This window comes from Dama dama, chromosome 18 (assembly GCF_033118175.1).
Source record: "Dama dama isolate Ldn47 chromosome 18, ASM3311817v1, whole genome shotgun sequence".
Classification (NCBI taxonomy): domain Eukaryota; kingdom Metazoa; phylum Chordata; class Mammalia; order Artiodactyla; family Cervidae; genus Dama; species Dama dama.
The window spans coordinates 87,400,289-87,461,236 of record NC_083698.1 but is presented as its reverse complement, the minus strand read 5'-3'; the positions used below and the strand labels follow the sequence as shown (position 1 = coordinate 87,461,236).

Sequence of the window (60,948 nt, the reverse complement as noted above, 5' to 3'; positions counted from 1 at the left end):
TCCCTGGTGACTCAGTTGGTAAAGAATCTGCCTGCAATGTGGGAGACCTGGGTTCTATCCCTGGGTTGGGAAGATCCCCTGGAGGAGGGAACAACTACCCACTCCAGTATTCTGGCCTGGAGGATTCCATGGACTGTTTAGTCCATGGGATTCCAAAGAGTGTACACAACTGAGCGACTTTCACTTTCACCCTCCAGAACAGAGAAAGCCCAGCATTTGGAGGGGAGAGACAAGCTGTTTTTTTCCTGTTTTTTTTTTTAATCAGTTTTTTTGTTGTTGTTCTTGTTTTCTGTTTTTGTGGCCGTACCTGGAAGCCTGTGGGATCTTAGTGCCCTGACCAAAGATCAAACTTCTGCCCCCTGTATTGGAAGCACTGAGTCTCAACCTCTGGACCACCAGGTATGTCCCTGTTGTTTTCCTATTTGAATTGCGTGGTATCTCTGTGGGCTGGCTGTTTTCTTTCTCAACTGGGGCTCTCCCAGTACTCAAGACATGTGCACTTGAAACTCAGAAGGAATCTACTCTTACAGACTTCCTTTGCTTCTACACTTCATCCTCGTAGGCAGATGTACTGACATCTCCCCTGTTGCCCAGGACTCCACCTCTGTTCTTACCCAAGGCTCTACCAGTAGCTCCAAAAGTAGCTTTAATTTTTTTGAGACCAGGATAATAAAGAGAAGGGAAACATGCCTAAGAACTTGCTTTTCAAAGACACCATGCCAAGTGAGATAAGCCATACACAAAAGAACAGATATTACATGATCCCACTCACACGTGGTACCTAGAATAGACAAATCAATAGAAACAGAAAGTAACATTAAGGTCCAAGTTTAGAGGGAGTGAGGAAAGGAGAGTTACTATTTAATGGGTACAGAATTTGGGATGATGAAAAATTCTGGAAATGGATAGTGATGACGGATATACCACACTGTGAATGTACTTGATACCATGGAATTGTGCACTTAAACGTGGTTATGTGGTGCATATTTTCTCACAGTGTTAAAGAAAATGCCAGAGGTCAAATCAGCATTCTTTATTACTGATCCAGCAGACTTATTTTTTTCTGAGTTACTAAGATTAGTACATTTGGGCAATTATGTTAGTTTGACTGATATTTTTACCTGTTGGTTTAAAATAAATTCCTTGTTCTCTCCCAAGAAAAGAGAATTCTCTTCTCAAACCCAGCTGTCTTAACAGTGACAATAACCCCCATAAGATTTTACCCGGTTGAGTTCCTGAGCCTGTCTTTTCAATGCCATCTCTGGAGAAAGTCAGGATCATGGTGTGGGGAGTAGATATTGAAGGGTACGGGGTTAGAAGGGGACCTGGTGCCTCAGGGCACTGGCAGCTGCCAAATATTTCCCAAGTCTGCATCTCCTTTGCCTCTTCTGACTTGATGCTGTCTCCCCTGCCAATCACACAGCTCAGACTTTCTTTCAGAGGGGATGTGATGAAGGAAGCCTGGGTAACCAACCCAGGCTGTCCCTACCAAACGCAGAGCACTGGGCATCCTGCAGGGGGCGCCCATGTGCAGACCCTGAGGGCACCTGCATGGCCCAGGCGGGCTCCAGAGGGGCTGCCCCGGTGACTGAGGTCAGGCAGCTCTAGCCAGCATTCTCTCCAGACACTGTTTGATGGAAATGACTATTATTATATATTGTATTATAGATATAGAAAACTAACAGAAAGAACTTAAAGTACCAGGAGAAAGAGAAACCGGCATAGTGGGTGGAGAAAGTGAGGGGTTTGGTGAATAGTCTAAACGTTGAACAGTGAGAGAAGGGAGAATCAGAGAGGAAACAGGAGTTTCCATGGAACATCACTGTTGCACTTTCTTCCACCACAAAAAGAAAGAGAGAGATGAATGTGGAGCAGTCCAGGGAAGGCTAAAATAATTGATTTCAGGTAGTTGAGATCAGGTGGCTCTGTCGGTAAAGAATTCACCTGCAGTGCAGGAGACCTGGGGTTGACCCCTGAGTCAGGAACATCCTTGGAGAAGGGAATGCATTCTTGCCTGCAGAATCCCATGGACAGAGGAGCCTGGTGGGCTACAATTCATGGGGTCACACAGAGTCAGACATGATTGAGTGACCGAGCACACACGCAGTGGAGATTTGAGAGAGTCGGGGTAAGAAGTGGACACGAGGACCACCAGTAAAGAGGAATTGGGTAAGCTGAGGGGTGCAGGTGAGAGAGATGCCGGCTGGGCTGATGGTGAAACCTGGGACACGGACCATTCAAAGTCTCGTTATTGGGTTTGATGGTGCCAAGCCAGAGACAGTAATGAGACAATTTACCCTCTGGTAGCATAGTGACTTCTGTTGGGCTCAGCAGGTGTTGCTTTGGGGGCCTTGGTGGACACAGTAAAGATGAAAGAGTTCTGGATTCCTGGGATGGAAGTAAGATCCTTAACCTCGGGGAGGGAGCTTTATTCCCCATTGCCTTTGGGTCTTGCTAAGCAGTGGATAGTTATCCAAGCTGGAGCACTGAGCTTTCCTATGTAGGACCTGTTTCCAGACATAGTTTCAGAGCTGACTAGATTACATTAAAACAGTTCAGTCCCCTCTCACTCCATAGAGAGGCCACAGCCAGGATTCCATAACCTTCAGAAAGCATACAGGCAAAGACCTGAGATCCTCAATGACTTCTGTTCCTCATCCTCTTCCCTTTCAAAAGTACAGAAGTTTGGCTATTTCAAAGGCAGCAGAAAGATAGCCACCCAACTATCTCCAGATAAGGAAACCCTAGGTCAGAGAAGGAATGTCATATAATAGGCTCAGTGAGCCTAAAGAGCATGAGGGTCAACTGAAGAAGCAGAGAGACAGAAATGATAGGAGTGGAGACTTAAGGCAGCAAGGGCGGGGCTAGGAATGTCCTAAACTGGAACTGGTGAACTCAGTCAATAGAGAATAGCATTACCTGTTGGCACATAATAGTAGTAATAATAGTAGTAACAACAATTATAGCATAATGCCTATATGGAGTATTCTTTATATATATTCACTTACATAAGACATCAGTCTTATGAAGTAGGTGCTATTATGCGTGCGTGCTTACTCGCCCAGCTGTGTCTGAGTCTTTGTGACCCTTTGGACTGTGGTCCTCCAGGCTCCTCTGGCCATGGGATTTTTCAGGAAAGAGTACTGGAGTAGGTTGCCATTTCCTCCTCCAGAGGATCTTCCCAACCCAGGGATCGAACCCATACCTCCTATGTGTCCTGCATTGCAGGCAGATTCTTTACTTCTGAGCCATTGGGGAAGCCCAGGTACTATTAAAGTCACATGTTAAGATGTGGAAACCTGAAGCACAGAAAGTTTAAAAATATAGGCTCCAAGAGCCTATATTTAAAAAAAAAAAAAAAAGGCTCCAAGAGCACTGGGATTTGCCTTTTTTTATCCCCTGCTGTTATCCCGGTACCTGGCACATAATAGGTGTTCAATTATTATTTGTTAAATTAACAGTTAATTGGCCCAGAATCATGCAGATGGTGTGGGAGGGCTGGGACAGGAACTGAGGTTTGTTGGCTCTAAAGATTCCACTGTTAATTACTGAGATATACTGTCCTGAATGTCAAAGAGGAGATGCTCTTTGTATGTCTCTCAGCCTGAGTTACAGGTGCTTAGTAAACCCTGTCCTCACTCTCAAAGCTGGCTCTCTGAGGGAACACTTCCTAACTCATTTTATGAGACCAATATTAATTACCCTGACATGCTCATTCGTGTCCAGCTCTTTGCAACCCCATGGACTGAAGCCCACTAGCTTCCTCTGTACGTGGAATTCCCCAGGCAAGAATACAGAGTGGGTAGCCATTCCCTTCTCCAGGGCATCTTCCTGACCCAGAGATGGAACCTGGGTCTCTCACACTGTAAGCAGATTCTTTACCATCTGAGCCACCAGGGAAGCCCCCAGTGCAGTTAAAGACATCATAAGAAATGAAAGCTGAACACCAGTATTTTCATGAGCATAGGTGAAAAAAAATCAGTAAAATATTAGTAAGTTGTATCCAACAATGTATAAGAAGAATTATAAACCATGACCAAGTGAGTTTATTCCAGGCATGGAAAGCTGGCTCAATATTTAAAAATCAATGAATATAATCCATCACATCAGCAGGATAAAGAAGAAAAATGATCATATCAATTGATGTAGAAAAGGCACTTAACAAAATCCAATACTCACTCATGATAAAAGCTCTCAGCATATGGGGAATAGAAGAGAACACCCTAAGCTTGATAAAGAACATCTACAAAATTTACAGCTTAGGTTTATTAACTGTAACAAACTGGAGATACTGAAAATGGAGGAGGCTATGCCTATGTGGGGGCAGTGGGTATATGGGATTTCTCTGTACTTTCTTCTCAATTTTGCTGTGAATCCAAAACAGCTCTAAAAATTATAGTTAATAGGTTTGATGATGCCTTTCTAAATAAAACACCTAAGACATGGTCCATGATAGAAATAATTGATACGTCGAACTTCAGTTTGATTACAAACTTCTGCTCTTGGAAAGACAAGGTCAACAGTATTAGACTGGGAGGAAACATTTGCAAAACACATATCTGAGAAAGGAATGTTATCCAAAATATACAAAGAACTCTTAAAGCTTAACAATAAGAAAATAAACACCTGATTAACTTCTCCAAAGAAGATAAACAGATGGCAAAGAAGCATATGACAAGATTACCCACATCCTATCATTTAAGGAGAAGTAAGTTAAAATGACAATGATATACCACCAGACACCTATCAGAGTGGCCAAAAACCAAAATCCTGACAACACCAAATGCTAATGGGGATGTGAAGCAATAGGAACTCTTGTTCACAGCTGGAGGGCATGCAAAATGGTACAGCCAGTTTGGGAGACAGTTTGGTGGTTTTTCACAAAACTAGATGTACTCATACCATGTACTTCAGCAATTGTACTGCTTGTTATTTAGCCGAAAGAGTTGAAAACTTTTGTCCAGAGTAGGTGAATAGCTACATAAACTGTGGTTCATCCATACAGTGCACTATTATTCAGTCCTAAAAAGAAATCAGCTCTCAGAAAAAGCATGCAGGAATCTTAAGTGCATATTACTAAGTAAAAGAAGCCAGTCTGAAAAGGCAGCATAATTTATGATTCCATTATATGACATTCCAGAAATGGCAAAATGATGGTATTTATACAAAAGATCACTGGTTGCCAGGGGGCTTTTGGGGAGGGAGGTGGGTTGAATAGGTGAAATGCTACAGATTTCCTGGGGTGGGGGAAAGTACTCTGTATAGTTTACTGTACTTAGGGATATACAGATTTAGCATTTATCAAAACCTATAGAATTTTACAGCACAAAGAGTGAGTCTTAATGTATACAGATTTTAAAAGTTAGTTAGAGGTCAGGGAATCCTAAAGTGAAATGCAGAATATGACTAAATAATCCAGCTGTACTACAGTTAGATTATGAAGAGAAGGGAGTGGGGAAAAGGGTGCCTACTTAAGTAACTTTGGAAATGAGTGGAGTCTGTAAAACTAAAGGTAAAATAAATTGTACTTAAGTATTATATAGATGTTACAGAAAAGCAAGGGAGGAAACTAGAATGATCTGTGTGATAATGGATTGGAGTTGGAGACATGAGTATGAACTCATGTTTAGTTTATATAGATGGAAATGGTTACATATGGAACTCTTTACAGATATTAATATGTCTACATACACAGATTAGTACACACTAATGTTTATTTCTTTGCTCTCTCAGCTGAGAGAATCCAGAAGCACTGATATCCCAGTAGCAATAAGCAAACCTACCACTCTCCAACCAAGTGAACCAGAGCTCCATGGAGAAATAACTAATTCTAGGCTTGGGGCAGGTGATGTATAAGATAAATAAGGAGATACACACACACATAATAAAAGCTGAACCCCATGAAAATGAGGATATGCCAAAGGGACATAGGAACCAATTGAAAGAGTGCCCAATGGCTGAAGCTGGAACAATTTGAGCAACAAAAACAACAAGTAGTATATTGGATAATAATCCAAAGAATAAAATTAGTATCCATCGTCCATATTGATAGACATAGATTAGTGAACAAATAAGTGATTGTGTGTGTCATGCGTTCAGTCACTCAGTCATGGCCAGCTCTGTGATCCCAGGGCCTGCAGCCCACCAGTCTCCTCTGTCCATGGGGTTTCCCAGAGAAGAACACTGGAGTGGGTTGTCGTTTCCCACTTCAGGGGATCTTCCCAACCCAGGGATTGAACCTTGGTCTCCTGTGTCTCCTGTATTGACAGGCAGGTTCTTTAACACCACGTCACCTGGCGTGCTGCAGTTCATGGGGTCACAGAGAGTCTGACATGACTAGGCCTTGGTGACTGAAAAACAATGAACCTGGGAAGCCCCAGATAGGTGGGAGAGAAGTAAAAAAATCTCCGGGGCATAAGAAATCCAAAATCAATGTAATCACCCTCAAGCAGGTAAAGTATAACTCCTCACTCTTAAGGGTGCATTGTTCACAGGACTTCCTTCAGAAAAGTGCTGTATAGAAAGGAGGGAAAAAGAGTAATTTCAGTGGGGAAACCTAATATACACTACCTTAGCAAGATGATCAAGGTCAACATCAACAGAGGTGAGTCATTTTGACATGTGCTGTGATGGGATGCAATGAGAATGGCACTTCACCTTTTTGGATCTTCTTCCTCAAAACCTCTGTGTGTGTGTGTGTGTGTGTGCACGCGCGCGTGCGCTACCCACTCAGACATGTCCGACTTTTTGCATTCCCATGGACGTAGCCCGCCAGGTTCTTCTGTCCATGGGGATTCTCCAGGCAAAAATACTGGGGTGGATTGCCATTCTCTTCTCCAGGGGATTTTCCTGACCCAGGGATCAAACCCAGGTCTCCTGCACTGCAGGCAGATTCTTTACTGTCTGAACTAAAAGCCCGTCAGCTCAGTCTAATCATGAGGAAAACATCAGGCAAATCACAGCTGACAGATGTTCTGCAAAATACCTGACTCCTCAAAATTTTCAAAGTTATCAAAAACAAGAAAATCTGAGAAACCCTTACAGCCAAGAAGAGCCTCAGAATACCTGGTGACTAAATGTGGTGTCCTAGACGGGGTTCTGAAATGGAAAAGAGGACGTTAGGGGAAAGACTGAGGAACTCTAAAATAAAGCGTGGATTTTAGTTATCAATGAGTGTTAGTTGCTCAGTCATGTCTGACTCTTTGTGACACCATGGACTTTAGCCCACTAGGCTCCTCTGTCCATGGAGATTCTCCAGGCAAGAAAATTGTAAGCGGTAGCCATTCCCTTCTCCAGTGGGTCTTCCCTGTCTCAGGGATCAAACCCGGGTTTCCCACATTGCAGGGGGATTCTTTACCTTCTGAGCCACCAGGGAAGCCCTTTCCACATTGGCTCACTAATTATAACAAATAGTACTGTAAGATGTTCATAACAGGGGAAACAGTGTGTGGGGTATATGAAAACTCTCTTTGAAATTTCTCTGTAAACCTAAGATTGTCCTAAAAAATAAAGCTTATTACAATAAAATGTATTTTAAAAATGGACCATTATCTGCTTCCTTAGATTCTCCACTGGAGTGGGGAAGCTTTGTGGAGCTCAGAGCTGGCCATCCCAGAGAAACAGATGGAACTTTGGGTCAGCAGACAGGTCTGAAAACTCCAGTCAGGACGCTGCCCCTTTCCCTTGGGCAGGGCTAGTGTGCCGGCAGACCCAGAGACATATTCCCCACAAGTGACTTGGCCTCTGTGGTCTGAGGTGCATGGGGCCGGACCTGACAGCTTTGGGCTGGGCTCTTCCTTGCTGCCCTCGGCCCAACACCACGAGTTTCCTTGCCTGGCCTCCTAGAGTCTTTGGCTCTAACTCCCCAGCTCTGCTAAGGGTTGTCTAGGAAAGTGTAGACTCCCCACCCTGCCCGGCAAACCTAGTTCTGAGAGAAACGTGGGGAAGGCCAAGCGCAGAGGTTAGGCACTCCTGGGGAAAAAGAAGGAAAAGGGGGGTATTTTCTGTGTCCCCAGTTGAGAGGAAGTGCTCTTCACTCTCCCTGGCACATTCAGAGGGAGGGAGCTGAGTAGCCAGCGTTCCAGACACCGGCCAGAAAAGCGCTGGGATTTTGCAGAAAAGCAGGGTCTCCCAGCTCTGGTCTGGGAAAGCACGGCTGGCAGTGCTGGAGTTGCAGCTTCAGGACTAAGCTTAGGAATATCCAAGGAACTTGAAGATTCCCCATGTTTTTGTGGCCAGGAAACTACGATGACTTTCAACGCGGAGGCGTGTGCTGCCAGAGAGCGGTTTTGGCGAGATGGCCAGTGCGCTCTGGAAAGCTGAGGACTGGCAGGAAACGGGGCTCTCTGGAGAGAGGGAAGTTAGGAGCCAGAACCCTACAGCTCACTAGGAGGGGCCACGGGGAGGGGTAGCAATAGCCTGGAACTGGCATCGCCACCCTCATTGAGTGCCCAAAGCCCAGGGTGAGGATTCAGGGCAAAGCTTCTGGTCTCAGCTCCGGCTGCGCCCTGCCATCTCCAGCTTTACGCACGGGCTTGTCTCGTCTGCTGGCCCCGTGAGGAGGGCCGGGGAACTCCAGCCTCCTCACCTGAGGACTGGTCTTTTCCTGCAGCTTCAGGGCTTTATACCAGGGGGCCCCGAGGGCAGTAGAAGCCAGTGGTTCGGGCTCTGTAACAGGGCAAGGGACAATCAGGAATGGCCACGGCTGGCCTGGAGAGGGGCGCACAGTCGGGCTGGCGGGTGGCAAGACCTCTGAGTTAATGTATAATTGTGAGCAGATGGCGGGGGCTGGCAGCAGCCTGGGGCTTGGGCCCAGCTAATGAGGGACAATTAGCCCCAAGCCCGGTGGGGGCGGCTGAGAGAGTCAGACAGTGAAGGCAGATATTTGCTCCTCAAACAGTCTGGCGCTTTGGGCAGAGGGCTGAGTGGCTGAGCCTTTGGGCTGGCTAGGCTCCCCTTCCTCTCTTTTCCCTCCCCCCATCACCTCTGGGTCGAAAGCCTCTGTTTGTTCAGACCCAAGAGTGTGTTGTAAAGGCGGGGGGAGAGGGTAGTTTATGGGGGAAATCACTGCCTCCGCCATCTGCCAGGTCTTGTCCCTGCTCCCCCTGACACCCCTATCTCCACCCTTACACAGCTGTCCATGGGAATAGTGGGTCTGGACATGGAGCCTTTGGTCCCCAGATGCAGGGGCAAATAAAGGGGAAGGGATGAGGCAGGAAAAGAGGACTAAGATCAGGGGTACCACATGCCTTCCTCAGGACCTCCTCTCACCCAGGCATGGCTGAGTATTGGGACCAGCAGTTCCAGCTGCCCTGGGAGTGAACTGGCTCTCCAGTCACTAGGGCATGTGCTGTCCTCCCCCTGGTGCTGAAACCATCTGCTGCAGTCTGCCCAGGGCTCTGGACTAGCCCGAGGAGGTTGGAAAAAGAGGGGAGTAAGTGTCAGGGTAAGGGAGAAAACCCACTTCTGTGATACATTTGGCTCTGTTTTGAGAATGAGTTCCCAACCCTAGGCTCAACCATGATATCCATGCCTCTGTCCCTGCCAAACCAAAGCATTTACCAATGAAACCTAGTCTTAGATCTCCACACCCTGCTTGCTTTCAGCCTGACATCTGAGAGGGTCTCTCAGAATCCAAAGTGTGGGATGGACCCAAAGAGTTTTCCATGCTGCCTCCTTCACAAGAGATCTGCCCATGCTGGAGGTGGCAACAGAGCTTCCGTGCGCTGGGGGCTTTGTCTCCTTTCCAGCTGCTGGGCCTTCCACCCCAACAACGATCCGGGTACCCTGTGGTGTCCATGGTGGGAACAGGAGCGTCATTCATAACTTAGAGTCTAAAAGCACCATATCCTTAGTGGAATGGAGCCTGATAAATCTAGAAATGGATAGATACCCCACCTGCAACCTAACTCCCCTCAGAGGCTCATTCCCTCCATCAACCCTGTTGACAGTATTCTGAATCCCAGGGTCCCCCAATTTCTAAGCAAGACTCATCCTGGGCGTCACCTCAGTCAAGGAGCCAATTGGAGGTTTGGTTAGGACACTTGGGAAGAACTGGTGCCGTGTGACACTCTTTTCTACACATATCTCATTCTCTGAGAGATTCATGGGCCAACCTGGCCAGTATTTAGGTGTTGGTCTATGTACCCATTTATTTTTTCAACCAACACAGAACTCGGGAGTTGACCCAGAACCCAAAAGTGCATTCTGGGTGGGAGGCTGTGTCTGTGGTTCTGGAAGTCACGTTTGGGCTAATGAGCATCTGAAGACGTGGAGACACAGTCTGAAATTCCCCCATCTTCCTTATTCCTCATCCACTTCAGGAGTACTGGCCCCTGAGTGGGTGTGCTAAAGGGCTAGGTGCCTTGGGTGAGACTGGCTCTGGCCCTGCTTCAGGCTGGCACGGGGGGGCAACATGGGCTCCGAGGACTTCTGGTGGAAGGACACAGTGAGGTTGGCTGTGGTTTGCCCTGACTCAGGGCCAGCGTCAGTCAGCCCCATGCACACCTCCCTCCTCCTCTCTCCTCTGCTCATGGCCTGTGACATCACTGGCTACTCCCAGAAGGCTGCCCTCTGCTCCTGATCACCGGGCTCTCTGTAGCTCTGGACCCCCTGGCAGGACTGAAGCAGAAAGAGAGAGGAGGCTGTTACCAGGACCAGACCAGCACCCTCCCTGGAGACTGCAGGGGTCTCAGGAGCCCAGATCAGGAGACTGAGACTCTTGAAGCATCGAAGCTGTCACCTCAGTGTCTCCACACAGGTAGCTCACCTCCGGCTCATTGTCTGCTCCGCCTCCCAGGCTGGCTCCATGTCTTTGTGTGGCCAAGCCAACCTCTCTCCTCCTTTGTCTCTGCAGCCACCTCCTTCCTGCCCCTTCAGCCCACTCTGCTGCTCTCCTATCTTGTGAGGACCGGTTCTCTCCTCAGACAAGTCAATGTGAATGTTGGAAATGTGTGGTGCGGTGACTGGGAATGGGTTACTATTTTGAGTTGGGGGGATTTTAGGTTTGGGTATCGAACCTGAGCCCCTACAGCTCCTCTTGAGCTCTAGTCACCGAGGGGAGGACAGATTCCTCTCAAGGATTCAGGGCTTGGCTGATTTTCTGAGCTTTTGACATAGCCCTTTAAGTCCCCGGATTCTTTCCTCTCTCCATTGCTTTCGTGGTAGCAGGGGTGGAGGCAGAGAAAGAGAGCCTTAGGATTAGAAGCTGGAAATTTCAGCTTCTGAGGAGGGACTGGCTTCTAAACTTCCTTAACTTTACTCCCTGGGTAGCCTCTTAATTGCGAGAACCCCAATTTGTCCCTTGGTTTTCTTTCTGGAGAAACCTCTGCCTGCCTTCCTGACTCTCTGGAAAGATGAGAGCTTGTAGGGGAATGCGTCTCTCTCTGTCTAGAGAGGAGTGAGTAAAAGCTGTTTCAGTTCCTGAGTTTCTCCAGTCCCTCCTGAGTTCATTGTTTTCTCCCCAGCACTAGTCTCCTCTTCCTGGCTGCTCTGCGATCTCCTGGAGAGCAAAAGCCTTGTCCTTTTCCTTTTTACTCCCTTCATTCTAAACAACTAGCTATGTACTCATGATTAATACCATGTTCAGTAGATAATTGCAGATTAGTTGATTAAGTCGAGATGGTGTGGTTATTACAGGAAAGTTCCAAGCATAAGTTATTCTCTGGGGTGACCCCCAGCCGTGCCAGCGGTCCAGGCATGAAAGGAGGTGGCATCAACTGCCATGTCTAGCTGTTAAAAGCAAGACAGACATGGTGGTTCATGACCTGGGTCCCTAGCTGCCCAGAGACTCTCATGCTCACCTTGGCATCTATGCAGGTCAGAGACAGCCCTCTCCTGCTTCTCCCTCCCTCCCTTCAACATCCCTTTGGTAAATGGTAATTGAAGGAATGAGTGTCTGGCCCCGGAGAGCTGACCTTTGAGAGTATGAGATCTAGAACTCTCCAGAGTTAACAGGAAATAACAACCCCAGTGGGTTAGAAGGTGTCAAGAGAGGTGTCTTCTGGCAGACGCTAGAACTTCAGGCTTGTTCATCTCTACTTCCAGTGGGTGGGGACTGAGCTTCAATGCCTGGGGGTAGAGCCGAGCCCTGGTGTCTCCCCAGACCTTCCTGGGGAGCATAAAACACAGAGCAAGACCCTCCCATGAGATGCTCTGCAGGAAGCTTTCTGGCTGGTGGTTTGGAGAACATAACCTGCATGAGACTGCAGGCAGAGCCTTTAATGTGGTTCCCAGCCCTGGACCAGGGTGATGGGGATCTGTGGTCCCTAGTGCTCTCCCTGGCTGGGCAGAACCTCCTAAGCTTAGGAGGCGGGACCCCTGCCCCAAGTGTATCACCTCCTAGGGGATGATAAGGCTTTTGAGGGATCTTAGCTCCTCAACCAGGGATCCAACATGCATGCTGTGCACCGGAAGTGCTGAGTCTTAGCCACTGGACTGCCAGGGAAGTCCCCTAGCCCTGTGATGTTTTAACTCAAAGGTTTAGTAAAACGAATCTGAGTCTTTGTAACCAATCTACTGGCAAATTTTAGAAATCTTATCCTCTATCACAAAGCCCTATCCCAAGATTATTCCAAGCAAGAGATTCCACCCAAAGAACCCTGGATTATTGTAGGCTCAGCCTCAAGAACAAAGAAGGACCTCCCAGGAGAAACTGCTCTCCCCAGTATTCCCAGTGCCTGTCCTTTGAGAGGAGGCTCAGCCTGGAGCATGCCGCAGGATGGTAAGATGCCCAAGAGAAGCTGGAAGGACAGGGTAGCAAAAAGAGGGCAGAAATGGCTCAGGGTTCTGCTTCCATCCACGTGGTTTCATGTGCCCTTAGCCAGCGTTCTAAGGGAGCTCAGTCCAGACAGTCTCTGTTCCACCCTGTGTCCCTAAGCTCAGGAGGGCCAGTGCCTATGGCCAAGGAGCAGAGATTCACCCATGAGGCAGCTCCCAGAGAAAGTGGCATGTTTGGGGGACCCTGTGAGCAGAACAGGGGCCATCCCCGGGGGAGAGGATTTTCTCTACAGTGGGAAGGCAGGCTGGAGGGGTAACCCCTCTCCCAGGGGGGTCGTCCTGGCCACAGATAGACTGGGGAGAGGGGAGCTGCTGGGTTGGATGCTTCTCTCTCCCTCCCAGGGATCAGCAGTGTGAACCAGCTGGGGGGGCTCTTTGTGAATGGTCGGCCCCTGCCCCTGGATACCCGGCAACAGATTGTGCGGCTGGCTGTCAGCGGGATGCGGCCCTGTGACATCTCCCGGAGCCTCAAGGTAGGATCCTGGGCCCTTCACCCAGTGATGGGGACAAGAAGCAGGGACAGGAGGCCCTTTAAGGCAAGTCTGGGGCTGGTGCAGACTGGGAGGGCCTTTGGGCTTGGGCTGCTCCCTGAGGGCTGGGATAGGGAGCTTCAGACTTCCGAAGGTGGGGCTGGACTCCACTCTGTGGCCTTGTAGCTTCTGTCCCAGGGACACTCCTCCTCTGGCCATTAGGCCTTACCTGTCTCTGCATTTCACCTGACGCAGGTATCTAATGGCTGTGTGAGCAAGATCCTAGGGCGTTACTACCGCACAGGTGTCTTGGAGCCCAAGGGGATTGGGGGAAGCAAGCCACGCTTGGCCACACCGCCAGTGGTGGCACGAATCGCCCAGCTCAAGGGGGAGTGCCCGGCCCTCTTCGCCTGGGAGATCCAACGCCAGCTCTGTGCAGAAGGGCTTTGCACCCAGGACAAGACTCCCAGTGTAAGTGCCCTTCCCTCCCCAGAACCAGAACCGGAATCGCAGACAGGCTGTCTGGCGAGGCAGAAGTAGATCCGTTCTTATTTGGTAATGGGGCCTCCCAGGCTGGGGGCAGGGCTCCCGGGCTCTCTTCTGACCCAGAAGTTTCTCTTCTGAAAAGTAGTGAGACAGGTGAGATGAAGAAAGTATGGGGAGTGAGAGGAGGCTGCCCTTGGAACTAAGGTGTTGGCTGGGACAGAGAGAGAGAGAGAGAGGATGTTGGGGGAACATCCTTAGGAAGCAACCATCCTTAGGAAGCAAACTTAGGAAGCTCTTTGCACCATCTTCCTACTCAACACCCCACATCCTCAGGTCTCCTCCATCAACCGAGTCCTGCGGGCATTGCAGGAGGACCAGAGACCGCCCTGGATACATCTCAGGTTGCCAGGTGGGTCTTGGAGCTGCCTCCAGGGATGATCAGAGCCACATGTAAGCATCTTACAGTTTTCACATTCCTTTCTTATTCTTTCTTGCATCACCCTCACCACAAGACAACTGAGAGAGGCTGATAGGGGATCTTATTCTCTCCTGGCAGGAGAGGATGGAGGCTCAGAGGAAGGGAAACGACTAACCCAAGGTCACTAGATAGGTGTTGGCAGGTCCTAGAATGGAGACCAGCTCCCTAGACCTCTAGGTTCACAGGATCTGCTGAGGAGGAGGCAGGACTCGGGTTTCCACATCTTCCCCCTGCCTCGATCACAGCCTCTCAGACCACTTTTGCTGTGCTGCGGTGGTCACGCAAGCCTGGACCAAACCTTGCAGCTGTCTCCCTCCAGATACTAAGCATGCGCCCACCACAGTATGGAGTGTGCCCCTCACCCAGCACCCCTGCAGCAACCCCCGAGTCCAGGTGGATGTCCCAGCGGTGCAGCTCCTCTCTATAGCCACACTGCCCCGGCCCCATAGCCCCAGAGGAATCACTGTCGCAAACCCACTCCAGCTACCGTCTCCCTTTGCAGCCGGTTTGGGTCCAATTCCTCGAACTCCGCCTAGTGACTCTGAGGCTCCCCGGGGTCCCCACCCAGGAACTGGCCACCGGAATCGGACGATCTTTTCCCCAGGACAAGCCGAGGCGCTGGAGAAAGGTGCCGGGGCTGGGTGGATGTGGGCCATGGAGGTGAGGACCCGGAGGCCTGTGGGCCACGGCTGAGCGCTGGAGGCTGCAGGTGGCCCTGCCTCCAGGAGGAGGGCAGTTCAGCGTTGTCCCAGGCGGGGTGGGAGTTGGGGGGGTGTTGCTGAGGGGGCGGCAGGCCTTGCTCCTCTCCCCGTGCCCTTGCCGTGTGAGCCTCCATCTCTGCAGAATTCCAGCGTGGGCAGTACCCTGATTCAGTGGCCCGTGGGAAACTGGCTGCAGCCACCTCTCTGCCTGAGGACACGGTGAGGGTGAGTGAGCCCGGCCGCACTGCGCGCACAGACCCCAAGGACAGAGTCTGGGCCAGGCAGTCTTTGGGCTCTGGTGCAGTAGAGAAGGGGGCGGGAAGGGGGAGACCGGCTTGTTTGGAGCAGAAATGAGCCCCTCCGTGTTCCCCTGCTGCTGATTGCTCTCCCCTCCTCCCCCTCCAAGCCTTGGTGCTGAGGAAGGGGTCAGAGAGCAAAGGCCAGAGCAGGAAGCAGGGAGGTCGGGTCTGGGGAAGGGTCTGCTCTCTGAGTCCAGGTCAGGAACACGTGGGTGAGAACAGTAAGTGCTGGGCCCTGGAGCGCACAGTCAGCTGCATGGTTTCTGCCCTCCCTCAGATCTGGTTTTCCAACCGAAGAGCCAAATGGCGCCGACAAGAGAAGCTCAAGTGGGAGATGCAGTTTCCAGGTGATTTCTCTGCCCATCCATCCACTCATCCATCCACTCACCTTTCTCTTCCTTCCTTCCTTTCTTCCCTTTCCTTCCTTCCATCCGTTCACATTTCTCTTCCTTCCTTTCCTTCCATTTGTCCATCTATCCATCCATCCACTTACCTTTCCCTTCCTTCCTTCTATCCATTCATCCACCTATCTTTCCATCCATTCATCCACCTATCTTTCCTTCCATCTATCCATCCACCGAACATTTACTTGGCACATCCCACGCATCAGACCTTGTGTTGTATGCTGGACACACATAATCCTTGCTCTTCAGGGCTGCACAGCCCCCGATCATTCCTGGGAACTAATCCTTCTTCCCCAGTCTTTTAAGACCCCGCCTTGGGGAGGAGGCAGTTTAGGGCTGTAACATCTACCCCCTCCCACCCCTGCCGGAAGTCATTGCCTTTCGTAAAACTTCCCCTGCCTCTCACCACCACCCCCTGCTCCGCAGACCCTTGTTCCTCCTGCTGAGTAGATTCTCCCTTACCTTGTAGGTGGTTCCCCGGGTCTGACTGTACCAAGTGCCTCCCCAGGAATCTTCTCTGCACAGGTATCCAGGAGGAGGGGGAGTTTGTGAACTGGGAAGGCCAAAGGGGTCACTGCTCCTCCCATTCCCAGTGGAGGCCTGAGCTAGAATTCACGATGCCCCTGGCCCCCACAGGGCACGCTTCCAGGGAGTGCCATCCTCATAGTCTACTGTGTGAATGGCTCCCCCTGAAGTTGTTCAAGATACAGCCTGGGGGCAGGGGTCCTGGTCGTGCTAAACAGGAGGCATCGCTGGCAGCTGTGGGCTTCCTCTTGCTTTCCCAGCAGTCCCCCGGCAGTGTGTCCACAGCAGTCCTACCTACCCTGGAATCCTTGGGTCCCTCCAGCTATCCGCTGTGCTGGGGGACAGCATCTGAGGGGTGTCTGAGTGACACCTCACCACAAGCCTGTCTCCAGTCCCGCTGGGGTAAGAATCCGTGCCAGGCCGCACTCCTACAGGGTGTGGGGAAGGCAAACCAACTCCTTGACCCACCGGAAGGCCCGATCTCCAGTCGGGGTTATCAGTGGAACCTCAATACAGCTTTCCTCATTCCTTGCATGGCCCACAGAGTTGGGGAGACTAGCACCCCTGAGTGTATACTGCCATTGACAGCTGTAGCAGGAAGACAGGGCGGGATTGGGACCTGAGTGTATATATCCAGGGTAAAGAGCCAACATCTGCCTCTCTCCCCATCAGTGACTTGGGGGGCTGGGGGGCCAACAAAAAGCCCAAGCTCAAACTCTCTTCATCCTTGCAGGCTACCTGCCCCCCACAGCTGAGCTCCCTGGACTCCATCCTGCTTTGCCATCCTTGCCCTTCCTTCCGCTGCCCCCATCGCCAGTCTTGGTGCCCATCAGGCCTTGCACTGGCCTGGCTCCCCAGTGCGAGGTCTGGGATGAGGGAGGAGGCTCAGTGTGGAAGGGAGATGTGGTGGGGAGGATCTGACCCCACTTGTCCGAGCAGGGCACTGCCCCTCTGCCTTCCTGTGTCCCCTCCTTGTCTGTGGGCCTTGCCCCTCTTGTGTGGCACTTGAGTGGAGAGGCTGTGCCCACCCACGTCACATTGGCCTTACGAGGCTTCCAGTTGGCAGTAATAAAAACATTTTTAAAATTGGCAGTAGTTCTGTTGTCCATCGTGTTTTTAAAGTGACTACTCATAATCCCATCCCTACATTTAACAATTATAAACAGTTTGCCCTCTGTCTATCTAAATACCTATCTATGAAAATGTATATCTAGCTAGCTATCATCTAATATACTTATGTGTTTATATACTATGCATCTAGCTACTGTCTATCCATCCAATCTAACTAATCTCTGTATATATGTATGTATCTGCACATGTATGTATATGTATCTGCCTTGGTGTTTTGGTGCTCATATACCCACACGTATGCACACACGTGTGCACACATACAGATACTGATAGCACCTCATGGCCTGTCACCACTGAGTCCTCCAGCATGCATCTCCAAAAAATAAGGGAAGTTTTCTTACATTACCACAACACCATGACCACATCTAAGAAAATGTCTAATAATTCCTTAATCTAAGAAGAGACATATGAACTCTTTAATTGCATATGTATTTTCTGCATAGTGAAATGCCCCTTTTTATATTCTGCTCATCCCTTTATACGTGCTCCTGGGGCATGTTTGCTTGCTTCTTCTTTTCTGTAAGTTCCAAATCGTCTCAATTTTGTCTCCCTAGAGAGAAATCTCCAGGCTCCTCCTGGGAAACCTAGGGATGTAAGAAAAGAGAGGGACACAGAGGAAAGTGATAGAGGGGATATTTGTAGTGCGGGGTAAGCTCATCTCTCCAAATTCTTTCCTTTTTGAAGAGATGGGGATGGAATGATGGTGGTGCAAAGTGAGGGTCAGGACGGAGTTTATTTACTCCCATCTGCAACAGGTACTGGTCCAGAAGTTATCCTTCAATAAGTCTCTTTATCATCAAATAATCTAGAGCTGTGCTGCCAGTAAAAGTAGCCACCAACCACATGTGGCTATTTAAGTGATTAAAATGAAACAAAATGAAGAATTCAGCTCCTCACTCACACTGTGTGTGTGCTCAGTCGCTTCTGTTGTATCTGACTCTTTGCAACCCCATGGACTGTAGCCCACCAGGCTCTGCTGTCCATGGGATTCTCCAGGCAAGAATACTGGAGCAGGTTGCCATGCCCTCCTCCAGGGGATCTTCTGGACTCAGGGATTGAACCTGAGTCTTCTGCATCTCCTGCATTAGTAGGCGGATTCTTTACCCACTAAGTCACCTGGGAAGTAGTCACATGTGCCTGTGGCTACTGTGTTGGGCAGTAAACATTATAGAACATTTCCATCAGCACAGAGAGTTCCACGTGATAGCACAGCTCTAGCATGAAATTCCAAGGATAACAGAGCATGACCTGTATTTTTTTTTTTTGTCTTCAGTGTATTCATTTTTATGGTCATTTTCTATTCATGGCTTCCCTGATAGCTCAGTTGGTAAATAATCCACCTGCAATGCAGGAGACCCTGGTTCGATTCCTTGGTTGGGAAGATCCACTGAAGAAGGGATAGATAGTTTACCCACCCCAGTATTCTTGGACTTCCCTTGTGGCTCAGCTGGTAAAGAATCTGCCTGCAATGTGGGAGACCTGGGTTCGATCCCTGGGTTGGGAAGATCCCCTGGAGAAGGGAAAGTCTACCCAGTTTAGTATTCTGGCCTGGAGAATTTCATGGACCGTACAATCATGGGGTTGCAGAGAGTCAGACACGACTGAGCAACTTTCACTTCACTTCTGCTCATGGCAAGTGATTCTGGTCTTCCATTTTATGATAGTGATTAAAATATCCCTTTCTAAATAAATGTACTTAAGAGCCTATGTTAAGAAAGGCATTAATGGGGCAGATGGTATGCCACTAAGGGCCAAGGTTATGAAGACAGCGCAAGAAAGACAACCATTTTGGAAGCTCTGTTTTGATGGAAAGAGTCATGGGCATCAGGGTCTACTCTAATTGAAGAATTGTATCAGAGGTCCCAGTCACAGGCAAATCACTTCAGCTTCCTATAAATGGTGGGCAGTGATGGAGAAAAAAACCTGTTGCGTCCTACTGACAGGATCAAAAGGAAATGATAAGGTGGGATGGTCGGTAAGCTGTGGAGGGAGAGTGGGCTATATATGCATAAGCTGTCATTACAACTACCTTGTGCCTATAGGATTAGTAAATCTTCCTTTATCCTAAACCAAAAGGACATCTAGTCATATCTGGATTGTGAATCCTTCAGGGCGAGGCTTATTCCTCATGGGATCGCTGGGAAAAATCTAGTGGTTCTGGAGGGGATGGGGAGAATCAGTGGAAGAACAGGTTACCATTTGGTCTCCCCTCTTCTGGACACCACTTGGAGTGACCTGGAGTCTCAGTTGCCACCCACATTCACACCTCTACTTTCAAGTCAGATGCACACCAGGGTCTTGGGGGTGGCCGTTTGTGATGTATTGTTGCTCGAAACAGGTGCTTTGCTAAACTGGGTAGGAAAAGTTGTGTTACAGATATTCTTCTCATGGATCTTGACTCTGGGGTTCCTGTTTGCTTTAGTGTAGTAGTTTCTCCTGGAAGATTTGGATTTTGGTAGGTGGCATCCTGTTGACCTGGGGAGGAAAGAGGAAATAGAAACCTTCAGGTGGTCATTTGCTGATTTCTAGCATTTAGGAAAAAAACCTGGTGAGACCCAGTGGGAAGAGAGAAGATAAAGTCATTTGTTCCTTTCTTGATGAAGGGCCACAGGGACAGAGGAGAGGTTAGTTTATAGGAAAGAGCAGTAGAAGGGATTTTGAAAAATCCAATAAATGGTGCAAAATACCACCAGAATTCACATGGAGACTACAACCAACAGGTTAGACTTCCTAAGAATTCAAACAGACTTGAAGAAGACATCTGATGGAGTGAGGATGTGCAAGGTGCCAAGTTGTTTACTAAGCATTTCACTGTCATCAGCTCATGTAACACAATAATCCCATGAGAGGCACACTATATTCCCATTTCACCTACAAGAAACAGACTTTGAGAGGTTCATTGGCCCAAGGTCAAGTAACCAGTTTTGCTAGTAAGCATCAATTAGAACCCAGTTCTGAGTCCAGAAATGTACTCTTAACCACTTTGATGGAGTGTCTACTAGAATGTCAGGCCTGGAAAGAGTCTGAGAAATCTAGTGCAATCCAAATCCTTCATGGAATAGATAAGGAAACAACTTAGTGGGATTTCCTTTTGTTTTCCACTTTGCCATAATTAAAGGGTTTACGTAGTCAATAGAAGATGAAGGAAAAGAGTGAATGAATATGGGGATCTCTATCTAGAGGTATACAGTCACTGAACCCTCCTACCACCCTATGAAGCAGACATTATCCCCATTTTACAGATAAGGAAACCAAGGCCTAGAAATGTTAGAGCAATTTCCCTGGGGTTACAGAGCTAGTAAGGACTATGCCTTGCTAGTTTTGGTTCCAGGTCTATATAATATCAAAACTGAATCTCTTTCTACAACATCCTCCTGGCTTGGATGGAGAGAGGATGATTGAGAAGGGATAAGGCTAAGAGTTATGAGCAGGAAAAGATGGAATAGAGGCAGCATCTTAGAAAAGTGGACTTACGGTGAAGAAGAGATCAGGTGGGGATGGGCCTGGTGGCTGGGGAGCCCTTGTTGTACTGCAGGCTCTTGGTGGAAAGCCTGCCACACAATTGTGACAGAAATTATGGTAATTACTAAGGAGCAAGCTAGGACCAACCTAGACAGCACATTAAAAAGCAGAGACATTACTTTGCCAACAAAGGTCTGACTGGTCAAGGCTATGGTTTTTCCAGTGGTCATGTATGGATGTGAGAGTTGGACTATAAAGAAAGCTGAGCACCAAAGAATGGATGCTTTTGAACTGTGGTGTTAGAGAAGACTCTTGAGAGGCCCTTGGACTACAAGGAGATCCAACCAGTCCATCCTAAAGGAGATCAGTCCTGGGTGTCAACTGGAAGGACTGATGTTGAAGCTGAAACCCCAATACTTTGACCACCTGATGCGAAGAGCTGACTCATTTGAAAAGACCCTGATGCTGGGAGGGATTGGGGGCAGTAGGAGAAGGGGATGACAGAGGATGAAATTGTTGGATGGCAGCACCGACTCAATGGACATGAGTTTGGGTAAACTCCGGGAGTTGGTGATGCACAGGGAGGCCTGGCATGCTGCGGTCCATGGGGTTGCAAAGAGTGGGACATGACTGAGTGACTGAAATGAACTGAACTGAACTGAACTGAAGCACTCAAGAGGCTCTGCCAAGGAAATACTGGAGTTTTCAGGGTTTGGTGAAGGGAATACAAGGAAGGAAGCAGAGTTGGCGCTGGATCTTGAGCCTGAGTGTTTGAGAGGATGGTGGTGCCCTCCATGGCCATGGGGAGGGCAGGAAGGGTCACCTTTGTAGGGGAGGGTGAGGAGGCTCATTTGGAGTAGACGGCAGGATGAAGTCAAGTCAACCAGCAATCAGAAAGTTGGAAAGAGATGAGGTTAGACTTCAGGAGAAGGATCAGGCTGCAGATAAATCTGGGTGCCATTAGTACCCCCCAAGGATCTGAGGTATAGGGGTAGAAAGTACCTAGGATGGAAAGGATACCTCTTAAAGTTACCAGTCTTCCCTACAGAGGGGGAAAATCTCTGTCTCTTAAGGAAGAGAGACAGATACACAAATACCCCCTCATCTTGTCCCCTGCAGTCTGACTTGCAAGCACAGAGTCAGTGTGATGTAATAGTGAGAAACCTAGATCTGACTCCTCCTCTCTCCAGCAAGTCTAGGTCTAGAAGCCCCATGAGAAAAGGCCTGGATTTGGATAAAGGTCTGGAGTGGATCCAGCCATGGGACAGATGCCAGCCTGGGGTGCATATTGGTCTTGCTCTCACATGCCTCTGCACCCTCCTCCCTTCTGCTGCTCCTCATCAGCTCCTGCTCCCAGACCCCTGGGTCCTTACCTAAAATTCCCAAATACACTCTTTGGTAATGTCTTCGCTGTCTGCCAACAGGGTACCACTTCGGTCGGATCGCATGTAGAAGCCATTGGGTGCCAGCACCGTGAGCAAGTTGCTGCCCTGAAGCTCGATACAGAAGTTGAGGGCGAACTTTCCCCACGGCCGAAAGGTGCCGAAGGATGTTATTGACCAGAAGGATCCACCCTGTGCTGGGGAGGGAAGAGCTCAGATTGGTGGGCCATTCTGGAGTTGGGGGGGTCTCTCTCAGTACAACCTCCGAAGGGGCTCCCAGGAGGCCCATCAACCCCTCCCAGACTGCCCTACCCTGCCTGTCTTGGTGGGTCCCTCTCTGGGAATATAGGAGGCCACTGTTCTGTTCTGTTCTGTCAGCCCACTCCAGGAGCCTTGAAGTGTAAGAGCGAACAGAAACTCTGTTTTTTTCTCCTATGAAAAGTGGGCCCTGAATGGCAGTTCCTGAAGTCTTAGTTGAGGTTAAGGCTGGGCTAGATCGTGAAGCCAGGGGTGAGGAAGTGGATCTACTCACCTTGGAAGTGGTAGATGCCCTGGCGGCAGGGCAGCAGGTGAATGCAGTCTGGCTGATCCATATTGCACTGCAGGAGGTCGTGTTCTGATGAGGTACCCACATACCCATACCGACCCCGCAAGGCGAGGAAGGGGCGGTTGGCTAATCGAATCCCAAATTCCTCATTTGGGCCTGATAGAAACAAGAAGAAGTTATTTGGATGGGCTGTCTCTAGATGCTTTCCCAGGTGGAAGCAGGGAGACGGGACCTGATGGCAAAAGGATATCATCAATATCCTGATATTTAGTGAACAGTTATTATGTGCCAGGTCTCATGCTAGGTTCTCGTGAAATGTTTATGAAAGCACTCATTCTAGCATGGAGGCTAAGAAATTTTAATATTCTTCCTTCCTTTGAGATGAGTGAATCTATTTAATCTTCATGATAAACCTCTGAGGCAGACAGGTTGGCTATCACCTCCACTGATGATAGAGACAATGAAACTGAACCTCAGATAAGGGGGTTCCCCAAGTGATGATGAAAAGTCAGTGACTCAGCAGGTTGTTGTTTTTGTCCAGTTGCTAAGTGGTATCCGACTCTGCGACCCCGTGGACTGCAGCACACCAGGTTCCCCGGTCCTTCACTGTCTCTCGGAGTTTGCTCAAATTCATGTCCACTGAGTTGGTGATGCAGCAGGTAATACAGACCCGAATCTTCTGCCCCCAGCCGTGGTGGTCTTTCTACCATAACTGTAACTTTCTACCATAGCTTCTACCAAGCTCCCTCTGAAAGCGACTCTGCCTTGGAATAACCTGGCAGGGGCTACTTCGCTTACCTGGAATGGTAGCACTGGACATCAACAGGCCATTGGCTGCGATGCACAGGAAGCGTCCATTGGGAGACTGCAGGAGGATCCTGCCACAGTTCCAGTGTATGCGAAAGAAGGTTTCACATTCCATTGGGTGCCCATCAGCCATCACTGCCCTATGGCGCCTCTGAGGAGAATGTTGGGAACAGAGAAGGGAAGCAAGGACTCAAAGTGTCAGCTTTTTTCTTGTTATTTTTATTCTTAGAGTCTCCTTCCCATATTCCACCCTCTAGCTCTTTTTTTTTTTTTTTTTTTTTTTTAATTCTCTCAGGGTATGCTTATGCCTTCAGATGCTTTTTTGGAAAACATGTTGTGAGCTCATCTCTCCCACTTCTCCAGTCTGTGCTGTGTCCCATATGGAGAGAAATGAACTTTGGCCTAGGCTCCAAAATCATTTCAAAGTGGAGCATAGACATAAAAGTGAAAGTCAACCTATAAAACATCTAGAAGAAAACACAGAACTTCTTTGCAACTTTGAGGTAGGCAATGATTTCTTACCTCAAAAAAGAAAAAAAAAAGTACTAACCACTTATAAAATGGAGAAACTGGACTTCATCAAAATTAAAAATTTGGTGCTCGAAACACACTATTAATCATATGAAAAGATCGGTCATAGACTGTGAGAAAATGTTTACAATGTATAAATCTGACAAAGGACTTTAGTTTGGAACACACCAAAACTCTGACAACTCAATAAAAAGACAAACAACATAATAACAAACAGGCAAAAGAGTTGATCAGACACCTCACAGAGAAGATCTACAAATGACCAATAGGCTCATGAAAAGATGCTCAAATTTATTAATATAAGGGAAATCCAAATTAAAGCCACAATAAAATAGGCATTACACAATTAATTTTAGAGTGGCTAAAATTAAGAAGACAGATAAGACCTAGTGTTGGTGAGATGGAGCAATTAGAACTCTCATACATTACTAGTGAGAACATAAAGCAGTACAGTGACTTTGGAAAATTGCTTGAAATTTTCTTAAGACATTAAATACACATTTATCATATGACCCAATAATTCTACTCCTACCTATTTGCCTAAAGCACAGGCCCACAAAAAGGCTTGTACATGAATGTCCATAGTAACTTTGTTTACAATGGCCCAAACTGGAAACAATTCAAGTATTCATCAATAAGTGAGGGTATAAGCAAATTATGTTTGTGTTTGTGAGTAGTGTTATGGAATACAATCCATCAATAAAAAGGAACAAACTACTGATACATGTGACATCATGGACGAATTTCAAAAACATTATCCTGAATGAAAGAAGCATATATACTGTAATACTGTATGATTCCATTTATATGAAATTCAAGAGAAAGCATATCTAATCTGTAGTTACAGAATGCATATTGGTGGTACAGAAGAGGGCCAGAGGGGAATTTCTGTGATGACAGAAATATTTTCTAACTTGTGACACGGTTGCAGCATGATTGTATACATTTGTCAAAATTTATTGAATCCTACACTTAAAATGTGAGCTTTTTATTATGTGTAAGTCATGCCTCAATAAAGTGTTTTTAAATTTTCTTTTTTTAAAAGAGACCTGATTGGATGAAAGTGTGCCCACTGGATGAAAATGAGAGTTTATTGATAAGGGCCTCCACACTTCATCTCATCATCAGATCATCTTCCCTGAAGAAGGAGAAAGCGAGTTTAGGGAGGGAGATTTCAGGGCTTAAGGGTTCTCTTGTCCAGAAAGTCAAAGTCTCACCTGGGCTAGGTAGCAGCCATTGGCTGAACGAAGCTGCAAGGTGGGGGTCTCGTTGTCACATTCAAACTGGAACAATGACATTGGGCTTACGTGCTCAGAGGCAGCACACACCTCCACATCTATAGAGGAAGATGTCAGAAGAAGCCTGAGTCTGGCCTCAGTCTCAGTCTCAGCTCCTCCTCCACACTGAATGACTGGCATTCCCTCTGCTTTCCCTCCTCAGCCTTTCTCATCTTGGCCCGTAGTAGCCTGGAGAAGACCCAGGCCACTTCTCTCGTAAGTCTGTGACCCTACTTTAAAGCCCATCTCCATGGCATCAGAGATCCTCTGGGGACCTCAGGATCTTCCTTAATCACCAGGTTAAAAAATCCTCTCTGATCCCAAACACATTTTCCTCTTTTAAGAAACCAGCCCTCCCGCCCCCTGTGGCTGCGTTAGACCCAGCACTTGCCATAGACGACGGAGAGGAACCTCCGAGCCTTGGACATGAGGCTGACCCACGTCGGGCAGCGCTGTAGGATGAACCACTCCTCGCCTCCATGTGGACTGGAGCCCAGACTCAGGAGCAGGCGTGTGCCCTGTGGATACAGCATGCCTCCCTCCCCATCGCTCAGCGCCACGAGCCCTCCAGGACGCACTTGCATGTGAAAAGCTGTCTGTGTGGAGGGTTGGGAGACCAGCCGGTCTAAGTGGGACAAGAAGGTGTGTGCAGAGGTCTCCAGGTGGTAGCATCCATCTTGGAAGTGCAACAGGAAGCCGCATTCCTCCAGACAGGGAATTGGTGCATCGACCCAGACTCGGCCCATGGTAGGGTCAGCCCGGGCATAGCAGTGGTTGAGGGGGCTGAAGAGGATCACGTGGACGTGCAGGGCTGGCCGGGGGGTCCACATGTGGTAAGCTGAGAGGACCCTGGAGGTACAGAAAACATCCTCGCCATCGGATTCCAGGTAGCGGCCGCTGATGATGCACTGGAGGGTCCACTGACCGTTGCGGTGGAAACGGATGAGGAAGCACCCATGATGGCTTGTCCTTGGCCGCCCGTAGCACAGAGAACCGTCTGCCTCACACAGAAGGTAGAGACCCTGCAAGCTTCTTAGTCGTACCACAGCCTGTGTGTCATGCTGATTGCTCACTAGGATCTCCCAGGTCTGGAGGCAACGAGAGGAAGAGGGAAATTAGTCCTACAAAGAGGCTAGCCCTCTATCCATCATCCCTGGCATCGCTCCAGGACCTTCACTGAGATCAACCACCTTCCCTCCACATAGGCCTCCTAACTGTCCTCTCTTCTACTCTCTCATCCAGTGGTAATCAAAAGATCTCAGGGCACTTCCACCACTGGCGCCAAAGGGCTTCTCAAGATCCCAAGGGACACTGTAGGTACCCACTTCCTCCAGGTAATGGAAGGTAAAACTCCCTCTCTCTTTCTTGATCACTTCCTTAAATACCTAATTTTCCAATAAAAGCTTTGGGTTAAGTCTTTCTTCTGTCTTTTCTCACTATTTCCCCTGGACAGCACAATCAGCCAACACATCCATCCACCAGAACCACTTCTTCAACACAGCAGGAGAAAAGCAAGACCTTTGACAGGCAGGCCACGGGTTCCGGGGATGAGGATGGAAGCACAGACAGTCAAGATGCAATTGTCTGTTTCAGCTGTGATCAGCTTTGTTATAAGCAAGAGGAACTTGTTACTGCCTCTCTCTCTAGCACCATCCCAGAGGTGCCTACAGCCCTCTTTAAAATGAGGCCCAACTCTCCAGTGGCTTCTAGAGTACCCCATTCTCAAATTACAACCAAGATGCAGAACTTGCAGTAACTCCACTGGTGCAACCTCCCCGGACGCCTACAATCCTGCCTTCTAGCTTGGGCTCTCCTCCTCTCCTTTTGGTGATAACACAACTCTTCTGTGCTGGGATAGAGGATGGGGAGCAGCCAGAGCAAGACAGGGTAGCAAAGCCAGGACTGAGGCTTCACCACGTGGGACAGGCTTAGAGACAGGGAGATGGAGCAATGGAGGCCTGTGAGCAAAAGCTAGGCTTGCCCTCACAATGGCAGAGGCTAGAAAAGTGATTAGATTGAAAATATATCCACGTGTGCACACACACAGACACACACACCCACAGCTTGGCTACCAGGAAAAAGGGTTCCAGTGCAGGTTTGCTCTGTTACCTGTCTCCGGCCCAAGCCCTTTGCCGTAGCCGTGACTGTATTCTTATATGGTTCATAAGTGAGGTAGGATCCTGCCCAGCTGATGAGCCCAACCCTTAGGTCCTCAGCCCTGGGTTGTCTTGGCGTCCACTCCACCTCCTCCATGGGGCCAGCCCCACAGGTGATGACTCAGTCGGGCCCAGCCTTCCCCCCAGTGGTGAGGTTCCACAGGCCATAGGGCCTGGAATCAGGCCCTTAGTACCCACCGGAAGATGTTCCCAGAGTGAACTTCTCAGGCAGAGGCTGGCCCAGGGCCCAGCGCCTCTGTGACCCGGGAGCATTGTGACTGTGGGGGCTGCCCCTTGTCCCACCATAGAGGGGAAAGGGCACTGACCCAGCAGCATCAATCCAGAGGAAGTGGGTCCAGAGCCTCTGGCACTCACCTCCCTGCATTCCTCCAGGCATCAAGGTAGCTCAGTCCGGGAATCAGAACTCAGCCTGGGCCAACGACCACATGTGATTTCAGGCAAGTCTCTCCCTTCTTCACTTGTGTGCCTCATTTTAATCACAGGATAGAAATCAACCTCTTTCCTTTCTAGGAAGTGGATTCTGCCTGGCTCCCTTGGGGCTCAAGTGTGTTTAGAATTCAAGATATCCAAGAAGAATCTATTAACTTTTATGGCTCTTGGGTGGATGAGGCCGAATGGTCTCAGGAGATACTTTTCAGCGAGTGTAAGGAAACCCTAGATACTCATCAAGGGTCAGATTACTCATGCTCATCAGAAAGGGCTGGCTTGGGGGCAGAGTAAGGAGAATGGCCCAGGTTGGGATGGGCACAGGGCACCCTCCTCAGTCCCCAAGGGCACTGCTGCTGGCAGCCAGCCAGGTCGCCCCTAAAGATACCAGCCCTTCCCTCACCAGTGTCCGCTGGCCAGGAGCCTCCAGAACCCACTGCCTCTAAAGCTCCTGCAGAAAACCAGTCCAGCACCTGGAGAAACCGACAACATGAAATAAGAAGGGAGAAAGGTCAAAAGAAACAGTGGTGGTGATGGTGGGTCTGTTGAGCTTTGCTGGCATGCAAAGGGAAAAAGGCAGAGTGAACCACACTTGGAGAATGCTCCACACACTTGGTCCTGTACACGTATCTTCCTGTTCCCTGTAGGTGGAATCTCCCTAGGTAGAAAGAGCTGCAGTGGTGCACAGTAGGGGACTATAATCTCCGTGCCCTGTGTGCATGCTAAGTCACTTTAGTCCTGACTGACTCTTTGAGACCCTATAGACTATAGCCCACCAGGCTCCTCTGTCCATGGGGATTCTCCAGGCAAGTATACTGGAGTGGGTTGCTAAGCCCTCCTCTAGGGGATCTTCCTGTCCCAGGGATGGAATCCATGTCTCTTACATCTCCTGCCCTGGCGGGTGGGTTCTTTACCACTAGTGCCACCTGGGGAGCCCTCCCCAGACCCTGCCTGCACTTAGTCACTCAGTCCTGTCCTACTGTTTGCGACCCATGGACTGTAGCCTGCCAGGCTCCTCTGTTCATGGGGGTCCTCCAGGCAAGAGTACTGGAGTGGGTTACCATGCCCTCCTCCAGGGGATCTTCCCAACCCAGGGATCGAATCCAGGCCTCCCATATTGCAGGTGGATTCTTTACCATCTGAGCCACCAAGGAAGCCCTACCAAGGTTTTATAAAATAAGGCCAACAGACTGTGAGTGACAGAATCACCAGGCTAGTTTTAGAGATGCAGATTCTTGGGTCTCAGACCAGTCCTAAAGAATCATTTTCAGAAGTGTGCCTCAGGGCCCTTATTCTTAATATTCTCCCTGCTTCAAGTTTCAATGTGCATAGTCATCATTAAGCACTGCTCTAAGCAGCTGGGAGGTGGATGGCAAATGGGAGTCAGGTGGTTTACCAACCCATGAAGATAGAGCCTGTTACCAGCAGCAAAGGCCCCATGGAATTGGGGAAGGAATGGAATTTCCTCCACTGGAGGCCCTAAATACTTCTAGTCTTGAGAGTAAAAGGAGGGAGAAGCTGAGGTATAAGGTCGAGTGTGTGTGCTTGGGTAAGGGGCTGGCTTGGCAGCCTTAGCTGCTTTGTCATGGCTGTCGTTTAGTCTCTCAGTCATGTCTGACTCTCGAGACCCCATGGCCTGCAGCCCGCCAGACTCCTCTGTCCACGGGATTTCACAGGCAAGAAAACTGGAGTGGGTTGCCATGTCCTCCCTCCAGGGGATCATCCCGACCCAGGGACTGAACCTGTGTCTCCTGCATTGGCAGGTGGATTCTTTACCGCTGAGCCACCGGGGAAGCCCTAGCAACTTTGAACCCTGCCCCCACCACGACCATATTATCTTTGCAGCCAGTAACCCAGCCCCCCATTTGTAGGCTACAAACAACACAGAGTACAAACCACAGCAAATTTATTACTCAATATCCAGTGCCACATCATAGCACCACCCGGAGCCCTCACCTCCCCTCCCCACCTGGCCCAAAGGGTACAACTGAAATGGAAGAAAAAAAACTAAACCCAGATCCCTGCTCCTCCTCTGGAAGAAGGGGCCTTGGCCCTGGAAACCCCTTCCCACAGGTCCCAGCGGGCAGGAGATCAGATCCCTCCATGCCCAGAGAGCGGGGCTCCAGGCTCCCAAAAGAGAGAGAACATGCAGGCAGGAGCAGTGGCCTGTGTCTGCGGGGGAGGAGGAGCTGGGAGGGAAGGGCACTGCCTGAGGAGTCCGGGAGTCTGGTCCTCCCGGGATGATGCACGCGGGAGCTTCCGGGCAGCAGGGGCCGGCCCCTGGCTGGCTAGCGCTTTGACAGCTCATGGGACAGCCAGTCCAGCCCGTCGTACAAGCCTGTGCCTTGGGTGGCACAGGTGGCCTGGACGTACCACTGTGGGGAGGGGGAAAGAAAGAGGTCAGCGGCAGGGAAAACAAAGGAGATGCCTTTGTTTCCCGCCAGGCCTGGGGCTTCCTGGGGCCAGGCAGGCCCTCACCGTGCGGCTTCGCAAGTGCTGTAGCCCCAGCTTGTCGGTCAGCTCGCTCACGGGCATGGCGTTGGGCATGTCCTGCTTGTTGGCAAACACCAGCAGCACCGCATCCCGCAGTTCGTCCTCCTGCAGCTGGGGGAGGGGAAGGGGGTGGGTGGAACGCAGCTGTGCATGGGAGCCCCCATCCCCCTTCTACCTTCTAGCATATTTGTGGGAAAAACAGAATACTGTGTCATCTACTGAACACAAGACAGAGAGTTACCAACTGCTTAAGGCCATTTTGGCCTTTAGTCCACCAAGGGTCTTTTTCTAATTAGACTACTTGCCCTAGTCAAAATGACATTTCCAAATGGCAAAACAAGAACTTAAGAGGATGTTTCCCTCCACCTGGTATAACTCCCCCTCCCCACATAATTTCTCAGACTCAGCTGTGAAGACAGGAGAGAAAATTCAGGGGAAAAATCAGTCTTATACTTTCTACCTGACCCTGATTCAAAACAGGGGGAGTTACTTCTAGTGACTGTGCCCACAAAGAGAAAGGTACGTTCGCCGCCCGTGAGGCACTTTCTGACTCTCACACCGGGGCACAGAGACTTCTCTTCCCCGGGGCTCTGGGTGCTCACCATCTTCTGGAGTTCGTCAGCAGATTCCTGGACGCGCTCTCGGTCATTACTATCCACCACGAAGATGAGGCCCTGGGTGCAAAGGAAGACAGGAAGGAGGAGCTAACTCCGGAGTCTGGGACACACACATCCTCCTCTGGATCCTTTGCTCTTCTGCCCGTCTTTAATTGTGTCGAAAGCCTGCTCATCTAGTAAACTTCCATAACGATCTGCAGACATTCTAGCACAAACTGGAGACACCCTGCAACGGATGCAGCCTCTGCCCTCAGGCAAGCGGTCTAGCAAAAAGATGTGCGAGGGAACAGGGAAAGACGTGATGAGCCCTAAATCAGGCAGCTTGGATTCAGAACTCTGCTTCTAGGGAGAAGCAGAAGGTGGCTGGCTAAGTCTCGAAGTATAAGGGCAATCTGAAGGATGAGGAGAGGCTCGCCTACAAATGAGGGTGAGAGGCTGTAAGGGTTTTTTTCCTGGCTCAGGGCCAACACCTCAGCCTCCTAACCCTAACACCTCTTCCCCTGGGGGTGGGATAGCCCCAACCTGAGTGTTCTGGAAGTAGTGCCGCCACAGAGGCCGAATCTTGTCCTGGCCTCCCACGTCCCAGACTGTGAAACAGATGTTCTTGTATTCCACTGTTTCCACATTGAAGCCTGCAGATAATGGTACAACATATGAGGCAAAAGTACTGAAAGGAAAGAACTCATTAACACTAAGTGGACTCAGGAGGGACACAAAACCAGAAGGCAACGATCGAGGCCCCAGGGAAAAGAACCCCAAGAGGCCCGACAGTCCACAGACCGGGCGGCGCTAGGTCACATCCATCCCGCGCATAGAAATACCCTGACCCACTTCTCAGGTAGCAGGATCCGATGTCAGAGTCAGTTCCCGGCAGATAAAGGCCTGGGGCAGAATACCGAGCAGATACTCGGAAGGGCCCCCGCCGCGCTCCCGATCCTCCCGACCTCGCCTCCGAACTCACCTATGGTGGGAATGGTGGTGACAATCTCCCCCAACTTCAGTTTGTAGAGGATTGTGGTCTTTCCAGCCGCATCCAAGCCAACTGCAACGGAAAGGGGCACAGGGATGGAGATGAGAGCGAGGGAGCCCCCTAGAGCCCAGGGAAGGGGAGAGGCCAAGACAGCCGATGCTGACGGGGGCGGAGAGCCCGGGCGCCTCCAGGTGCGCGCTGTTCTCTACCTTCGGGGCCTTGAGGGCTGTCGGGGTGGGGAGCGGCAACTCCTGCCCCCAGAGCGGGCTAGGGGCGACGGAGGACTGAGGGGCAAAGAGGTGCAAGAGAAAGGCCGAGCGCTCCTTTTAAAAGTCGTCTCCAAGGGCGGGGAATCCTCCCTTCTTACGAGCCGGGCTGGGGCGCAGGGAGCTTCACCCCACCCAGGCCCGCAGCTCCGGGTGTCAGGCCCCGGGGGCGGTGCTGCAGACCGCGATCCACCCGAGTAGTGCCCCCCGGGGGGTTAGGACATGGGTGACTCGGGGTCGGAGACACGGGTGAGCGGGGGCTGGAGGGACGCGGGGGCGGCAGGGCTGCGCAGGGGCCGGCGCTCGCGTCCGGGCCGCGAGCTTGGTCTGCCTCACCCATGAGGATCCGCATCTGCTTCTTCCCGAAGATCCGCGAAAAGAGCGCGGACACGGTGAGGCCCATGGCGGGGCCGGGGGAGGGGGCGCGGGCACCGACGCGGGGTGCGGGCTGGAACCGGCCGGCCGCTGGGGGATGGGGCGCAGCAGCAGCAGCAGCAAGAGGAGGAGGTGCCGCCGCCGCCTCCGCGCGTCCCGGCCCGCCCTACGTCACCTCGGGCCAGCCCCCGCTCTAGCCCCGCCCCCAAACATCAGCCCCGCCCCTCAGCCCCGCCTCCAGGCCCTGGCTCCGGAGGACCGAAGCTGAGCGAGTCTTCACCGCGTCTACGGCTAGCGCGCCAGTTTCAAAGATGGAAAGGGCCTGGGTCTCCCCAGGCTTCTAGCACGCCTGTCAGGTCCTTGGAGCTGAACCAGCAACCCGAGCGAAGCCGAGAAAAGCCTACGACGCTCCGTAATGGCCCTCCCCTCCCATCTTCAGTGGCCGGTCGCCGGGCTTTGGTTTTTTTGCGTCCAACGCACACTGGGCTCCGGTTTAGCTCTTGGTAACCTTAGCAGCCTCGACTGTGTGTATCACCCCCCGGGGGAGGGGGACGGAAATTCCGTGCAAATATCTTCCTCTTTCCTTTTGTCCTCTCAGCTCCCAGCGAGGGACTTGGAACGGAGCAGGTGGTTCAGTGACTGCAGACTCTCGAGCGGAGTACGCCACAGGTGGAGGAAGATGTGCTTCATGGTTCCTTAATACTCTAGTTTCAGAAATCCGCAATCAGCAGAACCACTGGAAGATCCCCAGTTTTGGGCAGCGTAGACCCTACTCCTGTATACTGTAGAACTCCGCCTTCTCCTAGAAGGCCCTGGCAATAACGCCTTTCAGGTCGCACCGGGCAGCCTCTCTGAAGCTCCTTCATCACTCTGCCACAGACCTGGGGACCACGATTTTTGATGCACAGCTATCCTGTGAGGAGGCTCTCACCAAAGAGCTTCACCAGTTGTTTCCCCACTGATTTTAGCATCAGAGGGGGTAATTGCAAGATAGGAATTAATTTAAATTTCTCTTATGACAGAGACTGGGTCAGTGCCGCACCCAATACATACAAAACAAATGCTGGCTTGGTTGAATGGACTGACTGGTTGCTCAGTGGCGCAAGGACAGACGGTTTGCCTGTTCTGGATTCTCAGCGGGCTTCTAGGATCAATTGCTTGTGGAGTGGACGCAGTGAGGTGAACTGGGAATCAGCGTTTTTTCCTTCCTTCCCTCATTAAATAAATATCTATTGAGTACCCATTAGATGCCATTGTTCCAGGCCTCATTTCAAATCCCAGTTCTGCTCCCCCCCTTTTTTTGAGGGCTTGATTTCAACAATACTCATAACCTATCATTTTCTCATCTTCAAAAGGAGACTGATATCTGTCCTAATTGTCTCATGAGGTTATGGTGAAGATTAAAATGATATTAAAATGATAATGTATCTGAATGTTTTGTATGATGCAGCTGGATGTTATCTGGGCTACCAAGAAACTGGGTTTCAAAAGACTTCTAGTGTCTGATCATCACTCTGTAAAGAGAACAGACTTTGGGCGTCAAGTATGAGTGAGTACATGACTCTTATTCCTCAGAGGCTTACATTCCTAAGAAGGCTTTTATAAGATCGAAGGGCACATTTAAAAGAGTTCTAATATAATAACACAATTAGTGGTGATCAAGTTATCTTTAGCTCTCTCAATTAGCCTTTTTTTCCTCCATCCTAACATCTTTATATTTTGAACTTTTAATTTTGTGTTGGGGTATAGCCGTTTAACAGTGTTGTAATAGTTTGAGGTGAACAATGAAGGGACTCAGCCATACATATACATGGAACCATTCTCCCCACAACCCCCCTCCCATCCAGGCTGTCACATAATGTTGAACAGAGTTCCATGTGCTATACAGTAGGTCCTTGTTGGTTATCCATTTTAAATACAGGGACTTCCCAGGTGGCTTACTAGTCAAGAATCTGCCTGCCAAGCAGGAGACTGGAGTTTGACTCCTGGGTCAGGAAGATCCTCTAGAGAAGGAGATAGCAACCCACTCCACTATTCTTGTCTGGGAAATCCCTTGAACAGAGGAAACGGGTGGGCTACAGTCCATCAGGTTGCAAAGACTCAGTGACTAAACAGCAGCAGCCGCCGTGTGTGCATGTCCATTCCAAACTCCCTAACTATCCCTTCCCCTCTGGGCAACTATAAGTTCGTTCTCTAAATCCGTGAGTCGTTTTCCATTTTGTAAGGAAGTTCATTTGTATCATTTCTTTTTAGATTCCACATATAAGGGATGCCATATGATATTTCTCCTTCTCTGACTTACTTCATTCAGTATGACACTCTCTGGGTCCATCCATGTTGCTGCATATGGCATTATTTCATTTTTTTAATTAGCCTCTTTACATCCCTGTTATCATTGCTCTATTTCACTACCATCTGATCCCCATGACTGAAAATGGTCTTCTGCAGTTTGGTATCTCCACCTTGTCATACAAGACTTGATGCCACTCTCGTGATGGAAATCCTTTAGTGTCTTATAACCAAAGGTAAAATCCAAATACCTTAATTTGGGTGCTCATCTATTGTGTCAGCAGTATCTGTTGCCACCTCCTTTGCATACCCTAAGCAACTGCCTTGAAATGATTCTCAATGCTTCCCAGGTGAGACAAACTCTCTGATGCTCCAGAGTCCTTGCAAGTTTTCCCTCTGCCTAGAATGTTGTTTCTACAACATTCTACAATCAGTACTTACCCTTCAAATTCCAACGCATTTCCCCTGACAGCCTGCGCTGTCTTCCTTAGACAGGGCTCCTTCCTCTTAACTTCAGTATCACTTTGAATATACTTGTGTTTGCAGGCTGCTGCTTCTCTAGATGTGGGCTCCTTCAGGGTAAGAACTTGTCCCTTCCTGGTGATCACCTGGCATACCACTTCGTACGTTGAGAGTCGGGCTGATCTACATGGGATTCTAAACCCAAGGCTGTGTGACCTTGGTGTATTACTTACCTTCTCTGTGCCTCATGTTGCACTATCTGTAAAATAGTGCTAATGATGCTCAGCAGAATAATTATAAAGACTAAATAGCAAAACTCCTGTGAAGCTTCTGAAATATAGGTGGCACTTAGAATGGACATGATGCCTATATATATTTATTTATATATATTTGTTAAATGAACCCAGCAGAACTCAGGAAAGGTGTAATAATGATTACCTTATACACTGTCTAGGTGTCAAATACTGTCCTAGAAAGGGTTGTCATCTTTGTGGTCTAAATGGCAGTCTTAACTGTTCCTCTTTAAGGACAACGGTACTGAGCACCCAAACAGTGGGGCCTGTCCTTCACTCGAGTCTTTGGTAAGGACTCATTGCGATGTCGCCCCCGTCCCTCGCTGATCTTAGCGCTAGGGCAAGATCAGGGGCCTTCACCAAACCAAAATGACTCCGGTGTACTCGACTCTGCTTGCTCTGCTGTGGTGGAGAAGAACCGATGCTCCGCCGGTGAGTGACCAGTTTTCGGCCCTGCTGGGTTCTCTTCCCACCGGCCGGCTGAGGTAGCCCCGCCCACCTCGCGCCCACAGTGGGCGGGGCCTAATACTTCGCGCTCTCGTCACTTCCAGCAGACCCGGAAGCGCCGTTGTCCACCCGCTAGAGTTAGGAAGTGGGGATGGAGCTACGCTCATCTTAAATCTTTGGCCTGTCGTGCGCCGGGTTCCGGCCGGTGCTGCTGTGGCTGGGTGAGCGGGGAGCGCGGAGCGGCTTCTGGGACAGTGCGGGAGAGCCCTGGCAGTGTGCTCCTCTCGTGCCAGCGTCGCCCCGCCTCTAGGATAGGACCCGCCCCCGCCCTCCTGCCTGGGACCTGGCAAGCGTTTCTGCCCTGCTGCCCCGCCGCCCTGCATCCGGTCTCGAACGGCTGCTTGGAGCGGATGTGCGGCGGAGGGGGACAGCTATCTCCCCGTCGCATACAACCCCCGCTAGCATCTTCGTGAAGCTCTCCCAGGCTGTCCAAACCCTGGCGTGGAGCAACCCGTCCTGAACCCTCATGGAGAAGTTTGTTGGAATGAATTTCGGGGGCGGCCCAAGCAAGAAGGACCTGCTGGAGACCATTGAGACTCAGAAGAAGCAGCTCCTCCAGTACCAGACACGTCTCAAGGATGTAGTCCGTGCCTATAAAAGTCTGCTGAAGGAGAAAGAGGCGCTGGAGGCCAGCATTAAGGTACTGTCCGTATCCCACGAGGCGGATGTGGGCCTCGCAGGTGCGCAGCCTCAAGGCCTCACCTTTCCTGACTCTGTGGATGACCGATGCTCCACTCACAGCGAGGATAGCACAGGGACCGCCGCCAGCCTGGACACTGCGGCCAGTCTCACCAGCACCAAGGGTGAGTTTGGGGTAGAAGATGACAGACTGGCCCGTGGACCACCACCTCCAAAGTTGGAAGAGGCCAGCGGGTCAGAGAGTGGCGTTAGCAGTAGTAGTGGGGACGGCCCATCTGGGGGTGGGGAGGTGGACAAACGCCTGCACCAGCTGAAGACTCAGTTGGCTACTTTGACCAGCTCTTTAGCTACAGTCACCCAGGAGAAGTCCCGCATGGAAGCTTCTTACCTGGCGGACAAAAAGAAGATGAAGCAGGACTTAGAGGATGCCAGTAAAAAAGCAGAGGAGGAGAGGGGCCGGCTGGAGGGAGAACTGAAGGGGTTGCAGGAACAGATAGCAGAAACCAAAGCCCGGCTTATCACACAGCAGCATGATCGCGCCCAAGAGCAGAGTGACCATGCCTTGATGCTGCGTGAGCTCCAGAAACTGCTGCAGGAGGAGAGGGCCCAGCGCCAGGACTTGGAGCTTCGGTTGGAAGAGACCCGGGAAGCTCTGGCCGGGCGGGCCTATGCAGCCGGTCAGATGGAAGGGTTTGAACTGCAGACCAAGCAGCTGACCCGTGAGGTGGAGGAGCTGAAAGGTGAGCTTCAGGCTCTTCGAGATGAGAAGAATCAGCCTGACCCCCGGCTGAAGGAGCTTCAAGAAGAGGCCGCCTGCCTTAAGAGCCATTTCCAGGCTCAGTTGCAGCAGGAAATGAGGAAGGTAATTATCTTCATCTCTTTCAAACATGAGTCATTTAACTTAAATTGGCTTCCCAGGTGTCTCAGTGGTAAAGCATCCACCTGCCATTAGAAGACATTCTGGAGATATGGGTTTGATCCCTGGGTCAGGAAGATCCCCTGGAGTAGGAAATTGCAACCCACTCCAGTATTCTTGCCTGGAAAACCGCATAGACAGAGGAGCCTGGTAAGCTATAGTCCATAAGGAAGTAAAGAGTCAGACACGAGTCAACACACACTTGTGACATATGGGGAAATACTAGGTTTTTCTCCTCGTTTGACAGTTAGAACTAAGTGCCTGCACTGTTGATTTTTTGTTGCTCTTCAAAAAGTTTCACTTGTGGGTCCTGAGAAATCCTTTTCTATGTGGTGTTGACAGTATCCACAGAGTGTGCTTCCAACAGGATGTGGAGTTTCTGAGCATAGTCTGAAGTCGGACCAGACAGATCTGAGCGTCCGGGCATGTCTGAGCATCAGGGCATGGTATCTGTCCAGCTGTGTTCTGTGAAGCGGTGTAGCAGTGGCTGTGCAGTGCAGGGTGGAGTGGATGCTTATAGCAATATGCCTGTCTAGGGGGAGCAGTGGATGCCTGTAGGTAGGGTGGCTGAAGGGGACAAAGGGAATTTTCACAGAAGAAATCACCTCTTGTATTGCTTGCAGTCAATATTTGCCTTGTCTGGAAAGATAGGCTATTTTCCAGTGCCTCCTTTGAGCGTGGGGAGAGATCCAAGTCAATTCTGAACTTGCAGGAATGTTGGAAGAGGAAAAGAATGTCATATGGTGAAGAGCACACTTTACACGTGAACTTGGTGTGTGGGTGGAGAGAGTAGAAACGCTAAAGCAGAACAGTAGCAGATCTCCAAAGAGTCTTAATATCATTGGGTATAATGTGTGTCTGAGAGCAGGTTACAGGAGCTTGAAGCTCCCAAACTCAGAAAAATTCCCAGTTCCCATTTTTTGCCAGGCCACCCCCATCCCATAACCCTTTTGTCCCCCCTCCCTTGCTTCCTCAAAGTTGGCCCTCCCACCTTGTGGCTTTTCTGGATGCATCTCCACCTGTTCCCTTGTTTTTTCAGACAGCCCTTGCTGAGGATCAGCTGCGCCAGCAGTCGCAGTTGGAAGAGCAGAGGGTGGCGGCCCTGGAGAATCAAATATCCCAGGTGTCGGAACTGCTGGGCACCTACGAGAAGGCCAAGCAGAAGGACCAGCTGGCCATTCAGAAGCTGAAGGAGCGCATTCTGCAGCTAGACCTGGAGAACAAGACGCTGGCGCTAGCAGCCTCCAGCCGGTCCCCTCTGGACAGCCATGGAGATGAGTCCAGTCTGGATGTCAACGTCCTGAAGGACAAGATGGAGAAGCTGAAGAGGCTGCTGCAGGTGGCGGCCAGGAAGAGCCAGGTGACCCTGGACGTGGAGAAGCTCTGCGACCTGGAGATAATGCCCAGCTCCGAGGCTGCTGATGGGGAGAAGGCCACGGCGCTCTACTACCAGCAGGAGCTGAAACAGCTGAAGGAGGAATTTGAGAGGTACAAGATGCGGGCCCAGGTGGTCCTCAAGAGCAAGAATGTCAAAGACGGGAACCTGGGCAAGGAGCTGGAGGAAGCCCGGGAGCAGCTGGCCGAGCTGAAGGAGAAGTACATCTCGCTGCGGCTGTCCTGCGAGGAGCTGGAGCACCAGCACCAGCAGGAGGCCGAGGGCTGGAAGCAGGAGATGGCCCGGCTGCAGCACGGCCACCGGCAGGAGCTGGAGCGGAGCCAGCTGGACTTCCGGGACCGCACGCTGAAGCTGGAGGAGGAGCTGCACAAGCAGCGGGACCGGGCGCTGGCCGTGCTGGCCGAGAAGGACCTGGAGCTGGAGCAGCTGCGATCCGTGGCCTTGTCCTCCGGGCTGCCGGGGCGCAGAAGCCCTGTGGGTGGCGCGGGCCCCGGGGACCAGGCGGACACCTCCACCCCGGACAGCCTGACCCAAGCTCTGCAACTCGCTGCGGCCAGCGAGCCCACTTTCTTCCTGTATGCCGAGCAGCTGGCCCGCAAGGAGGTGGAGATCACGTCGCTGAGGAAGCAGAAGCACCGGCTGGAGGTGGAAGTGCATCGGCTGCAGGACCGGTTGCTGGAGGAGGGGGAGCGCCATCGGGAGGAGGTGGGAGCCCTGCAGAGCCACATCGCAAAGAACATCAGGGACCAGAGTCGGGAGGGAGCCAACCTGGAGTACCTCAAGAACATCATCTATCGCTTCCTGACCTTGCCGGACACCCTGGGCCGCCAGCAGACGCTCACTGCCATCCTGACCATCTTGCACTTCAGTCCGGAGGAGAAGCAAGCGATCATGCGGCTCCCAGCCGGTGGTGGTTGGTGGCCCTCTGGCAAGAGATGATGCCATTTTCACTCCTCCGATTTCTGTGCCTCTTCTGTGAGAAGGGACAGGCTTTGGTTTCTCCCGCCTCTTCTCTTATGTCACCGTCTTATTTCTTCACTGTATTGACCTGGGAGGAATCCTCAGTGTGGGGTGGGATCTTCTGTCAAATGCCATTAATGCCATTTTATCCTTGGGCCCCAGAGATACTGAAAGGGTTGGGACAGCATCTTCTGGTGGCCTGTGCATGAAGGGAGGAGTGGGGAGAGGTTAGGATTGAGAGGTGCAAAAGTTGGGGAAGTGAGTGGCTTTTAAAATAAGGGGGTTTTTTTGTTTTGTTTTGTATTAATATCATACTCCTAGTGCAGAGCTAGGAGTACCTATGACTCCAAAGAGAGTTCAGTTAATTTCTAAACACACACAAGGACCCACTATTTACTCCATTTCATCACAATCTTGAGTCTGGCCCACTGCTGCCCCAATTCTCTGGGGACGTAAATGCAGGCTGGAGAGGGACCAGGAAGTTTGAAATAGTGACAGATTGTCCCCTAGTCCAAAGGGCCCAGGGATAGTGAACTTGGGGAGTTCATTGTGGAACTGGGAAACTTGAAATACTTAGGGCAGGGCACGACCTAACGTCTGGACAAACCTCACCACTTGTGGCCATCCTGGAGAAATCCCTGCATACCAGCTGGTTCTTAGGAATTACTTGAGTGACCTGCTTTTGGCCTGGATAGGCTTCTAGACCTTCCACACTTGTCCCTCCCTGCCTTAACCTGCTGTACATCATTGGCTTGAGATTGTGAGTGAGTGACTTTGCTGTCTATCCCTCAATGTTGAAGTCCCATTAAGAAGAAAATTCTACCTTCTTAAAAGAGAGGTGTCTGATCAGGAAGCTCTGATCCTGCCTGGATACAAAGAATTAGCTCTGAGATTTATACCCACCCCCCCCCAACTAGTTATGCTGCAGAGGATTCCAGAAAGATGCTGTGACCCTCACAGGAAAGTGGTAGAAATTCAGCCGAACAGGGCTGGGGTACTTGCTACATATGGATAACCTTTTGGCTAAACCTCCACGTCCCTGCAGCCACGGTGTTCGTGCATTACTGTCACCAGGGTCCTTTTTCCGATCACTTAGGGAAGTAATAGGGTTTCAGTCCCTAAAACTCATCTTCCTCACCTGTGTTACTACTAATGGAGGGACTCAGGGAAGTTGGATTCAAATAGTATCATTTCCTTATTCTTTGCTTTCCCCCATCTGCTCTTGCTGGTTGTAGAGATCTTTGGATCCTAAAGACCTGTGCTCTGCCACAGTCTAATATGTATCTTTCTGTTCTTCATCATAGTGATCTGTATTGTGAGGGTTTGGGGGTGATTAAATAATCTGGGAGGCTAGGCGATCTGCACTATCTAAGGTGAGCAGACTTAATGGAACAGAAGTGATGCATTCAAGTGATAATAACGATAACCACAGAATCATTAAACTTGATCAGTTTGACCTGTTTGCTCACTTAATGGTGTGTATATACATGCATGTATATGTCTGGACACAGAGTGTGAATGTAAGTGGTAAATGAAAAGGAGGTAAGAAATACTTCATATATTTATCGACAAGCTTAAATCTAGGGAGGAATACCTTAGTACTTTAACTGCCTCGATTACAGACCAAACATTTTAGCCTGGAATTGTGTATATGTGTTTGTGTGTAAGCTGTTACACTGGAAAAAACCTTCTCATGGGTGGGCTTTAAACTTCCATAATTTCTGCTTTAAACTTTGAAAGTAATGTGCTTCTGAATGCTTTATTTTATTTTCAAGTCAGTATTCATAATATCCTGGAAAAGTTTTGCAGGATATATCCTAAGTTCCTGTAGGATATGATGTTATTTCCAGGTGGTTTGGATGGAATAGAAAGATCCATAGTCACAGCTGCTTTCCTGGGACTAATGATTCTGTGCTTTTGAATTCTGAGGAGATATTAAACAAGCAAAGAAGCAAATCAGTGTCTGATTAATAATTTTAAGCATTGGTATATGTAAGGCTGCAAATGCTCCCAAATGAAAGGAAGAAGACTTGGTCCCTCCCTACCCTTAAGAACATAAATTCCTTGTCTTCCCTCCCCTTTCTCCAAACTAAGTTTTCCAGTTATTTGACTAGTTTTCTCTGTGCTAGATACTCTAAGAAAGGAAAGAGAGAGAATTTAGATCAGACAACAGAGAGAAATAAATTTTCCTTGGTCCCTGGTCCTAGAATTTCAAATAGTGTGTGGGGTATGTTGATAAGGTAATGAGACTGAGCCATATTTATTACCTTGCAAATCAGGAAGATTGCCGGGAAGAAGAGGTGGAGGGAGAAAAGGATAAGAAGGCAGGTTGATAACTGTGAGCTTTCTGCATTCCTCCCCCCAGGCCACCCTATTGAGCATCTCCAATCTGAGGCGTAAACATCTGTATAATTGTGCCCTAGATGTTGGAAGTTCCCATCTGTTACCCAGAGCTCTGAGGTGCTCAGCTTGTCTTGTGAAGCTGCTACTACAGGGTTCTTTCTGGCAACTTCTCAAGACTGCAAGCACCATGTTTGGCCACTTACATCCATTATCTCATTTAATCCTCACAGATGTTATCATTCCCCATTTCACAGATGAGGAAACAAAGGCCAAGAGGTTAAATTTGCCCCAGATCATGTAACTAGTTGATGTCTGAACCAGGTCTGATGAACCCCAAAGCCTGCTTAATTTGGGTATGCCTGTCTTCCTAGGACTTAGGAGGGTCAAGGCCTGTCTCCGTGGGTGATAACTAGTGATGGAGAGACTGATCTCTTGGCTGAATTGTGCTGGTTCAAATGGAGAGAAAGTCTCCAGCTGTAAGTTTCAGCCCAAGTTTCTGCACTAATAATGCTAAATAGGCAATGCTGGTTCTTCTGTCCCCTTGCTCCTAGATGACTGCTAACTTTAGAACTGGGATCATTCTTTTTTATTAATTGAAGTATAATACAATGTTGTGTTAGTGTCTGATGTACAACAAAGTGATGCATATATATATATAATATATATATTCCTTTATTGTATAATACAAGTGAGTGAAAGTCACTTAGTCGTGACCCCATGGACTATACATCCATGGAATTCTCCAGGCCAGAATACTGGAGTGGGTAACTGTTCCCTTCTCCAGGGGATCTTCCCAACCCAGGGATCGAACCCAGGTCTGCACATTGCTGGTGGATTCTTTACCAGCTGAGCCACAAGAGAAGCCCAAAAATATGGGAGTGGGTAGCCTATCCCTTCTCCAGCAGATCTTCCTGACCTAGGAATTGAACCAAGGTCTCCTGCATTACAGGCAGATTCTTTACTGACTGAGCTATCAGGGAATCTCCTAGATAATATATAATAAAATTATATTTATTATATATATTTATATTTATTATATATTATATATATTCTTTTCCAGAATATTTTCCATATAGTTTACTATAAGATATTGAATCTCTTGAATATAGTTCCCTGTGATATACAGTAGGACTTTGTTGTTTGTTTGATATATAGCAGTTTGTATCTGTTAATCCCAAACTGCTAATTTATACCTCTCCCTCCTTTCCCCTCTGGTAATCAAATTTGTTTTCTATGTCTGTGAATCTGTTTCTGTTTTGTAAATATGTTTATTTGTGTCATTTTTTAGATTTTGCATACAAGTGATGATACATTTGTTTTTTTCTGTTTGACTTAGTTCACTTAATGTAATTTCTAGGTCCACCCATGTTGCTACAAATGGCATTATTTCATTCTCTTTTATGGATGAGTCCCTGGTGGCCCAGACAGGAAAGAATCTGCCCGCAGTGTAGGAGACCTGGGTTTGATCCCTGGGTCAGGATGCATCCTCTGGAGAAGGGAATGGCTACCCACGCCAATATTCTTGCCTGAATAATTCCTTGGACATAGGAGCCTGACTGGCTACAGTCCATGGGGTCATAAAGAGTCAGACATGACGCAGCGACTAACACTTTCACTTTAAGTATTTCATTGTATGTATATGTATATCATATTTTTATCCATTTGTCTGTCAATGGACGTGGAAGTTGTTTCCTTAGCTTGACTTTTGTAGATATTGCTGTAATGACAATTGGGATGCACGTATCATTTGAAATTATAGGTTTCTGTCCATCCCTGTGGGCTGCGGGACCAAACCCTCTCATATCTGAGAGAATGAATTTGAAGACTGCTTCCACTAATGCAGATTACATGCAATTTTTTTATTAACTGAAGCTGTGCTGTCTATATAGCCAAAAGTTGTCGAGTTTTATGAGCTGTTGTGTATATTTTGGAAATTAAGCCCTTGGTTGCATCATTTGCAAATGTTTTCCCCCAGTCCATAGGTTGTCTTTTCATTTTGTTTGTGGTTTCCTTTTTCTGTGAAAAAGCTTACAAGCTTGATTAGGATCCATTTGTTTATATATATATATATATATTTTTTTTTATTTCTATTGCCTTGAGAGACTAAGAAACTACTGCTAAAGTTTATGCCCCCAAATGCTTTGCCTGTGTTCTCTTCTAGAAATTTTGTAGTATCCTGTCTTATATTTAAGTCTTTAAGTCATAAATTACTTAATCTCTCTGGAGTTAACTTCCTTATAATGGAAATTAATAATACCTTTATTTCAGGGTTACATTCTCAGTTATAAAGAAAGTAAGTATAGAAAGAACCAGCACAGTTTCTGAAACAAAGTAGGTGCTGAACCACGTTAGGTTTCTTCCCCCATGCAAAGAATTGGCAGAATTGGGAGTTAAGACTGAGCTCTTCTTGATTTCTTAACCACAAACGTTGCTGTAAACAAAGGAAAAATGACGGCCTTATATTAAGGGCTTGCGCTAAAGTCGACTGCTAGCATTTCCCCTATGTTATTTACTTAATCTTTGCAGCAGCCTTGTAAAGCATATCTGTTTTGCAGATGAGGAAATGGAGGCTTGGCAGGATGAATTGCCCAAGGTCCAGAGCCAGGGATGGCAGAACCTGGATTGAAAGCTGTTTATCTGAACCAAGCAGCCCAGCTCTTTCTGCCTCTCTACTGCCTCTCAGCAAAGAGCAATGTGGAATCCTCGATCGTGGTCCCCACCGAGGAGTCCAGGGGACTGTGTTTCTGGCCTGGGCTGGGAAGGAAGGGGCCTTGTCTGGGTGGTCCTTTCTTCATTGGCAACCAGCTGCCTCATAATTTCAACGGAGCCTCATTTTTTCCTAACTGCAGAGCTCTTTCACACTGAAAGTTGTGAAATAGACTCTCTATTACCACACAGTTTTATGTGAGTTTCAGCAGTGACAGCTGTTTCTCCTGGGACCCAGATCTCCTAAGTCACCTAAATAACAATGATTCTGAGAAACCCACAGGGCAGGGAGCCCAGAAGAGCAAAGGCCACCTGTAAACCAATGACCCTCATGGGTAAACCCTGCCCCTTGACTTCAGCAGGGAGACCATCTCTGGTTCAGTGTAAATTTGTCCATCCCTGTGGGCTGCTACTGAGGGATGAAACCCTCTCTTTCGTATCTGAGAGAGTGAATTTGAAGACTGATACCAGCTTACATGAATATAAGGTTTTAAATGCAAATTACATGCAAATTTTTTATTAGCTGAAGCTGTGCTGTCCATATAGTCAAAAGTATTTTGAGGGTTAGTATTTAGAATCAGGTCCATTGTCTTACCTTTATTTCAACACCTGTGGACTATACAGGTGGCCAGGGCAAGGACACCCACCCAAAGGGTGTGAAGTTCCCCAGTCTGAGGCTTCACTTTTAAAACTGGTTTAAATAAAGGGAAGAAATTGTCCCCTGGGATATCTGCCCACTTTGGAGACTTAGCCAGAAAGAGGAGATTTGAAGGAGTCTGGAGACCAAACTTGTTTGTGTCGGTTTTAACCACCTACATTGTATCACCCACTGGGTTTACATTTCCCAAAGGCAGGATCCTTAGACACACTGTTTCCTCCACCTTCATAGTCCCTCCTGGCGCCCCATTCCAGCCCTCTGCAGTATGGTCCTGTCCTTTCAGACTCACCTAAAGCATCACTCCATGCTGATTTTTTCCATACCAAGGGAAGCTCAGGCACTTCCCTGAGGTCCTTCAACACTTTATTCATACAGCCTTGAGCACAGTCATTTCTTGTACTTTCATTTTAAATTGACTTCTCTGTCTCCCCAACTACTCTATAGACCCCCTCACTGTCGTGTCCAGGTCCTGTTCATCTTCGCACTCTCAGGACTTCTCATAACTTGGCACATATATTAAATGCTTAATAAACAGCAGAATGAATGAACATAAGACTGAAAATACCAACCTTATCCATTCAGAGTAAGAGATTTAATTTTTGCTAGTATTGCATTCTTCCACTGTGCTATTTTACTGCTAGTTTTGTCTTCGGGCATTTTAGTGGATGTGCCATTTCCCTAGGTCTGTGGGAATATAACTAGAATTGACTTTAGGTACATTAGCTTCCTTTGGTAGAGGATTTGGGGATGTTCATTCTGGTCCCATCAGGAAGGAAGATAGCTGAGAAAAGGAGGCTATAGGATGAGGCAAGTGCCCTGAGGCTCAGATGCTGAGCCCAACTTTGGGCCTGAGGTCTTACTCCTGATGAGGACCCCAGCAGGAAGCTTCTGGCAGTGTGTCCCTGTATTTAAGGAACCCCTGTACTTGAGTGGGGTGTAGAACAGGCAGCTCCACTACCTTATCTCTCAAGGGGTTTAGGGACCTTCCTTTCTTCCACCTGCACATTTTTTTATGGTTGTGGCAAACTTCTTGGCAAATGAAACTTTTGTTCTTTCTCTGCTTCCCAGATTTAGTCATTAAAAAGTTGATTTCTTCTGAGTTGACACTTGGTCCATCAGACCAGCACCCAACTTCTGGAGAGGGACCAACAAGATACACTTGTCTAGCAGGAGGTAAGAGTGGAGAGGGGCGCTATCTCTAAAAGTCTTCCCAGAGAAAACATTATTATCCTGGCCTCGATGAGCACAGTTGTAGGAACTGAATGAAATAACAGATATGCAAATTCTTTATAAATTGAACTGCACTAATGTAAAAATAAAAGGAACTTCACTGGGCAAAAAAAGAAAAAAAAAAAAGTCTTCCCAGGGAGCTTTCCAGGGGCCTCTCCAGCACCTTGGTCAGCACTTGTGTGTGACTGGTGGTCAGTGAGTCAGTGAGTCCCGTGGGTACGGAAGGAAACAGAATTTTCAACAATTGTGAGCCTTACTTTGTGAGGCACCTGGGGCCAGAAGCTTCCTGCTGGGGTCCTCATTTTAGCAATCCCTGGTCATTCAGCCGTCACATGATAACAGGCCATACCTAGATGCTGTACAAACCGCAAAGATGACTGTTGAGATCTTTCCCAAGTTTTGGTGCAGACTTGGCTGAGGGAATCAGGCTGATCTGGCAACTAGCATGGGTTCACTAACCATCTCCGTCTTCTCTCTCCATTTTAGCCCTCTCGCTTTTCCAAAAAAACAAAAAGAGACCCTGCCTTGAAGTTGCTTACAGTCTGTTGGGGTTCACACAGCATGTTTATCCAAACTGCGATACCAGGAGGGTGCTGGACACCAACGAGAGTGGGTTGGTCAAGGGATGATAATAGTGAAGAGTCAGGGTGTGATCCAGGGTGATGAAGGAGGAGGGCTTCAGAATGAGTCTGGGCTTGAGTGATCTGCCCGTCACTAGTGGCTTAGATGGGAAGTCCATCCCACATAGGTGGGTGCACGGACCACAGGCCTGCATTGTACAAGCCCATCAGGGCATTTATGGAATCCCAGAATATCCCATCTGAAAGGGATATTGGAGCTTGCCTGGTAGGCTACTCCCTTCATAGAAGAGCAAAAAGACCCACACAGGACAAATTGATCTTATCATGGGTTGTGGCTTAATAATGAAATAGAAGCTTTTGTCCCCGGTAGTGGCTGATAAGTGATGGCTGGATGGCAGGCAGAGTGGGGCATCGAGTGCACAGTGGGTTTGTGCCCTCTGGGTCTATTGATACCCGAGCCTTCCCTCTTCTTTCCTGCTGCTGCTCCTGGGCCTCTTGAAAAGGGAGATGTCCAGGAGGATGGTGCTATTGATTCAACTGACTAAGGATAACTTACCAGTAACTCCCACCCATGGGTGCTAGTGTTCATGGACCTAAATTTTAAACCCCTTGTAGGTGAAGCCGGGAACATGGAGGGTATATCACTGTTTATTCATCAGTTCAGTAAACGTGGAGTGACCTTTCACTTTGTCGCAGGCGCTGTGCTGGGCACTCAGAATACACTCTATCAGTGTTTAGCACAGGATATAGGTTCAAAGGTGAATGATTATAATTCAGTGTGGCAAGTGCTGTAATGGAGGATTAGAAGGTAAAGATGAGACATTGAACTTGGTCTGCAAGGAATCAGGAAACTAAAGTGAAGGTGACCCTTCAGTTGAGCTTCAAAAGATAAGCAGCGACTGATGTTAGCTGCATGGACAGGCGGTGGTGCTGAGAGTGGGCATGGGGGTGTGTGGCAGTTGTAGTAGATTAACTCATTCAGCATTTCTTATAATCTGCTTTTGATTCAGCCTTCCTGGACTGCAGAAATGAAACAGAAACAATGTTTGTCAGACTTTTTGGTAACTAGGATTTCAGAGGTACTTGCGGCTCCTGAGATTGGAACTAGGAACTGAGTTGAATGGGTGGCATGCAAGGCTTCTATATTTCTGGGCTGGATCTAACAAACGTGGCCCCAGAGCCAGCAGCTGCTGTGTGCCCTCTCCCCGATTCTGACCTAGGTGGTGTGACTCCCAGGTTCCAACCTGAGCAGCTGGGAGGGGCATGGTGCCCAGCTCAGAGAAGAAAGATGATGACTTCAGGGAGAGGGATGTTAAGTTCAGGGCACATTTGGGTGAGGTCTAGAAGTTTGGGAATGCAAACTTTTTATACCTGGTCTTAGCTTAAAAGCTGAGAAGTGACCAACATTTAAAAAAAAAAATATTTATTTGGTGAATTTACACGTGAGGTCATTTACAAAGACAAGATGCAGATACATGCAGTTCTCAGAACAGGCAATAATCTTTGAGGATTTGCATGATAGTATTGAATGGCAAGGGCTCCCCACTAGTGTTAAAGAACCTGCCTGCTGATGCTGCCTGGGTTGGGAAGATCCCCTGGAGGAGGGCATGGCAGCCCACTCCAGTATTCTTGCCTGGAGAATCCCATGGACAGAGGAGCCTGGCAGGCTACAGTCCATAGGGTTGTAAAGAGTTGGACACAACTGAGTGACTTAGCGTATGTGCACACACACACACATACACACATGCACACATATTGAATGACAATGCTTTGATTTCCTTAGTGAATTTTTATACCCAATATCAATGTTATGTAAATATAGCTGTGTCTGTATGTACAGGTTATTATATATGGTGTATAATTATGAGCTGAAATGCAGAGCTCTCAACCTTTCCATTAACCAAGCCATCTTAAATTATGTTAACTGCCCCAACTAGTTGGTTAGAGGCCCCTCAACTGTTATAGAGTTTGGGAACTCAAGAGCACAGCATGGAGTAGAGATGAATATTTGGGAGTCTGGGGTGTGAGGCAGGCACTGGTGTACATGTGATGACACAGAGGATGTGTAGACTTTGCAGAGAAGTCGGCCAGGAGTGGCACCCATCCCCTTCGAGAAGACGTTTTTAGAAGTAATCTCATAGTTACTGAAAAGTGTCCAGAATAGTACAAGAACAATCATGTACCATTTACCCAGACTCATCTGTTGTTCACACTGTGTTCCTTTGTGCTCTCTCTCTATGCATACATACATATTTTTTTCTGGACCATTTGAGAGTAAATTGCATACATCATGGCGCTTTACCTTTTACCAGTGATTTTTTTCTTAAAAGCAAGGATATTCTCTTAAATGACTACAATATAGTTATAATCTTCAGTAAATGTAACACCTATCTGTACAATTCTGTAATCTACCATCTGCATTCCAACTTGTCAAGTAGCCCAGTCATTTCCTTTATAGTATTACCCCCCACCCCCATTACAGGATTCTGTCTAGGATCACATATTGTGTTTAGTTATCCTGTCTCTTTAATCTCCTTTAATTTGGAATAATTCCACACCTTTTCATTGTCTTTTATGACAGTAACATTTTAAGAGAATACAGCCCTCCCCACTTTTTAAAATATAAGAGCCCTCATTTTGAGTTTGATGTTTCTTCATAATTAGATTAAGGCTCTGAATTCCCTGCCAAAATATTGTATCAATGATGTGATTGTCGACTGAAAGAAAAATGTACAATGTAAGGGCTATGAGTTTAAATTTTATTCAGGGTTTTACCGAGGCCCACAGTCTGGGAGATAGCCTCTCAGTAGCTCTGAGGCAGTTTCTTTTAGAGGGATAGGGGAGCAGTCAGTATATTTTTGATTTTTGGCTGCGGAGTATGTGCAAACAAGCGTATGACTTGGTAAAAGGTTATTGCTAGTCACAAGGAAAAGCTATCAGTTAGTGATTTTAGTGCTTTATCATGTATGGGAAGATGCAAGAATCTGGGTTCATGAAGATTCTTCCTGAGATAAACATCTAACTATCTAAAGCACTGAGCACCTCATCCTGTTTTCTATCCTGAATTCCTCCTGGGGTGCATTGTTGGTCAGCGACTGCAGTGGCTGATGACATAATCATTGCATAACTGGATGGTAAGCCACATTCTTTGTTTTCTCTGCTCTTCTCAGGGTATCACTCCCAGAGGCAAATTACCATCTGCTGCTTCTCATTGGTGATGTTAATTCTGATACTCAGACAAGGTATCTGATTTCTTCACTGTATAGTAAGTATTTTTGCTTCAGTGCTAATAATCTGAGGAGATACTTTAAATCCATGCAGAAATCCTGCTTTTATCAAAATTTCCCCCCCAAATTAACTGATGATAACCCAATCTTTGCTTTGATGATTGAAAATCAATCATTTTTCACCTCTAGCACTATTACCACATTTATCTTTTGGTCCTTGGCATTTTCTCAGTGACAGCCCTGCCTTCTCCATCACTTATTTAACATTTATTTATCTATTTATTACTAGACTGATGGATTCCTGTTTCTCATTGGTTTATAATTTGCTATTTTACTTAATTTTTTGGCTCAAATTTGGCTCAAATTCCCCAGATTGGTAAGAATCCCTTCAAACTCCCATGTTCTTGTGACACACTTCCATCATTTTTTGGAGTACTTCCTTACTTTCTGTCTTGAAAATATGTTTTTGGCTCATCTTACAGTTTCTGTGCCCCGGTCTTGGAATCAACTATTTCTCTGGTGATCCCTGGTTCTTTTTTGTGAAAACTGGTATTAGAAACCAATATCTGGGAGCTATGTGAGCTCATTGCTACTGGGGTGTCTTTGCTTCTAGGTCCTTACAGCAGACAGACTTTGAAAATATAAATTATTTATACATATATACATGCATGTGTAGCTATACATACACACATACACAGTTTAAACATTGCAAATTTGCACCAACATCTCCGATTCCAATCCATTTCACCTCAGTTTTTTCTTACCATTCTCTAACTCATGTGTGTTTCTTCTACAGCAAGAACCCTAGGATGGAGCCCTTTAGTATTTTATTAGTGATGTCATTAACACTACATTAACACTATGTAAGTGTAATATAGGTGTAACAATATGTGACGCTACATATTTACATTAACATCTAAGAAGTAGGCAGAGCAGAAGAGCACACAGACAGCTGAGGGACAACCAGAAAAGCAGGGGAAAACCAGCAGAGGATATCAAAGAATTCAAGGGAGAAATGAGCTTTATCATGGCTAGAGTATTCAGCTCCATCAAGTTTAAATCACTTTACAAGATTTTTAAAAGCTTATAAAGGCTTTTCATGCATTTTCAGGCTATGTAAAGCACCAGCTGTTTTCATTTTGATGCTCCCTTCCAATATCTGTCCAGGAATACTTTCTTTTATGCTGTTGCAGTTGTAAGATTGCATTATAATTTGGTGTTTTGCTTTTTGCTTGAGATGGTCTTGTAGCACCTGTTCATTTTCCGTGTGTCCTCCCGCCCTTCACTCTGACCTGTTTTAATGGCTGTGCTGATTAAAGAGGGAAGAGGCCACCTTTCTTCTAGCTTCTGTGGCTTCCAGAGCCACTCCCATCTTTGCCCTTTCATCTGCTCACTCTCCCACTGCTCTGTAAAAAGATGGTGACTACACTTACGTAACTTTTGCCAAGATTAAAACATTTGGAGTTGCTGATATTCAGTCTATGACAATGGCTGTTTCATATGATCTTAGCCTAATATATACCAGGCTAAGATAAAAAAATATATATATTTTTTATATACACTATATAAAATACAGTATATTTATAATACATGTTTTACATGTATCAAAAGACCTGATTTAAGAGTGACTCAGTGCTATTAATTTATCACCATTAATCATACCTTAGGAGGCATTATTATCATCATCCTTGTTACATCTGAGGAAACTGAGGCAAAGAAAGGTTAAATAACTTGCCCATAGCTAGCAAAAGCAGGTGCAGTGTTTGGGCCCAGGAAGTCTGGCTTTGGAGCCCAGGTTCTTAATCATTACACTATGATACCCCTCAAGAATGGTATCACCAAGCTGAAAATAACCAATTGCAAGCTTATTAAGGGAGCTGGAGCCAGTCTGCTTGTTAACTGAGTGTGGATGCCCCATGTTTCCCCCTTTTCAGAATTTGTTATTTAATGTATGTGTGCATTTCCCTGTAGGTGTCAGGGTCAGAGGCTAGAGAGTGGGCTTGCTCTTCACTGCCTTATGCCAAGTGTCTTGTGCAGTACACAGAAGAGATGTGTCCTCAATATTTATTGAAGGAAAAGAAGGTAGGAAGGGAGGGAGGGAGGAAGGTGGAAGCTGGGGCATCAGTTGGAGATTGGGAATGTTAGGTGACATGAATTGTAGGATGTGTCTATCTGACTTGTATAGAGAGTTGGGCTTCGAGTGGCCACAAACAGGGTAGACTTTTCTACTTCTGGCATCCAGAGTAAGACAGGCCAGAGGGATAAGTTCAAACTAGAGATTCAGTGTCAGACAGTGGCAAACCCCTGGCCAACAAGGCTACTGCCAGAGTTCAGAGGAGGGTGGAGGCGGGGTAGGAGGGAGAGTCAGTGAGGAGAGGCCTCTGGGAACTGTAAATCCTATTAACATAATATAAAGTCTGAAATAGCTAGACCTGCCTGCCTACTAGACTTCAGGCCATTGTAAGCCCAAGGTAGATGCTTTCAATTAACTTAATGTCTTTGAACTCTCTCCCTAAGTGCTAGGTACGGTAGCAGAATGCCTGCAGATATACAGATGTCCTTAGGAAAGTGGGTTTTTTGTTTCTAGTATCCTGGACCCAAGTTCTTTGAAAGAGTAAGATATTAGGGGCTGAGAACCACCCCTGGAAGAGATGCAAGTGAAATGCTCATTTTCTCATTACCTGTCTCTGGGATTTCTTTGTGACTCATTGTTTTTAATCTGTCAAAAAGGGAAGCAGTGAATTTGCAGAGCTTCTGAAAGTTATTGTGATGATTTTTGTTTGTTCATTGATCAAGTCGAACAGTACATTAAAGTTCTTAGAAAAGTATAAAGTACTATAAAATGTAATTATTATTAATGTCTGACATCACATATACTAGATAACAGAATACAATGATAAATTAACTCTATGTTGGTAAACTGTTACCTAACTCCCAATTTGGCTCCCCCATCCCACTGTCTTCCTAAGAAGGAGATTCATACTTTTAAAAGGATGAGGTGGGGAAAATGTTATTTTATATATTTATTTATTTATATATATATATATGTATATGTATGTATGTATGTATTGACTTTCTCCTGCTGCTGTAACAAATTACCACAAACTTGATGACTTTGAAACAACACAAAATAAGCACCTGACAGCTTTGGAGGTCAGAAATCTGAAAGAGGATCTCACTGGGCTAAAACCAAGGTGTCAGCAGGGCTGTGTTCCATTCTGGAGGCTCGATGGGAGAATCTGTTTCCTTGGTTTTTCCAGTTTCTAGAGACTGTCTGTGTTCCTTTTTTCATGGTCCCCTTCTTCCATCTACAAAGCAAGTGATGTCAGATTTGAGTCTTTTCTCCATAGTCACATCGTCCTTTCTCTTCCATTCTAAGGGATCCTTGTGATTACATCCCAGATAATCCAGGATAATCTTCCTATTTCAAGGTCAGTTGATTAGCAACTTTAATTCCCCTTTGTCATGTAACGTGTTCTGGAAATTAAAACATGAATATCTTGGTGTGGGGGGATATTATTCTTCCTAACATATTATATATTTTGTAAATATTTTATCTGGAAAGAATTTTGGCAAAAGCTAAAAATGAAAAATCAAAGTTCTTCCTAACTTGTTGGTAATAAGGGCTTCCAATATTACTGGATAATTCCTAGCAACATTCTTTTTCATGGGAAACCAGCAGCACCTAGTGTCTCTCCAAATAAATTTCAACAGAAAATACAGTGTCCTGTAATTAAAAAGGTGCAGCTCAGACTAATGGTAGAAAAAGGAAATTCTCAGGACTCATAGCAGTAGAAGGCTGATTCTGTCTTCCGTGTGTTCTTTAGACTGAACCCTACACCCATGCATCCGGAACTATTTAAATTAATTCTGTGGAGCCTGGCACCATGCTGGATTCTATGATAGATGCAGAAAGATAAGATCCTTATTCCCAAATTGCACCCAGTCTTATTGGGCAGATAACACACACCTTGTCAGTTAAAATGTATGTACCCATTTACAAAATTCTGAAGACCTGATGGCCAAGTGTGCCATTAATAACTAGGCCCAGTTGTATACACATTAAAACCCCAAAGAACGCTTGGTTTAAATAACAGGTTTATTTCTTGCTGTTGTGAAAGAATTGGTACAGCTATGGTTTGGCAGTTCATCAAAAAGTTAAACATAGAGTTACTATATGACCCAGTTGATTCTACTCCTAGATTGATATATATCCAAGAGAATTAAAAACATCTTTTTGTAGAAACATTTGCACACTAATGTTCATAATAGCATTATTCATAATAGCCAGAAAGTGGAAGCAACCCAAATGTCCATCAACTAATAAATGGATAAAAAAGTGAAGTGTATCCATACAGTGGAATATTTTTTTTTTTTTTTTTTTTGGAATATTTCTTAACCATAAAAGGGAATGAAGTACTGATAACATGCTACACTATGGTAGAAACTGAAAAACAATATGTTAAGTACAGAAGTCAGATACAAAAGGCCACATATTATATGATTCTATTTATATGAAATGTCCAGAACAGGCAAATCCATAGAGACTGAAAGCAGATTAGTGGTTGCCAGGGTCTGGGGAGTGGGGAGGGAAGAATGGGGCAGTGACTGCTAACGGGTACCGGGTTTATTTGGGGGGTGATAAAAATATCCTGAAATTAGTGGTGATAGTTGAATAGCTTTGTGAATACATTAAAACCCTAAACCCCCTTGAATTGTACACTTTAAATCGGTGAATTGTTTTGTATGTGAATTATATCTGTAAAAGTTACTAAAAAAATAGTAGGTGGGTCAAGGAGGCAAAAATGGGTAATGACTAATTAGAGACCATGAAGAAGACATGGGTGAAGTACTTTCTATTTGTTTTTTGCCCCCTTCCCCCAGTTCCTTCACCAGGACTCAACATGGCTTCCCCTTTCTTTCGCATATTCTACGTCTCCTTCCCCACCACCTCACTACAGTCAGCAGAATGATCACCTTGTGAGGCTGACCTGGCCCCAGGGGAGGTGAGAGATGGCCGTTCTATTCCCTATAGAGATAAAACAGGGGGTGAGCTGATGGAAATAGAGCACAGAATAGAATTCATGCCCCCTGCCTGCTGAGGGTGTCTCCACATGATAGGCATCTCTGGTTCTGGGGAACAAATATCCTTTGGGTTGGGGGGGGGTCCCTGGTCCTCATGGCACAAGGGAGGGGTTCTGTGAGTCTGATACATCCCTGTGGCCCATCACACAGTTTATCCATTTGATTGGAGAATGAAGACTCTTGGAGTGGAACACTGGAGGCTGCCTGTGTCCCTGCTCCCCATGGGAGGTGTGAGCTAGCAGCGTCTATCTCTGCCCCCTGGTGGCCTTGCTCTGGGTTTTCAGGCTACTCATCTTCCCTCCTGTCCCGCTGATAGAGCAGCTCCTCCTAACATGTGTTCTGATGTTTCCCTCACAGCCATGTGAAGACTTTTTTCCTGATCCATTTCCTATTCCTCTTTTTGTGCTGTATACTGTTTCTTACAGGACAAGATACCTCCCACCTTGCACACATGCCATAGTAAGAGTTATTTTGTTTTGTAGGCATTTATAAACAGTGCAGTTTGGCTCAGGCTACATGCATTACTTTGAGTGATCCACGTCTGCCCCATGAACTTCCTCCCAGTGCTCATGAGTTCTGGGGTCTAGGTGGTGGGCTATGGATGGATGTTGAGTTTGAGACAGCAGAGCTGTTGTGGAAGTTAGCATCCCAACTACTACAGCCAGGAGAATTAATCAGGAGAACTGGGAGGAGACATGACTAAATGTAATAACATATTCAGGATGGGATCCTGAGACAGAAAAAGGACATTAATTAAAAATTTAGAAAAAAATTATGGGGAATTCCCTGGTGGTCCAGTGGTTAGGACTCCGTGCTGTCACTGCCAAAGGCCTGGGTTTGATCCTTGGGCGGGGAACTGAGATCCTGCAAGCTGAGAGTTATGGCCTAAATAAATAAGCAAAATTAAAGAATAATGTATGGACCTTAGTTAATAATAAATCAATATTGGTTCATTAATTGTGACAGATGTGCTGTACCAATGTAAGATGTTTTCCTCATTAGAAAACTAGGTTTAGAGTATATAGGTATATATGTATATATAGTATGGGATATATAGACACTCTACATTGTCTTTGAAATTTTTCTGTAAATCTAAAATGATTTTGAAGTTAAAGGTTTATTAAATCCTCCAAAAACATACTGTCCCCACTGCCATGAGAGCATTCAACTCTGACTTGGTCAGACCATGTTAAAAGAAGAGTGTCATCCAATATGCCCCCTTTGAAGAGTGGTTATCAGATAGCTCCTGTATCATCAGCACAGCCTGGAATAGTTCCATCTACCTGTGTATAAAGGAGAGAGTTTGAAAGTCCTGGCAGAGTGGATAGGAAGACGAGAGCATGGGAGCAGAAGTGCACATTCTGGTACTAGGCTGAGTGAGGCCTTCCAGGACAACGAGTGACAAGGAATGAGCCTGTGGTAGCCCTGGGCCAGGTCCCAGTGGCTGTTAGGGAAGGACCAACTCAAGAAGTCATTATCTCAGGGAGTCAGGGAAGCTGTGCATCCAGGGCAGAGCTGAAGGTCAGGAGCTGAAAGTGTAGCCAGCCTTTGTGTCTGAGAATGAGCAGGGGCTGACAGTAGATCAGTCATGTGACAGGTCAGTTGGGAGTGAATTCAGGAGTCCTGGGTTCCTGGGTCTCTGCTCTCATGCACAACAGGCCAGCACACTTCTCATGACAGTTAAGGCAGACAGTCTGGCCAGACAAGAAGCCTCTGGAACAACTCCACCCCACCATGGGGCACTGCTGAGGAAAAAGGAGGATCGAAGAGTTGGAGGGAGGGGAGAGAAATGACTCGGCAGCCTGTCATGCTCTTCAAGCTGGGGCAGGTTTCCTTAGGGAGGTGCTCACATGTTCAGTGTGATGGTCTGAATAGTGTCCCTCAAGTTCAGGTCCGCCTGGACCCTCAGAATGTGACCTTGTTTGGAAGTAGTGTTTCTGCCGTTGTAATTGGTTAGGAGGAGGTCATCCTGGATGCAAGTGGGCCTTAACCCAGTGACTGTTGTCCCGGTGAGGAGAGGAGAGGGCACACAGATGCAGACAGGGAGGAGGCCATGTGAAGCTGGAGGCAGAGGTTGGGACGGTGTGGCCACAGCCCAGTGTACACCGGGGGTTGCCGGGAGCCACGAGAAGGTAGAGGAGGCAAGGAAGGGTAGCGCCCTAGAGCCGTCAGAGGGACCGTGACCCCGCCGATGCCTTGATTTTGGACCTGTAGCCTTCAGAGCTAAGGAAGAATAAATTTCTGTTGTTTCAAACCTCCTGGATTATACTTTGTGATGGCAGCTTGGGGGAAATGAATGCATTTGGTGAGGACAGGTGGGCGGGTGTACAGTACTGGGCTGGTATACAGTCCCTAGTTGCATATGTGCCTGAGAGGGGCTGCACTATGGGATCCCCTGTTCCTAGGAGACCCAGAGCTGGAGGTTGCTATTTGTGAGTCTTGATGTGGTCCAAAAATTAATTATAATTAGCATAGGTGATAAAATGTTTCCCCCTTGCCTTCTATTCTTACAGTGAAGGCTCCCTGCAAGGTGGGATTTCTTTGTGAAATCCTTGTCCCGTGATCTGAAGGAAACAAATGTGTAGAATACTTCTCCAAAGTAGACCTTGTGGTTCCTTGAGATGTGTCCCCCTTCTCTTCTCTGGCTGTTTCCTTGCCTGAGCCTCCAAGCAAAGAGCCTCTTTTTTTTTCAGGCTCATGATCTGCTTGATCATTATGGCCTCTGAAACCATGAGCCATCCCTTCCTGAAACTTCTCTCCTTGGGGCCAACACCTCTTTCTTCTGTGACTTCCGTCTCTTCTTCTACCACCCATTACAAAATGTTGCTGTGCACCCAAATATTTGATCTTCTCTTATCACTCTAAAACTCTTTTGGGTGTTTATCCAGTTTCCTTACTGTAATTGCCACCACGCGTGACTCCCAAATCTGTGTTCTTGTTGGAAATGTTTCCTTGAGCTCCAACTGCATGTGGTTCATATAGGTTTTCCGTTAGAGGTCCAGTCACCTGAGCTCAGGGTGTTCTAAGCCCTGTACCGATGTACCTCTTCTCTCAGCTAGAATCACAAACCCTCCACTTTCAAAATGAAGGATTCATGCGGAAGTTTTATTTATTTATTACCTGTTTTTGGCCATGCTGTGAGGCTTGTGAGACCTTAGTTCTGTGACCAGGGATGGAATTCAGGACCCAGCAGTGAGAGCACTGAGTTCTAACCACTGGATGGCCAGGGAATTCCCACACACAGAGTTTTTAATTAAGATTAAAAAAAGATAGATATTGAGCAGTTTGGGAGAAAGTAAAACACACACACACAGAATTATGGTTAGTGGCAGTGTAGTAATTACCCAATCAATAGACTGTCAAAGCTTGTCTATGCAAACTTTTCATATAATACCAGGGAATTTTAGGACATGAAATTTTTATTTAAGAAAGTTACAGGGTAAAGTATCATGCATTTTACAGCTCCTTCCAGTTCCCTTAGTCTCTCCCCTTTCTGGTTCTCAGCCCTCAACTTAGGTGCCATTCTTGTCTTCAGATCAGGCTGAGTTCTTCGAAGTCTCCTAAGTGGATGGAAAAGTAGTCAGTTCCTGTCTCCATCCTGGTGCTGCTAGGTTCCGCCCTTCCTCTCTGCGATGATACCCTCCTGCCCTTGCTCTTCATCTGCTTCAGTGGACTGATGGGCCTACAACCTCCTTTGTGACCAGAGCCATATGTCTGGAGGCCCTGACACTTCTCCCTCTACCCTCTGATTGCTCGCATGAACTGCCTTGAATCAGAGTCCAGGCTAGCAAACACTGCCACAAATTTTTTTTTTTAAATTAAAAAATTGGGGGGTGGGATCCCCGGTGGTTCAGCAGTAAAGAATCTGCCTGCCACTGCAGGAAACACAAGTTTGATCCCTGATCCAGGAAGATCCCACATGCCACGGAACAACTCTGCATGCCACAACTAGTGAGCCTATGCTCTGGAGACTGGGAGATGCAACTACTGAAGCCGGCGTGCCCTAGAGCCGCAACAAGAGAACACCACAGCAAGAAACTCCACAACAAGAGAAGCCACCACAATGAGAAGCCTGTGTGCTGCAACTAGAGAGCAGCCCTCACTCATCACAACTAGAGAAAAGCCTGAGCAGCAACGAAGACCCAGCACACTCAAAAACTACATAAATAAAATTTTAAAAATTAAAAAAGTATTTTTGGTATGCTGCACAATATGTGGGATCTTAGGGCCCTGTGTGCTTGCGTGTCTGTGTGTGTGTTTAGTCGCTGAACCATGTCTGACTGTTTGCAACCCCACGGACTGTAGCCCACCAGGTTCCTCTGTCCATGGGGATTCTCCAGGCAAGAATACTGGTGCAGGTTGCCATGCCCTCCTCCAGACCCAGGGATCAAACCTGTGTCCTATGCAGTGGAAGCACACTCTTAGCCACTGGACAGCTGGACAACTCCCTCAAAGTCATAAGAATTCACTCCAAAAGTTCACAGTGGTCCAAGGGTCATTTCTTTTCAAAGCCCAAAATCTTTGTGGATCCGGAACGAGGAGTTGAGAGGTGGAATGAGAACCTACTTAATAAGGTTTTTGTCCAAAGTGATATCAAATTATCTAATTTCAGCACTCCATGGCTTACAATGTTAAAGTACTGACACCAGAGACTCAGGGGAAGGTACTGATGAAGATACTTGGATGGATAATCCTGGCTATTTCCCCTGGTACATCAATGCGCAGTTGGTTTCTGAGACATCCGGTAATGATGAGAAGTGTGCCCCTAAGCAGCTCTGGGCTCAGCTCTGGCACTCATGTCTTAATTAGGTGGGTTTTGACTCATCATTATTTAGTAACCCATTTTTCCTTAACACAGTGCTTTAGTTGTTTTATGCAATTAGAAAGAGGAAGCTCCCAAAAGTCATCACATTACAGAAGAGATGTGACAGAAAAGATCATTAACTCTAGCTTACTGTACCAATCCCAGCAGTAATTAGGGACTTACGTAAATAGCACAGCTTAAATTATTTAGCTGACAATCCCTAATAACAACACCAGCACTTGATTCTTCAG

At 47.7% G+C, this 60,948-nt stretch overlaps 4 protein-coding genes across 8 annotated transcripts; 2 read left to right on the top strand and 2 right to left on the bottom strand.

Moving 5' to 3' along the window:
• Window positions 1-339: 339 nt before the first annotated feature.
• Window positions 340-17,070, top strand: PAX4 (paired box 4). The gene is made up of 12 exons (XM_061166405.1): window positions 340-399; window positions 10,562-10,759; window positions 12,614-12,721; window positions 13,120-13,250; window positions 13,503-13,718; window positions 14,067-14,142; window positions 14,714-14,839; window positions 15,055-15,137; window positions 15,489-15,558; window positions 16,085-16,140; window positions 16,401-16,542; window positions 16,874-17,070. The coding sequence occupies exons 3-12, from the start codon at window positions 12,709-12,711 to the stop codon at window positions 17,059-17,061; spliced, it is 1,101 nt and encodes a 366-aa protein (XP_061022388.1). The 5' UTR covers window positions 340-399; window positions 10,562-10,759; window positions 12,614-12,708; the 3' UTR covers window positions 17,062-17,070.
• Window positions 17,071-22,106: 5,036 nt separating this feature from the next.
• Window positions 22,107-27,530, bottom strand: FSCN3 (fascin actin-bundling protein 3). Its single transcript, XM_061166404.1, has 6 exons — window positions 27,387-27,530; window positions 25,669-26,365; window positions 25,218-25,336; window positions 23,461-23,620; window positions 22,648-22,818; window positions 22,107-22,312 (listed from the first exon to the last, which is right to left on the bottom strand). Exons 1-6 carry the CDS (start codon window positions 27,528-27,530, stop codon window positions 22,107-22,109), a joined length of 1,497 nt encoding a protein of 498 aa, XP_061022387.1.
• Window positions 27,531-29,769: 2,239 nt separating this feature from the next.
• ARF5 (ADP ribosylation factor 5) lies at window positions 29,770-32,729 on the bottom strand. The gene is made up of 6 exons (XM_061165730.1): window positions 32,563-32,729; window positions 31,952-32,032; window positions 31,513-31,622; window positions 30,976-31,047; window positions 30,359-30,484; window positions 29,770-30,255 (listed from the first exon to the last, which is right to left on the bottom strand). The coding sequence occupies exons 1-6, from the start codon at window positions 32,627-32,629 to the stop codon at window positions 30,169-30,171; spliced, it is 543 nt and encodes a 180-aa protein (XP_061021713.1). The 5' UTR covers window positions 32,630-32,729; the 3' UTR covers window positions 29,770-30,168.
• A 3,482-nt stretch (window positions 32,730-36,211) lies between these two features.
• GCC1 (GRIP and coiled-coil domain containing 1) lies at window positions 36,212-55,823 on the top strand. 5 transcript variants are annotated; one of them, XR_009696737.1, is made up of 3 exons: window positions 36,212-37,653; window positions 38,747-42,882; window positions 46,839-55,823. XR_009696737.1 is itself a non-coding variant. In XM_061165729.1 (2 exons), the coding sequence occupies exons 1-2, from the start codon at window positions 36,619-36,621 to the stop codon at window positions 40,040-40,042; spliced, it is 2,331 nt and encodes a 776-aa protein (XP_061021712.1). In that variant the 5' UTR covers window positions 36,212-36,618; the 3' UTR covers window positions 40,043-55,823. The 5 variants fall into 5 exon arrangements, 1 of the variants encoding a protein (XP_061021712.1); XR_009696736.1 differs by having other exon boundaries at window positions 44,962-55,823; XR_009696739.1 differs by having other exon boundaries at window positions 38,747-46,943; window positions 50,752-55,823.
• Window positions 55,824-60,948: the final 5,125 nt, after the last annotated feature.

Excerpts from the sequence above, each read along its gene's own strand:
- PAX4 (XM_061166405.1), top strand. Across the intron at positions 14,143-14,713 it reads GATACATCTCAGGTTGCCAG|CCGGTTTGGGTCCAATTCCT; the intron begins GTGGGTCTTGGA and ends CTCCCTTTGCAG. Across the intron at positions 15,138-15,488 it reads TGCCTGAGGACACGGTGAGG|ATCTGGTTTTCCAACCGAAG; the intron begins GTGAGTGAGCCC and ends GCCCTCCCTCAG.
- ARF5 (XM_061165730.1), bottom strand. The coding sequence starts at position 32,629 with ATGGGCCTCACCGTGTCCGCGCTCTTTTCGCGGATCTTCGGGAAGAAG. Across the intron at positions 32,033-32,562 it reads GCAGATGCGGATCCTCATGG|TTGGCTTGGATGCGGCTGGA; the intron begins GTGAGGCAGACC and ends TTTCCGTTGCAG. Across the intron at positions 31,623-31,951 it reads CACCACCATTCCCACCATAG|GCTTCAATGTGGAAACAGTG; the intron begins GTGAGTTCGGAG and ends CATTATCTGCAG.
- FSCN3 (XM_061166404.1), bottom strand. The coding sequence starts at position 27,530 with ATGGAGGAGGTGGAGTGGACGCCAAGACAACCCAGGGCTGAGGACCTA. Across the intron at positions 22,819-23,460 it reads GTCCAGTGCTACCATTCCAG|GCCCAAATGAGGAATTTGGG; the intron begins GTAAGCGAAGTA and ends TGTTTCTATCAG. Across the intron at positions 22,313-22,647 it reads GGGCATCTACCACTTCCAAG|CACAGGGTGGATCCTTCTGG; the intron begins GTGAGTAGATCC and ends TTCCCTCCCCAG.
- GCC1 (XM_061165729.1), top strand. The coding sequence starts at position 36,619 with ATGGAGAAGTTTGTTGGAATGAATTTCGGGGGCGGCCCAAGCAAGAAG. Across the intron at positions 37,654-38,746 it reads TGCAGCAGGAAATGAGGAAG|ACAGCCCTTGCTGAGGATCA; the intron begins GTAATTATCTTC and ends TTGTTTTTTCAG.